Consider the following 60,948-nt stretch of genomic DNA (forward strand, 5'->3'; position numbering starts at 1 on the left):
TAACTGTGCCTAAACCCAGAGAGAGGGAGAGAGAGAGCAATCACTGCTGCTCCTTTCTTATAGCTCCTATTTCATCAGGCCAGGGGGAATGAGGCCATGTCGCCACTGTGCTCAAAGAGACAATAATGATGCTGTCATTTCAGCGCCACGGACAGCAACAATGGGGAGGATGATCATCGGAACTGACTATGCATAAAATCTCACAAATTTCCTCCCTGCCTGCACAATACGTCAGTGATTAGAAGTGACAGAGGCTTTTGGAGAAACCTTGCGGGCTCTTTCATATCAAGGCTCCGAAATAAAGTGTTGTGCCCCTGAGGTTGATTCATGTTTGCTGTATTTGTTGAATGTTGCTGGAAGATAATGCTGGAGTTGACCTCTTTTTAAAAAAGGACAAGGCTGTACATTACCTGGAATGAACCATTCAAACTTCTGATGGTTCTCAGGCAGAAAATTAGAGTAACCTCACACAGTAGCTTTGGTTAAATCGTAGTTTGAATCACACCTCAGACATCAGTGGTGATTCAGTCTGTCGGTCTGTTCGTCTGTCAGCCAGAAACACTGGTCAACAGTAAAATACATTGCATAATAAATCACACTCCAATAAATTCATGGTCCCCGGAGGATGAATGCTTATGACTTTGGCCTCACTGACTGAACTTTCTGTCAGACATACTCATGTTCAAACAGGACACCTCACAAATTAATGACTACATTAGTTACAAACTCAGTTGTATTGTAAACCTGTAGTAACTGTTTTTTTCTGCCACGGTGGGAGGGGGCAGCAGAACAAGCTGTAAAAATAACACCAACATTAAATCACCTTATTGTTAAACTGAACATGTTGGCTAATAGTTGTGTGTACACATCCAGCAGACACGGAGCAACATTAGCATTCATTTGGAGTGGTCACCTGGTCAATACAAGTCTGATATTCACTATCTTTTTAATTCTGTTTTGATTTGCTACCAACTCCTGAGGGAAATATCTTGTTCTTTAGCTGTTAAATGCTCCACAGTGTTGAAAGAAAAAAAAAAAGCTGCTGGATGAAAAGGGGTTGAACCAAAACAAAGTTTGAGATAATTCTCCACAGGTTCACTTATAGAGCTTGTTTTACTTGGAAACTTTATATTTTTGTTATTTGTTGCATTTTTTTTTTCTATTTTCATGAAATCTCCATTGTGCTAGAGCTAATTTTATACACGGCCCTAACAGGGACTTACACTGATTCAAGTTGAGCCAGATCTAACAGCACAGAGCTAACAAGCTGAGTAAAACAGCTGCTCTACAGGGAACAGGCCCTTTAGATTTAGCTAAAAACATGGCCTTTCCTCTGGCACCACTCTCAGGACAAACGTATGATTTAACATTTAGCAAAGATGTCTCTCCACTTTTCAATTATCCAACCATTTATTTAGGTGTGTAATGAGCATTACAGCTTCACATTAGGGTGGATGGTAAGGCTAGTTTGAACCCAGTGGTTGGTGGCACTATTATCAGTGGACTCACAAGATGCATTACTGTCCTAGAACCTAAGTAGGCCGTTAATGTGACACAGCATCCAAAAGGTCTGCTCCCATAAGGTGCATAATCCACATTCTGCAGTAACTACTCATTCCCCATGTGCCCACGACACATTTTTCTTGTCCTGAACCTGCTCTACCACCGCCAACATCAGCAGTTTTCAATAACTGCTTCATCTTTTCCAGGATCTTTCCACCGTCCTATATTTCACCCCAGTAGTGGACAAGATGGCAGCATTTTTACACTTTCTCAATAAATCTGCAGGAACATACGGTGGCACTTTCGATTTTCCCAAATGCTGCCACGGCAGACTCATGATGCACTGGGCAACGGAAAGTTGAAAAAAAGGTGAAAAAAATGTTTTTCAAAGCCATAATGGAAGCAACAGACACTACAGAGGTGGATTTGTGGTGCATAAGATACGAGAGACTTTTGGGATTTAGAAGATGAAAGAGATAGAGGAAATCCACGCAATCACAAAGATCAATCCCTGTCATTTGGCGAGCACTTTGAAGACAGTGCTCACAGAACTGAGCCGGTTGTGTTCAGAAAACAAGGTGCCACTTGTACCTCTGACTATGTGTCATCTCTTTTGAATGCTTGTCCCAAAACTTTATATAAGTCAGGAGTTACATTTTTACATCACATTTTATGACATTCGGAAATGTATATAAAAAGGGTGCATCCGTTTATTTTACCTAGAGGTGATACAGAGAGAGAGAGAGACTGTCAACATTTCACCAATCTGTGACAAAATATCGGAGGTGTTGAATTTCTAAACAGAGAGAGCGAGTAGCGGCAGCACTACACTGCTGTTAGCAGTAATTATTACACAATATTAACATTTGAGCTCTTCTTTAAAATTTAACCATCCAGCAAATTGAGAGCTCTAAGTAGCTAATATATGTAAAACAGACAGGAGTTGAATTTTTTGTTTCACCTTTGCCAAAAAGTGTTTAAAGTAATTTAGAAACTTTGCAGGTATGACCATGACGAGGTGTTTTACAGAGTGAAATTAGTATTTCAAACATGTACGCAGCATAGGCTTCATTGTGATCTAGTAGGGTAACTTGGTGGGTAGGTGATGTTAATGAAGTGTGCTTACATTACATTATAATTAGTTTTAGGAATTACAGCAGCAATATAGGAGTAATTCTGCAGCAAATAAATTACTTTATGATTCCTGTTTCCCTGATTGAAGGGCTCAGCCTAGCTTTCTTATGAGCAAGCTGATACCTAAGGGAATGAGGGACTATGTAGGCTTTTCAGATCACTGAGTTATTCAGTATTCATATTGGTACCTGAAAGTCACAATGATTACATCAAGATGTGATACCAACCGTCACAGAAGCTAGCTCAATAATGTCACCCAAATCTGATTTATTTCTCTCATATTTAATAATTCAGTAATACAAGTATTTAATATTTCAAACATTGTGCATTTGAGTCCAGTGTTTTCCTGAGCCATGGTATCAGAGTACTTACTGTATTCTGCCACTACTATCATTTTCAATTAGAGAGCTGTACAGAGTGGCAAAATAAGGTACAACAGAGGCCCCGTAGCTTAGTTTGCCCAGGGCCCCCAAATCACTAAATCGGCCCCTGTCAGTTTTCCTAAAACCAGATCAGTGTTTTTGTACTTTCAGATAAAAGTCAGCTGAGCAGGAAGGTCAGCAAAGACATTAAACTGCCATTTAATCCAAGTGTGCAGGGGAAAAAAATGAGAACTAAAATGAGAAACCAGACCACTTAGACATGAACATGACATTAACTTTTTAATAATTGGTTTTGACTGGCAGTAAAGGATATAGCTGTCATCAACAAGACAAAGCCTGTTTTTAAACATGCTGTCGCAGACACCCTGTCGCCGCTCACACCCAGGAAAGTGAGAACCATTAAGTGGGTTATCATTCTTTATTTGTGATCTATTAGGGGTTAATATGTTTTCCAGCCTCGGGGCATGTTTTTTCTAGCTGTATGTGATGCATGGACTTCTTAACAGTTGTGTTACTCTTGCTGCTGGAACACAGTTTAAAGTATCGTAAATTTTCTATTGACCTTCTGTTATGGTGTCTGTTTCCCCGCTGTATATGAAATAAGAGAAATATATCCTTTACAAATCCATTCTTTCTGCTGCAGGCTAAGATTGTTTTCATCGCCATAATCATATTGACTTTGGCAAAACATTCATATCCTTGGCGCAGTGGTAAGAGAGTAATTACACAAAGCCATCCCCATATCCAAGTCTATTGCTTGTTGACAAATAATTATATCAAAACAGACGATTCTCTGGTTTGCCTATCATTCTCTCCGGACAGTATCGCACTTAAAGAAAAGTCCTTTTTATTGTTGTAGGCATCAGTGTGTGTTTGGTGGTAGATGATTTTTTTTTTCTGAATTATGCACATTTCAAGGCTTTAGGACCTTGGAGTGTGTGTGTGGGTGGGTGGGAGCGGAGTGGGGGTGGGCAAGACGGAGAGAATCTTTTCAAGCAGGAAAAGGCAGATAGGCAAAGTGTAGACTGTGCCTCCAGCTGTCCAGCTCATGGCAGGATTGAATTAAAGATGATGAGTCTTATTTTTTCTTGGCACGCCATCATTAAGACAGCAGCTATCAGGAGCTGGAGTCTGTCACCACCTCACAGATTTGAGATGGATTAACAAATGGCAGCAAGATTCTTCTGATGATAGTTTGTCTGTTAAAAGACCCTGATTTTTGCTTGTTGTAGTCCATTTAATTGTATTGATCACCTATGTTTTTACTCTTTTCTCATTTGTATTACTGTCATGTGCTTTTAAAAGTTAAAAGGTTAAAAGCAGGCTTTCCTGGCGGTGCCTTCAAAGACAATCTATCATCTTAAATTTGGAGACTGTCCTTAAAAGGGAAGCGACTGCATTACCTGTTAAACCTAATGACTGGTTTTCACTTTTTCAACAACAATCAACTTTCAAAGGTCAGCGATGTCAATGTTGTGTTTACAGTGTTTCCGCTGCCCCCAAGCTGCGAAAAAAAAAATCAATTAATGCAGGTTTAAGGAGCTTATGAAGTCCTTGAATGAACCAAGAATGGTTCGGATTATGGTCACAAATGCAGTAGCACATCATGAACAGAACGTTGACCAGAAAGCTACAGGTAGCAAGATGTTAACTATGATAACAAACCATAATCCAGTTTTCAAATTGGAAATCAATCTAGAAAATAACCAAATGAGTTCGGAATTGCTTGGTAATAGCTTCCCAAATTGCTTTTATTGGGCTAAAACAAGCAAATCCACCTTAATGGTTGTTTAATGTGGCATTATGCATGGCGATAATGTTATGAGAGGCTGCATACTCGAATTCAGGAGCCTAGATGCACCGTGTTTCATCAAATCTCTCCTCTCATAAGAAGTGAAATTAAAATTTAAGAATCAATACAAGTGGGCATCAAGGTGCCCTCGAGGTCTTAGACGTGGTAATCACAATATCCCTGCTTCCCTCCTTGCATCTCATCCTCTCTCTTTTTCTCTCGCTTCACAATTCCTGTCAATCTTTACTAACATTTATTAAAAAATAAAGGCAAAACAACAGGACGAGCCGTACGAAAAACCCACCTAGGCAGAGTTTTTGCCTCTCTTGTCCTTTTCGTGTCCTCTATGAAGCGTCATAAACTGGGCCTTGATGACTAATCGCTGTGCTGTGTGCAGTTCAGCGACATCACATTACGGGTTTTATGGTTATTAAAGTTCAATTGTTTCAGACAGTTACCTCTGCCATATGGAGACGGGAATGTACAAGGCTGCCTTCTGCAGCTTTAATGGTAAAAATCAGCCCAGAGACAAGGACGCTTTCTCCACCTGAATGTCTGACATGCCACATAATGTGGGGGTGATAAGAAAATATAAACAAATAATAGCATGCAAATAATAGCTACATAAATACTAATGTATCCAGTCATATGTGATAATAGGTATCTGGCTGCACATTTCCTGTGAATACACCACTTTGCTCCATCACACCCTGGGGATAATTTATCTCAAACCATTCCTCTCACTAGTACATGGAGCAACACTGGCACCATGCCACCTGACCTGGTTATAACTGCCTGTCTATCCTGTTCTAAGTGTTGCATTCCTCACCCATTGGTGACACGGATGACATCCTCCTCGTAGCTGTAGCGGCTGCAGGGAAACCCTGTAAATCTCCCCCCCTGGGGGTTCAGCCCATTAGGATAAATAGGCACAGTAAAACACATGCTTCTGCGAAGGCTTATCCCCTATAGCCCCCAACCTGCTTGCGTGCAGCACCGTATTAACTCTGACACCCCTTTATGTGCGAGGCACATTTCCGGCAGTCATACAGTACTCATCAACAACCACAGACACAAAGGTGTTCATTCCCCAAAGGAAATCTTGCATTAGAAATCCGCTGGAGTTCACAGGAAAAACTGATATCCATAATCCGCTCGGTGGTTTAGTGTTGCTGAGGTATTTTCCCTCAGAGAGGAAGTGTCTGTGTTTCAGTGAGCCGTGAATGGGCTTTGTGCTACAATTTGTTGCCTTGTTAATGACACCTCATTTGCCTTTCATCTGAGTCAAATGAGGAGCCTTTCCCTGGGATTAGCCATGGGAGAGCCATGGCTTCAGCTGTGGTTTATAACAAAGGATGCTCTTTAATTTCACTGACTGAACCTTAATCTTATAGTTTAAAGATTTTCTGATCACCAGGTGCATCCATGACTCATATCTTATTCTTACAGAGCCTGCGATTGCATATATATTGAAAGTTGTGATGTAGACACAGCTTGTGTCTTAAATTTCATAGAAGCAGTACCGGTCAGGTTTATGCAACATTAAACTTGTCATTCATCTTGATGAGCAGTCCACCTTAAAACAGACAGGGTCAAAGCCACTATGAGCATAGAAGAAGTGTGACAGTAAACAAGGAGACTTGTGCGTTTAAATAAACAGTAACTGTGATTTTGAGTAGCTCTTTTCTGCATAGCTTTAAAAATGTTTTTCTTGTTTCTTATTGTTTTCCACCTTTTCAGCTACACAGATATGAGGAACACAATTTCAATTGAAAATGGCATTTGCTCTGGATTAAACAAGAAAAACTACATTGTGAGAGTGACAGTATGTTCTGTGTATGCTGGTGTCTGTACATTTAGTCAAAGTTGGTTTTCAAAGAAGATTGTTCTGTGCTGTTCAAGACCAAACAGTTCATTGTCTTTTTCCATTAAAAACCTCCATGTGACTGACAGAGTTACATAATTATATGTCATATGTAATGTCTGAAATAACCTGTGAGCTCTGTCAGTTGCAGAGTGACAACTTTTTTCTATGCAAACGAATCGAAGTGATTCAATTCAATTTTATTTATGTAACTCCAAATCATAACAGAAGTTATCTCAAGGCACCGACTCAAGTGATGTGATCACATCCATTGTGAACCTAACGTTACGTTAACCCAACCAGCTACAGCTGCTAAATATGATTCCACTTTTCAAAGATATTTGAATTATTAGTATGTAATGAGTAATGAGTAATGTCATATACCACTAGTGTGATATCTGTATTTTATTAAAGTATTTTGTCAAACTTGTGAGGCTTGTAGTTTAACATAGAGGAAATAATTGGGATTTACATTGCAATCATATTATTGTTCAGAGAAGTCAGTTGGATATTTGTCTTCTATCTTTCAGCCTCACACAGATCCATACTGATAGGGTTTAGGAGTTTTGGAGTTACTTTACAGCAGCAGCTTACAGAAACCCAACACTTTTTTTTTCACCTCTGTCCGAAGAAGCAAAAGGCAAAGACTTACACAGAAAGTTATATTGTGAGCTCAGTGAGCAAAGCACAAAATCTATTTATTACATTCTTCCTTGACTGTGAGCTGGCTAATGCAACATAAATGCATTAATATAATCTTTAAATGGCCACTTCCTCATAATGATCTAAATATGTAATCCAGTAAAACAAAAATAAACTGACATACAATATGACACTGGACAGATTTGAAGAGTGACACAATCCTGCTAAAGCAGCTTATTTGTTTAGCGAGATAGTTTCCATTTCTTTCTGTGTCTATGATGTGAGATAAAGCACTCAATCAGTGCTTTGCCATTTCTGGAATATAGCACTTGATATGTACAAGTGGCACACAGTACTGTAATAGCTTTCACATAATGGAAATGCTGTAGGATGAATGTCTTTCAGACTGATGATAAGCCTCTTCTTGCTTCCTCAGTGGTTCTCTTCCTTTGATTTTATTTATGACAATTAAGACAGAAAGACTGTGAGCAGATGGCTAAACTACTCACTTTCTGGTACAGTTTGAGAAAATGTCCTCACAGAAAACCCTAAAATAGCTCTCTTAATGTGTTTCAAAAACAGTCCCCCCTCCTCCCAGTTCTGCCAATACTAAATCCAATATTCAGCTGACATTTAGCGGAGCTGCTCCACATTAAGAAAATACGATTTTCATCTCAGCTCTCCTTTTACAGTTTCTGATAGTTTATATGAAGTAGTAGTGTTTTGTGTGATATGTGTGGGGAGAGGGCCATTAATGTCGCTCCGTTGTGGCAGGAATGTTTGGACAGCATTTCAGTTTGCTCTCCTTAAACTTAAGTATGAAGAAAATACAAAAGTTCAGATGACAAAGCCAATGCAGCTCGAAAGTTTGTAAAGTAGACAATGTGTGGTCTCAGGTCAGAAATGGATTGTTGGGCCCCTTGTGTATACAGCCTGTCATCTCTAGGTTCCCTGTTATTGAAACCAAAAAAACAGTACTCCTATGATGGGATACAATCTCACACCAGGTTTTCTGTGTCATCTTTTGTTTGAGGGACTTTAATCAGACACAGCTTTATATACACATACAGTTCATAACATGTAAACAACAAAAATGTAAACTAAAACTTCACAGATCTGACAGAAGCATTCATCACTGCATGCACCGAGGACCCTGAATTCACTCTGTTCAGTCAAGGTTCCTTTTCAGTTTTGCCCCCAAGGTGGAGGAGTGTACTCGCCACTGAAGTCAGGACAGCAGAGTCACTGCTGAAAACCCATCTTTCTGGACTGCACCTCAACAATCCGCATAGCAGTTATCTCATCTAATTTAATCTTTTTTTGTTTGTTTGTTTGTTTGTTTTGTTTCAATGCCGTAAGCATGTGCACCGTAGCTCTCTGCATTTCTGATTCCTGATGACATCTAGTGTTTGTTCCTTTTGAATTTGAATGTCCTTATTTTAAGCAGCTTTAGACAAAGGCTGCCAGATGAACCTAAACGAATATCATGTAGTGTAATGTAGGACCTGCCTTGGTCAACATTGTATTTAAGAGGTGTAAATCACATGACAACAGATTTTTTGGGGGGATCCTGTGGGTCTCTGTCCCCAGGACAGTAACCCATTTTCGCATTTGATAATCTAGCCCTGGCCATGATTATAAGCCAGTTGGCACAACCTCCAGTCTCACTCTCAGAGTTTGAACCATTTATACTGAACACACAGGTGACATCAGGCTCTCTGTCCTATTATTACAGTAGGACTACATGCTGTGTAGACTCACCAGCACTGATTGGAAGGAGGAAATAGGAGAAATGATATTTGTGTCGTAAGGAACTTGAACAAAAGGCCCCGCTGCGTGGGACAACTGTGGCATAGATAAAGATGCACTTGAAGCTCAGTGTGTATAAAACTGCCTCCTGGAAGCACATTTCCAGAAAATAAAGCCGCCCTGCTGAAATAAGCTTGTGTTTACTGATAACGATGCTTTGTGGAACAGCCCTCTGGTCCTGGGTTTATCCCTTTCACTTAAAAATGTTGACAGGCCGGTTATTTTCTCCTTTAAATGATCCTGCCTAACAACACACTCGGCTCTGATTATTCCCCTCCAGTCACTCATGAAAATGACTTGACTTTCTGAAGCCTCGTTCCTGGTTGTTAATTGGGATCAGTCGCAGCTTGCCACGGTCTTATCGGGTCAGAAAACACAAAATCATCACCCTGTTCTTCTGAGACAGTGAAGAACTGGGTAAACTTACTGATAAATTCTGCAATTAGCACAAACCACCTCTTCTTCTGACTTTACCGTAGATGTGTGACTGTAGTTGTTTCTAAAGAACAGCTTCTCACTTTTTCAGAGATGTTGATTTCAGGAGTTCTGAGTCTAATTGCCAAAACTCCCTCTGTTCCTCAATAAATGTTGTAATTCACTTCCTTTTGATCTCTCCTTAATGACTTCATATAAACTGGTTACACTCTGTGTGCATGTTTGATAGCTTGGCTCTCTTTTTTTTTACATTATTTTCCAACCAGCAAGTAACAGACAGACAATTATAGGAGGCAGCAGCCAAAAGGTGCAAACCATTTTCACAATGTGCTATAGAACAGCAAAAACCACGCTGAACTAAAAAATGGAACGGATTTTGACATGATAGCACTAAAATAATGCATCATAAATGTAAAAAAAACAAATGTAAATTGACTTCATCTGGTTGGAGAGCTGGGCTGGGTAATCTTCCAGTCATAGTCTTCATGATGGCAGCCAGGAAGCACATACTCAGGATCATATATTCTACATCATATAGTAACAGAATACGGAATGCTTTGTGATTGTCTAGTTGCAGTTGTTTGTAGTTGTTTCTTTATTGTTTGGCAAATGTTGTTATTGGTAAATGTCTGAATCAAGGAATATTTAAACCATGAACCCTCAGCTACCCAAGGGTGACTGGCCATCAGGACTCCCTACATCCAGGACTTCCCTACTATACATATTAGGCTGAAGCCATAAAATAAAGTAAAATAAAACAAAACACACACACACACACACGCACACACACACACACACACACACACCAGAGGGAACTTCTCAGCCTGCTGTGGTTCTGGCTGGCAGTCGCCTCCATCACACCAGTCTCTCTGCCTCCCTCCCCCAGACAATTATATTCAACTACCTGACTGGTTCCCACGGCTGCACCCCCTCATATACAGCTTCTCTAGATGTATCTTTAAACAGCGATAGACTGACTGCTGCTGAATCACTTTACACAAATAACAAGATAAACAAGCAAAAAGGTGAGGCAGAGAATCTCAGGGAAAAGAAGCATCCAAATTCTTTAAAATAACTAGTTAATGCATTCAGTGCAGAGAGGAGGTCCAGAGCAGCAGCAGAGACGATCAGGACCACAGCTCCCAGTGGGTCCAGTGGAAGACACCAGTCAAGGTTTAGTTTGCAGGATGAGCTTATTTAGTTCTGTTTCTGTTCCTGTTTCATTAGAAATTCTGATTACTGACCACAGTACTCTTTACTCAATTATTTTATATGTGTGGCAGACTCAGACACTACAGTCCTTCAATCAAGAGGGATTCAGTAAATCCATATTGCTATACCATTCAGTTTGATTTAATTGTAGGACTATTGAAAGTGGAATGTGAAAGTCAAAAATATATACAATGCAACACAGTGCAAAGTGAATTACAATAAAAAAAAAGTGTGTGCAGTATTTTTGTGGCCATGCTTTGTTGTTGTAGTGTTGCAGTGGGCTGTATTATATGAACTGGTGTTTCTGATATTTCATCCACAACACAGAACTTCCCAAATTACAATAATAAAATAACATTAGAATCTGATTTGACATGGTAGAAATAAACAGTTATAACAATTATTAGATTGCATATATTTAATGGTTATTTTTCATCTAATAGTCTGGGCTAAAAAGCTTATTCGCCTGCTTGTATAATTTCTCTTCTATCCTCATTTGACCTTTTCCTGATTACATGGAGGGTAGCGCTTCTTCTCCTAAATGAACCAACATTATGTGGAAACAATAATCCTTCAGCAGCCTGCAGAAAGATGGACCATCAACCATCAACACTGGCCCTTCAGGTGATTTGAAATCCTTCAGAGAGTCATCGAAGCCATCCAATTATACAAGTAATGAAATCCATTTAGCGATTAAGATAGAAGGAGCAGGTGGCCGCCACCACACCCAGCTGAAAACCAGAAAACACTTTCCTTGATGTGAATGAGCCAGAGGAGGAGGCATGGACTCTGGGTGTAAGTTTGGGGGAGTTATGTGTATTTGTTAGGCTGTCACATGATGTCTGTGAATTGCTGTATTGGATCTGAAAGCCAGAAACCTGAGTACAGTAATCTCACATTTTATTTAGTGCAATCAACATGTGAAAACCATATACGTAATGACGGTGGCCCTGAGGGGTCAATGCACCGCAACTTTCAAATAAAAAAACAAAACACAGTTAGAATGTGTTGTTTAAATTAAATATAATTATGCATTTACAGCTTGCATGAAGTCACATGACCGTGCACAGTACACCTATTTTCTGTTCAGAGCCAAAGTGAAACTCCCATGTACCCTTCACCTTGTCAGCACCTCCACCGCAGCATGCTTATCAACACTGCAGAGCCCTGAATCACCCAGGTGTGACCAGCTGTGACCGTGACGGACTGCCAGGCCAGGGGAGAGACGGGGAGCACAATGACCCCCGAGTGGATAATCATTGGTGTGTGAACGCCGGTGGAGCCGCACCAGCTGTGACTGCGGTCCCTGAAGAGAGCGAGGGGCCGTCTCTTTCAGGGCCGTGTCCTTAGCATGGTCAGTGCCAGCACCTGGTTTTTTCAAGCTCTGTGGAACACACGCCGTTTAAAGATACAGTACACACACATACACAGGCCACACACAGGCTTGTGTTGTTGTATTTCTCACTGACTTCATTATCTTCTACAGTACATAACTGTGTGTGACCAAAACCCTCTGTACCCCTGCGTCTGTGGACAGATCTGTTGCTGCTTGAATGTGTTCCTGTGCATTAAAAAACATGTCTTGGATTTATTCATTTAAGATTTCCATTTGATCGATGATTCCACGGTACATTCTGGCATGTTATATTCTGAAATGTCACGCTTTTTTTTTCCTAGTACATAGCCATTTGTACTGCATGTTTTATTGTAAACTATTATTGCTGTTCACATTCTTTTCCATCTATTTATCTGCAGATGGGCCATAAATTACACATTATCATATAACTTCAGTTTTTGGTCTGTGGAACAAGCTACAAACAAAATTATAACATTATAGAACATGTTTGCAGACTGCCTATTTTCACATTCAGACAAAGGAAAACATTTGGACCATTCATTTGGAGCCTAATTTTGTGGCCACCTGGTATGTAGGTCCAATATTCACTCTCGTTTTGTGTGTCGTTTGTGGTGGGGAGCTGACATATAAGGGGTTTATCTGAAACTTCAGTGAAATCGGCTGCCTGCTATCACAGCGGAGGCAGACACACGAAGATAGGTGAAGGAAGTTTAACTGATGAACTGAAGAAAACCAGTCTTACAGACAGATGGACAGACAAGCAGGTAGGCAGGCAGGAAAGAGGAGAGTACATGCAGTTGTACTTGGGGAAACACAGTGGAACATAAGCAGCCAATCTGACCAGGAACAGAGGAAGAGAACTGGTACGTGCTGACCTGGGCTGAGTAGAGAATGAGGTGTAGGTGTGGAGAGCTCAGGTGGCTGCGGGGCTGAGGAGGAGTGGGAACAGGTGTGTGTATGGGTGGGGCAGTCAGGTGAAATGAAAAAGGAGGGAAAGTCTGAGGACATCTGGTGGACAGCCTGAGAAAGGCAGCTCTGAGGAGATGAAGAGAAGACCATGTCCAGGGAGAAGTGAGCAGGGGATGGAGACAGGGGCCGAGGGGAACTGAGGAGCAAACAACGACCCATGTTGTCCCAGCACGATTTGGCAACTTCTTCAGTCTCAGTCTTTGCATGTCCCCATAAATGTTCAGTGGGGGTTGAGATCAGGTGGCTGTGGAGGGAAGTCCATGACAGTCAGGACTCCTTGGTCTTAAGGAAGTTCTTGCAAACCTCTGAGGTGTGTTAGGGCTCACTATCCTGATGCAGCATGAATCCTTCTCCACAGAGATGCAAACAGAGGGAGCAGCATGTCTCTGAACAATGGAGTGATGCTTCTCCTCGGTCAGGGTGTAGTCAACTCAGTGCAGGTGTCAAATCCAGACTAGCACCCTCCAACCTGAAAATTCCCCCACCTCCATGTTTCACCGTGGGTTTGATACACTGTGGTATCGTCCTCTCTCCTGTTTGTCTCCTTACATTCACCCTTCTGTTACTGCCATAAATCTCAAACTTGGAATCACCAGTAATTAGGACTTTTTCCAGTCATCCACTGTGAAATGCTGGTATCTCTCAGCCCACCCAGAGTGTTTGGCCTCATTTCCCCTCCTGACAAGTGCTTCAGAAACTACTACTCATCCTTTGAGGCCACTACAACACAGCCTTATTTTACAGTACTTTTGCTGATTGGAGCCTTGTGTTCTGATCTACTGATGAAGTCACTTTTCTATCTCTTAGATCAGTCCATCAAGCTTAGAGAAGGATGTATTGATCTTCTGATGGTGTGGTCACTTTTAGCCTGCCTGATCGTGCTCTGGATACAACTGATCCACTTTCTGCAAAGCGTTTTAGAGTTCCATACACTGTCCCCCTCAGAGACTTTCAGTCCAGCCATGATTGGAAGCTGAGAAAGCCCCAGAATAACAATTAACAATAACCATTTTTCCCACTGTCACAACACTGCTTAAGCAGTGATTGGCTGAAAGCTTGAGGCACAGCCTCAATTATAACAGGTGAACACTGGCTGCAGGTTGAGTTGTTTGAACAAGCCTCTGATGAGCAGATCAAATTAGTAAATTCTGAACTCATCCTTCAGTGGAAGACAGACAAGTCAAGGAAATTTGGCCATTTTTACAAAAGAGTTAAGTTGGTCAATGCCCCAAATTTGCTTCATTTTCTATGACTTACTTGTGTTTATTCTTTGAAATAGCTCTTTACTTGTTTCCTACCTCTTCAAACTGTGTCTTGTACTGTTTTAACATGGGGATTTGCTCTCTGTAGATCAGAAAAATACTCTATGTTACTATATGTTAAAAATGGTGGCCCTGGTCCAGTTCACCTCAGTTTCATACCAAGATGGCAAGAAAAAAAAAAAAAACATCCAAGAATCATTAAAAACATAAATCCACATTTGAAAGTACAGTGGGGTACACTCTACAAGGATCTGCAATACAGAACTTTAAAAAAAAAAACAAAAAAAAAACACATGAGATGGTCAAATAAGTCATCCTTCACAATATTTTTGATCAGAGGGTGAGTGCATGTGTGGCGTACCCCAGGAGAATGGAACAGGCCTGAACTTGATCCTCACAGTGAGGGCGTTTGTGCTGTTCTACAGACTTGGAGAATCTATGACTGGGGCTTTTGTGAAAGCCATTTATAGCCCAATGTCTAACTAACACACTTTAAATTGATTTTTCATTAAATGTATCACGTTTCTATATAATATTATTACTTGTGTGCTTAAATTATAGCAGTTAACCATTTAAATGTGCTTTTATCTTTGTAATAATCATAGATTAGATTTTCATTTTGGCCCGTAGCTTTAAAGTTGGTGATTCCTAACTGCAGTCTATCTGCTGAAAAACCACCCCACCTCTGGATTAGTGAAAGGTTTATTTGCATATGGAAGTGCTAATCCCCTCCAGTTACTTACTGTAAGCTAAAGTGCTTGTATGCATATGAATTGAACTAGCAGAGAGCTAGAGGTGATTTTGGTGCCAATCCTCTTGTCACATATTTATTTGTAGTTATGAATCTGCAGATAACCTACAGATTTAGGATTTAGGAAAGGTTTAGTTTCATGATTTAGATAATGCTGAGCCTCTATGATGACTTTACATGCTGTACATTAAGACAGAGAAACACATGGATGAATTTTTTTTGTCACTGTCACAGGACACAATTCCAATAAACCAATCCTTTTAACCTCACTGACACCAACCCAGCAATGTATGCACTTTTATTGCATCTTGTCAGTTTTCAGCCCTCTTCAGAATATATGGTCTTCTGTACTGAGAAAAAAAAAATACACACATACTGTATACACAAAGTTTAACAGCCTGACAGTGTGCTTTCTCCGAGGCCCTCTCAATTTCAGCTGCTTCAAACAAATATTTTCTGTATCAACAGACTATAAGAAAAGTCATGAAAAGTTAACTCTGCCTCCAAGACAGAAAAAAAAAGCAAAAAAACTTTACCCTAGAACAAAATGTCACTGAGAAATTCGACGAATGAAACCAGGGAGGTAGAGGCTGTGGGTTGTTGTCGTTCGTTCAAATGATTGCTTGAAACACCAAACACAGATTCGGAGTCGATGTGTGTTGCGCCTTTGTTATTGGTAGATGCCAGCGAAGAGAGTTGAATTTACTGCTCTTCTTCCTGTAAGACACAGACAGACAGTCTTTCATGCCAAGTTTGGCTGCTCCTGCACTGCTGTGGATCACAGCTCCCTCAGTGAAGTCGCAGCAAAAAGGAAGAGGATCGAAGCGGGAGCTCCTGGGAGAGACTCTTGAGAACAGTGTGGACTAAGTGAAAACGCTGTAGCACTTGGACTGATGCTTTAAATGCATGTCACACTCCTTAAAAAAAAAATAAAAAAATAAAAAATTGACACAGAGGGGGTTCAGGTCAGGTCAGTGCCTTTAGCTGCAGAGCACGCACTTCTCTTAGCAGTTTAGAAAAGCGAATCTCAGTGCACCTTGCTAAATGATGAATCGACACAGCTTTAAGGAAGAGAAACAATCCTGCTGAATGCATTTTTAATTCTGTGGCTCTCATTCAGCATCTTTTCTATATTTGTGAAACAGAATGTCACCTCTAATGATGGCTGGAGGACGGCCCTCCTTCTCTGTCTCTGAAACACTCTGTCTTCGGGTTTAGGATGTCAGGAATCTGCTTATTTCCATTTTGGAGCTGTTGATACTGTTTAGCTCTATAATAAAGGAAAGCTAAAGATGTATCCTGTGCCATATGGCTCATTTTTCAGGGCTCATGCTGCTAAAGTAAAGTGACAAAACTGAACTGAACTAATCAGACTGAAGATGAAAGCTGCATCTTTCCGGAAGTTAGAAATATGGAGATGTGTGCCTCTTAGGATTGTATTTCAAATGCACATTTTTATCCAAGATTCAATTCAAACATGTGAAGGTACTATTACTAAGTTTTTATTTCCCAGTTGTGGGTAAATCTTGATCATTTAAGCCAACTGAATGTTGCTGTGTTAAAGTTGCAATACTCATATGTTTTTAAGCAAAACATATGAGAGCAAAAAGAAGAACAAATAACAAGCAGCTCAGAAGGAAGCCACAAGATCCAGTTCCCTTCAAAGAGCCGTAATTGCCATCACTGGTACCCACTTAGAATTTTCACTTTATAAGTGAGATTAGATTTTTTTTTTTTTTTTTTTTTTTTAGTGTTTATTGTGTCAAGCCTGATCTTAATCCCTCATAACAGCTGTTGCCATACAACTAGCAGCCGCAATAAGTTCAGGGACGATGTTTTTCAACATCACCCATTTGACTGAAAGGAGGATACAGGAAGTGTCTGAAGCACAGACCTGTCTTCATCACAGTTTGTCTTGTTCTACTTACTAAGTTTTTCTATCTGTAATGAATCAGACTATGATTCTAAGTCATCACAACTCCCCAACTTTCCTTAAAATAAGAGCTGAGCTTCATTTGTTGGCACAATTTTCAGTTTTTACTTTAAATGCTGATGGTTTAAGTTTCTAAGGCCTAACAACCTCTGAAGGGTTATTTATGAGTTGCAGTATTTGCAGATTGTCGGAAGACTATTTTTACCCTTCACTTGTTTCATCAAGGTTGTTGGGGCTATGTGCAGTCTGAAAGTAATACCTGCAGACTCTGCTCGGGAATAAAAAGGCGTGTCAACTATCTTTTTCAGAATGTATTTATATTATAGTTAATCTTTTCCTAAAAAAGACACTAGAAATGAACATCAGTCAAAGACAAAAGCACAGAGCTGAAATAAGAATAAGCATGATAACCAATTTCATCCTATTTATTTCAAGTAGGTATTTGTAAGCTTTGTTTGTGCACAACTTTGTTAAAGCACAAAAGATAAGAAACCTTTCATATTGTGGCTTATCTGATTTGCATTGTACTCATTTGAACCTTACAATTTTTTATTTATAGGTTCCATATGGGCAAGACGTATTGATTTTAATTTAAAGCAAGAAAAAATGAAAACATCCTCCACCGGCTCTAATATTCTTCTAAAAACAGTTGGGAAATTACATATAAATTAAGTTTACAACTAAGTAACCTTGTTTCTAGTCTTCTCAAGCGGTGGAAGTGAATGTTGTTTCCTGAAGCCACAGCACTGAACTCTGTGTGCGTGCCGTGTTGGCTGCTTCGGTTTAGTCACTCAGACATTCAGTGTCAGGCTGCCTGAGCCAAAAGAGGATAGAAAAGCATTCGCTGAGCGATTCTCCTACAGCAGATCCAAGAGGGGAGTTAAGATTCACATTTCCAAATGCCAAGATGTGATTATTTTTATTGCAAATGTCAGGAGGAAAAAAAAAAAAAAAAAAAAAAAAGTAGGCTGCAGTTTTGTGCAGTTTGATGCATTAGGGTTTCAAAATAGTTTTCCCACCTTGAAGACTATAAATATTTAATGTCAGTATAAATATGAATGTGTATGCTAAGGAGTGATCTTTTCAAACTTGAATCATATTATGTACATCATCCGGCCTGTTTTAGAATAGAGAACAGGCACTTGATTTTTATTGAGTCAATAATAGCTGTCAACGTTAACTTCAAATAGGCATTTTGGTAAAAAAAAAAAAAAAAAAAAAAGTCACAGGGTCACAACCGAGGCAACCGGGTACACAAGAGAAGAGAGGCCTCAAATACAAAAACCCCCAAGACAAGCAATAAGTAAACTAAAAGTCTTTTAATTAACCAAAATCACTGGAAGAGTCCAGGGCCAGGGAACAAAACTAAAACAACTAAAAATCATCCACACAGGAGAAAAAGACTCAGGAACTAAACAAATATACAAAAGTCCAGACTAGAAAACAGAAGAAACCAAGGTAAGTCCATGAGGGGGAAGACACAAGGCACAGGTACGCAAACAAACACAGGGACTTGATGAGGCAGAGGAGGCAAGGCAGAAGCACACATGGGGGACCAACACAGGTAAAGACAAAGGTGCAGACTTGGATGCAGACACAGACAAACTGTCAAGGACACAGAGAAACAACGAGACTAAACTACACAAGGCAATGGGCAACAGGTGAAACCAATTAGGGCGGGGCAGACAATCACAAGTGGCGGGAAACTAGACAAAGGCAAGATACACAAAGGCTATGGCTTCGAAATAAAACAAGAACTATTAATAAAACTTGAGAAATTAAACAAGAGTCCAAAACATAACAAAAGGGTTCAGAAAACATGGTCATGACACAAAAAACAGTCAGCAGAGGAAATATGCAGATTTTTTTTTAATTCCTTGTACTTTTCTCTACGTTAAGATACAGTATGTGACATCTGCCTCAGACAGACTGATTAGAGACGAGAAGTAGTTAATTAAGAACTACGCCAACTTCTGAAACAACAGACTTGTTTACTTTTTCTCTTCACCCTCGACTGCATCATCATACAACTTGATTTCCTCTGTGTACTAAGTGTTTCTACACAGTCACTACATTCACTCAGGGTTTTCATATCCAGCTTAGACTGAATATTGATGAGCCAAATGATTATTCTCCTATTTGTAGTGAGAATTTTGGCTCACTGATACGGTTCACAATTAACGTTGCTCGTCACTATAGATCTGCCAGGAAAGAATAACCGGAGACATCCTGTAGGGGAAGTGGGGTAATTTATATATTCTGCCTAAAAGTGACCGTTGCCAGTGAGAACTGATAGGCCTGCTCACTGGACTCATTGTTTAAAAAAGAAGGAAATTAAGAATTTAAAATGGTAAATTAAATCATAAAATGCCCTCATCTGCACTGTAGACTGCACATGTGCAAAGGGTATGTTTTACCTGTTTTTAAATTTATTAATAATATTATAGTAATAATATTCTAATGGACTAATAATTTGCATCATTTGTTACCAGCCTTCCCACCAGCTTTTTTCACAGTTTAAGTGCTCCTGCCTCTTGTTTAAAGCAGAAATTATGTAAGCAGCAGTTTGCTCCATTAACTATTCCCTGGATATTTAGAGTCTACTCTTCTCTGCCACCTTATGTGTGTGAGTGTGTGTCAGTGTGTGCTTTTCTGTCTCCTCCATCCACCATCCAGCATTGGAGATGATTCGGCACCAGGATCAACATTTATTTTGGCTCCCAGTTCTTTTCATGCCCATTTGTGCATTCTAAGCATTTCCCTTCCTCTTAAAGAGAGCACACAGAGGAGAAAGTGAAGGAGAGCGATGGTGCCCTGTAGGAGGGAGGAGGGTTGACTGATGATCCATCCCTGCTACACAGTTGGTTGTCAGTGTAAAAATGGCCTCAGCCTCACATCCATTCAATCTAAACTATAGCGAGCAGGCGGGAGCTCGCTCCAACTCTTAAAGTCGTGCAGTTGCACACGCCTGGTTTCAACGGAATCCAAGTGACAGATGTCGACAGTGAGGGTGATGCATGTTTGATATTGAATCTATATCATATTCCCCATTCTCTGCTGTGACGTTATCATGACTTTGATTCTTCAGCGTTACCCATAATGCAGCAGGTACCTATACCTACCACTTTGTGAAATGTTTTCTTATGTTCTTTTGAAGGCTGTGATAAGCAAAAGCTTTATATATATATATATATATATATATATATATACATACATACATACATACACACCACCATCATGCCTCATTTACTGATATTGAATCCTCCCTCAATACTTGTTTACAGACAAGAAAAGCATAAAGCATGTGAGCGTCTCAGTTGCAGCAGCTTACAGTATGCAAACAACAAAAGGAGGAAATGTAATGTATGCGTGTGCATGTGGAGACAGAGAGTGTACATCTCCATGTATATTTGTGATGTGTGTCCCCGTGTTGCCGTGCATTCAAACGTGTGCAGCTGTGTGGAAGCCGCCCGCTGCCGTCTGCTCATCATGTGCTTGTAAATGAATAAAATGTAACTTTTGTGTCAGCATCTGCACACACACACAAAAGTACATTTCCTCACAATTAGACGCCGTTCTGACAGCCATCACAGCTCTTAACGGAAAGGAATATGCAGCATAGGTGCCATCAGGTTGTGACACCCACTCTGGATTACCCACGGTGACTAGTGTCTTGTGTGTCTGTCACTTCCCAGAGTCTTTGCCAGATCAGACTCTCCTGCATTGCTGGCATCTAGAATGAGGGATCTTGATTCTGGGGAGAAAATGGTGTAGGGGGGTTGCCATGGCAACAGCTCATTCCCTGTCTGTCTGTGCAATCTGATCTTGTTTATCGAGTTCTTCTTCTTCTCATCGGAGCAGCTGCATGGAAACAATCCCCGATGCTTCATGGCCAAAGGAACAGCGTCAGATCTGAATAGAAATTGATCACAAAAGGAATATAAATGCACTTTCTGAGAAACTCCAGCCAGAGTGTTAATCAACCGTTCATCTGTAGAGTCTGTAGTTTGTAGACTCTGTGTGGCCCCGCAATAGGCACGGGGGGCCGCACGCAGTTTCTCTTCATGGTTAAAGTTGATAACTGACTTATTTTTCTGTGTTTCAGTGCAAACAAAGAAATGTTGTTGCCAAGCACCACTAACCCCCCCCCCCCCCCCTCTGCTTTTACTCTGAAGTCAACCTTATGAGGAACCAAGTTGGACCAGGTACAAATTCTGCTCAGGCTAACTGGATCAGGTAGGGTCTCATTTTACAGCTACAGGTCTCAGATTTGTTTTATGTCCAGTACCCAATGGATCCAAATGGACCCGAGCATGAAATCCCATGAAACTCATGAACCAGATTCTTAAACCAAGTCTACAAAATTGCAAGTAGAGTTCTGTTTTTTTGTTTTGTTTTGTTTCTTTAAACAACAGTCTCTTCAGGACCCAAATGCAGGACTCAAACACAAGTCAGGTTAGAGTTCAATCAAAGGCAGCTTATTGTAAATAAATGTCAAGTGTCCACAAGTGAACTGACAATCCGGTGAAGACTGCAGGTACGGGATGTGGTTGATTGGATGATCAGGCACAGGTGAGCAGCAGATCTGGTGGGAATCCAAAAGTAGGTCAACCACTCCCAGGCCCAGACACACACATACAGGAAGACAGACAAACAGGGGACAAACGAGAAATGCTAGAGAAGGGAAACAACAGAAAGATAAAGGATGAAGGAGAGACTGTCTGCTCCTGGCAAAAACATTACACACAGTTCTCTATGTTAGACACAACATTCAAAACTAAAATCTCTTGTGTTTCTTCTGTTCCTTTTGTTTTGGAGGAAAATGGAAGTCAGTGGTGAAGCAAGAGCTAGATGTCAAGGAGGACGAGGACAGTTGTCTCAGATGAGATAAGGACTATACTGGTTGACCGTACGCTCAACCATTGATTGAGTAAGAGGGAGGCTGGACAGAGAGTTCACCCCAACCTGCGCTGCTAACAGTCTCATCTATCATCTTTACATTCAGAAATGAGTTACCTACAATCTACACTATGCTACCACTTTATGTATGTATACTGTCATGTACTGCAGTCTGAGTCAGTAATGTCTTTTCATATTGAAAAAATACATTTTTAAATTAAATATTAGATTACTGTGACCAATCACATCATATTTTTGGAGCTCCCGCAGAACCAAGAGACGACCAGCTCATGGTGGAAGACACCAACACTTCACACCAGAGCAGGAGATTACTGTTGTGAGCAATAGTCATGGCAAACGAAACCATTAGACAACAAGAACTGCAGACAGCCCAATATGTAATAACATTCACCAGGTGGGTTTGTCTGCATTGGACTGTGTGTTACACCACAGCCAAATCCAGGTGAAACGGGTCTACAGCATGCTGTTTGAACAAAACTCTGAGAGGGTTAAAGAGCAGTGCTATGAATATGTGCAAGTAAGTGCTGTGCTGTGAATTTACTATCATATCAGCACTGTACAGACACATTACAGTACTATAATCCAGTGTGTTGTGCGTCAACATATTGACTGCTCTAGGTATATGTCTCTCATTGTCTTGATGTGTTGGATGCTCCTGCCGTTGGAAAGATGCATAGGATGCACGTGGGCGCTTCCGGGGGCTGGATCCATCATTCCAGAAGATTCTTGCTCCGCTGTTCAGCCAGGGAGAACATTACCGGTGACGCAGATGAGTGGAAAGACCAAAATTAGAGGCAGGATGCAGCCCCTATTTTCATTCTTCTTATTTCGCGTTTGTTTTTGCTTCGGGTTTTGAAAAGAAATGAGCCACCTTTATCTAACCGAATGTAAAGTGTGACAGACAAATACAAATGTTCCAAAACACTGAATTTGGGGGGAAACATAGACTGTTTTATTACCACATTGCATTTGTGTGTTCATTTATATATTTGAGTAGATATTTGTTACTGTAACGATCTTTCACGACTGCTCCAGTGTAACACTGAAAATGCAAACGACAAAAAAAAACCCTGATAAGTTGCCCACAGAAGTGTTTTGTGTTGAGCACAACAGTGTGTTGTTGGTTGGTTGAAAGATCTGTTCATGAATGGTGTGTGTCTGTGTGGGTCATTTTGATGCAAAAGAAGAAAAAAACATTTTGGAAACAGTTTTGAAGGTAGGTGTGTGTGTGTGTCTGGGTGGGGCAGCCACCTGCACCTCACCTGTTCTAATCAGCTACAGGTGGTTTGCATCAGCTGACACACCTGTCTCTCATCAGCTCATCACCCGAGCAGCATTCAAACCCTGGTTCTCCAGGGTCCAGTTTGATTTCTATCTGCTCCTGCTTCCTGTGCTCTCAGTTGTTGTAGTCCATGTGAAAAGCTTTTCTGTTCACCACAGTTGTACAGAGTGGTTATCTGAGTTAGCTTAGCTTTTCTGTCAGCTCCAACCAGTCTGACCTCTCTCATCAACAAGGTGTTTCTGTTCTCAGAGCTGTTGCTTCACTGGATGTGTTTTGCTTTTCGCACATTCTGAGTTAAACTCTAGAGACTGTTGTGTGTGAAAATCCCAGGAGATCAGCAGTTTCAGAAACACTCAAACCAACAATTATGCCACAGTCAAAGTCACTGAATTTTTATTTTTTCTCCCCTCATTCAAATGTTTGATGTGATCATTAACTGAAGCTCCTGACCTGTATCTGCAAGGTTTTATAAACTGCTCTGATGCCATATGACTGGCTGACTGAATGACTACATGAATGACCAGGTGTATAGGTGTTTCTAATAAAGTGCTCAGTGAGTGAGTTTTCTATACCCATGTCATCAATAACTCATTATTTTCCGAGTTTGTTTATCCTCCTTTAAAAGAGCTTTTCGATTTAACAGTAATTGCCGTGTCACTGGCTCGTATGATTGGTGTAAAAACCTCTATTTTACTCTCCAAATATTTTAATAGGTCTTTCATGGTATTCAGAGCCGCACTGTCAGCAGGTCTCTCATTTGAGAGTTCACCTGAACACAAACAAAAATTAGTTTGTGCAAATGCTGGGACTCTTCTCTTGTAGGAGGACTGAAGTCATTATAGCAAAGATAGGGTTTTAATAGAAAATTATAATACAAGTGTCGAGGGCATAGGGAGTAAATCGAGGTTAATTTCATTCTCTCCTCCTTCTCTGGCAGCAAAAGGCTATCTCAGCTTGCACATTTAAAGGGAGTAATTAAATCATTTGTATAGCAAAAGCGTTTGAAGACCACGTATTTTAAAAAAAAAAGAAAAAAAAAAAGTTGGAACTTCTCACCAGCACATGGTTTCAATAGGCTGTATTTTAAGTGGATGACAGCAGTTACTTGGGCTTCAATAACTATGATTGCATTTTACAGGTCACAGAATTATAATTTCATGTCTCTTGTTAATCTCAACTTGTCCTGACTGAGTTATCATCAGGACACAAAGGTTATTCTGGGGTTAACAGGTACTCGGACAATGAAGCAGTTTATCTGAGATCATCTCAGGAGGATGATGAAAGAGTCTGTCTTGGCCCTTTTTTGCAGTCAGGACCAAAATGTACCCACTGCAGTGCAGTACAGTTCAGATCTGGTCATTCTGGTCATGCTGCTGGTCATCATTTTTTTTTAGATCCCCTGATACAGTAACTGAACACAGAGATTAAATGTCAACTTCACTCTCCCTACATTTTTCTCTTATCTCCCCCCAAACTCTCACCGTACACTCATTTGAAACCTTAAACGTGTAGAAACTCTTCTTCTAAAAAAAACAGTTAAATGACAAGATAAATACTACTCTTACGTCTCAGCCACTGTGACTCTGACAATGATCAACATCCTCTAATTTTCAATTAATTCATTACAAGTTGTTTAAAAACAACCAATGATATATGATTGTAGCTGCAGACTCATTGTTGGGCTCTAGCAACAAGATGTCGGAGGATGTGGTTTGTACAGTTACTGAACCGACTGAGGCTGATGGAGGCTGATGGTGTGAAGTTACATTTCTAGGTGCACATCAGGCTCTGGCATAGGCTACTGTGTAGGGTAGGCTGTGGCTCTGCCGTACCTCCAGTATCAGTTGAGTTGAGTTGAGTTTGTTCTCCCTGAGTTCACTGGGGAGAGCATGTGTTGGCATACAGGTTGGAGGCAGAGGCAACGTAGCCTTTACCAAAAAAGGATCCATACATGTTGCCACTCGTAACTCTGCACTGAGAAATGAGTTCAGAGTTCTTTTATTGTGAGGACAGGACTCCCCGAGTCACAGGAGCTCATGTTCAGCTCGCTGTTGGTCAGTAAATACCCCAGAAACATTGTCTTGTTTTTTTTTTTATTCCTAAACTTCTTAAATACAGAACACAAAACGTGTTCGGAGGCTTTAAAGGCACCTTTTGACAGAACTGGGCAAAGTAATGTAAGGAATAGGCCCAATGTATTTACTTGTGCCCTTGAGTAATGTAATTACTTTTTCAATGAATAACTAATACAGATCCTTTCTTCATTGTCAGGCTTCGCCTCCACTGTTACATTGCTTGACAGTGGTGCAGCGAGCATACAAAGAACACTGTGTTTATTCAGGGAGTTTTCATTTCGGAGACGATTCCTGCCATTGAAAAATATGTTCTTTCAGCTGAGTTTCTCAGAATATCAAGGAGCTGCAACAGTTTCCTGAGAGCACTCGTCATAGACGATGAACAAACTTGTCTCGGCGTCAGCAATATCAGACAACAGTGAAACAAGGGAAACTGCTGAAGTGTGATTTGTCCGTGAAAGGAGGAAAAAAACAAAAAGACAGGAAGGTTAACTAGAAAAACTATGGACCATTTGTTGCAGTTTATTGCCGCCAAGGGAAAGTCCAGCAACAAAAAAAAAAATCTGTGAGATCTGAGCAAGTGAAGATGGCACTGCATGAGATAATGTGGGGAAAAAAGAGAGCTCCGCTTCAATTTAACTACAAAATACAAGAGAGGTCTATGAATTTTCTAACATGTACTTCACTGCACCTCATAAAGTGAACTGAAACAGCACAGAGCTCTCAGCATGAGCTCGCTTGATTCCTCCATCTGGGTGTGTAACGATAATTAGCAGTGAGAGAAAACGTCTCAGAAAGCATGAAAAGTAGCAGACAGGAAAAAAAAAGTCCAAAAGTTCCAAAGAATCTGTGAGGTTGGACTGGAATATATAGCTTCGAATATGAAAAGTGATTTGATGACTAAGTTTGAGTGGGAGACAAATAATAAGTCGCAGGAGTATGAGGAGGAAGAGTGTTGCTTTGCAGGTACACTGCTAAGTTGGTATATCAAACGTACTATATTTTCAAGAGAGGGTATTGTATAAACTTTTCTCCACAGTACCTGGTGATGGCTTTTTGCCCTTTTTGATTGGAAACAACCCTGATTGTTTACTTCGAGTGGTGCTCTGAGGAGATTTTACAGAAAGGTTAGGTCACCGTTTCATCCCCGTTTCAACATCACCTCAAGCAAGTAAACAAATCTCCTCTCTGCCAGGCATTCATCTGCACATCTAAATTCAGCAGTTTTGGAGGGAACACCGACAAATAACCATCAGGAATGAATGGTAACGCATATATCTTAAAAAAAAAAAAAAAAAAAAAAGCTTCATTCCGAGCTGTAGCATCTTTCTGTCAGCCGTCGCTGCTTGCACCCAGTTTTGCACCATCTCGAAAGTGTTTTGACACTTTCAAAGTGCCAACAGATAGCACACGGGGATGGGATGGTGTCATATACTCGGTATCAACAAGCTGACACTGAGGACTCATCCAAGTGTCACAGCATCACAACCGCAGTGTGAAAAAAGGATGCGGGCTCATGACAGGGTGTCACAGCCGCTTTCCGAGAGCGGGCCTTGAGGAGGGAGGGGAAACGACCCAGTGACCCTTGTTTGTTTATTTATTTATTTATTTATTAATTTTCTGGGACTGTTCGTGGACAATTGTGAATTGTGGTTTGAAGACACAGCACAAGGCCCCCCAGCATTTTATTAGCAATGATGAAAACCATTTTATTGCACTCATGCACATGCGTTGTGCTAATGGCTAATCTCATGTTTAGAGCTGGTTTAGTTTTCAGGTGACTGCTTGTGTTCTGTTACAGCCCATGAATGTTTTATAATTACTTTAAACCATTTGCACCCGCACATTGATATGATATACATATTTTTACATTCATTGTGATATACACTTTACAAAAACATCATCATCTCCAATGTCTATTGTGAATAAACTTCCATAAATCGGCTTAAAGAGCATTTTTTTTTTTTAGTTTGACAATAATCCAGAGCTATCTGTCTGTACATTCATGCATACATTACAAACAGAAACTGCTAACAGCTAATTCAGCTTCACTTTTAATGGTGGCAATTTGCCAAAATGTTAACAAACACAAGCTTAAGAAAAAGGGATGTTGTAGCTCACGGGGTGATTAGGTTCCAAAACTTAAATTATGATTATCCCCCAAAGCGAAAGTAATACAAAGAATAATAGTGAGAGTGTCAAAATCCCTTTTAATATTAACTTTCATCATGTTGTGGTAATTTTTATTTATTTACTTCTCACAGAGTCAGACTCTGAAAAGCTCTAGTCTCGTGAATCTGAAGCAAAAAAAATAAAAAATAAAAAATGCTTTTTGTATGTGGATGAATTCGAAAGAACACAATAGCGTTTTAGCCCTGTTGCCTGTGCTAAGGCAATTTCAGGCACACTTAAATTTGAGCCAGTTTAATGAATACGAACATTAAGAGCATGTACTGTACAGTAGATGGTGCGGGAAGGGATAGAAGGCTTCTTTATGATATCAGTACCATCATCTAAAGTGCTTTCAGCGCCTGATGTGAATACATTACCCACAGTCATATCAATTGTGGTGGACTGGAATGAGAAAATGGTGGTGCTATTTTTGTACGTTTGCTGCCAGCTATATGCAGGCACAATACCCTAATTGGTTACTCTAGCCCTTGTGCTGCAAAGGCAGATGTGAGAACACACCTAATTCAGCAACTGGCTGACACAACTGACAAGCAATTAGGGATTGAAAAGTGATTTTTTTTCTTTTTAGGTAAAATGAAAATACATATCAGTATCAAAACCTGGCATCACAGTAGTGAATATCCCAAACAGTGAAAGGCCTGCAGAAATATTTTTCATGTTGATGAGGAACAAATCCAACAATCCAATCATTTGATATAACATAACAGATTTTTTTTTCAGACATTCAGGGACATTGGGTGCAGTTGCAACAGCAAGCTAATTATTGGCATATGTTAAGGAATTGTATTCATTTGGTAGCATCTCGACTGCAGCATTCTGATGCCGTAAAACTACTGTGCACTCAGAAGGTTTGGGAGTGCCCGGGTCTCTGTGGTAACTGTGAGAATGCTAAATCCTGCATCTGAGAAAAGGGAGGCTACAGTCCGGCTACAGTTTGAATGCAGCACAAGAGTGCCCTCCAATGGAGGAACGACGAATTGATGCAAAAGAACCACAGAAATGTGTCCTTTCAAAAGCCCAGTATTGTTTCCAGTAAAATGGATTTGCTGTAGAGTGGCTCCATTTTCAGAGTCGACTTTATTCTATAAAGATGAAAGCTATCATATGAAAGCACATTACAGAGAGCTACATGGAAATGGATTATTTTGCCCCGGGCATCCCACATTGAGCACTGCCTCCCTGGTGAACTCTACCAATCAAATGCTTTGGGGCATATACAGCTGAGGTTATGGGTTGTGTTCTGCCAGTTCCTGTGGAGGAGGTGGGACTTGTGTTCAAGGTCTGCCTGGAAGGTTTTACTTAGGGCAAAAGGCTTGTGGGCAGACTGGTCTGCATATCAAACCACTGTGATCTGCTTTGGTATGTTTTTAAGGGGCATATTCTCTCTAAATGGTACAATGAGAAGCTCAGTTAAAGCAGGTAGAGGCTTGGTCTTTTGTTCACTTGCATCTCAGATGGGTGCTGCTTCTGACTGTGAAACCCCAAGAGCAGCAGTTCTCGAATCTTACAACTAATCTTAAGATTTGACTATTGTTGCAATTTATGCAACACAGCATGATTTCTTTTTCCTTTCTCCATCTCTGACTGTGTCATGAATACTTTTTGGGTGCTGAAAATGTTAAATTATTGAGGAATCCAATCAGTAAATAAACTACTTTGTGTAGTAGAAATAAGTTTCTTCTGCTTTGCTTTCAGTGTATCATGCTATGACTCCTCACATTTATCTTGTCAGCCCCTGGGTACAAGCTGAGTGAATTTACTGTTGTGCCTCACAGAGGTGGAAGAAATACTAAGATCCTTCACTGAAGTAAAAGCACCAGGGATGTATGTATGCATGTAAAGAGCAGAACTGGGTGGGGTCTGAAATCAGCCCGACAAAGGGCCTCAAGTAAAGCTTAAGCTTTTTGTGAGGAGTCATAAGTTGGAAAACATGTTGGAAACCACAGTTTAACCTTTAACAGTGTATTGTACTGTAAGTTTGGCATATTTTTATTATAATCTTTATCTGATTTGTGTTTCCATCTGAATTACAGTGGAGCAGAAGCATAAAGAAGCACAAAATAAAGGAACACCTTTATACAAGTACCTCAAAACTGTACCTAAATAAAGTACGTGAGCACCTGTACTTACTTTCCTCCACCGTAACATTTTTCATGCATCAGTACTGTGACAAAATTGACACTGATCGAGAACGTTTTACAGTTCGCTTACACTCTGTGATAAGCTTTAAAGTTTAGAACTTCTAATTATATTTTTGGCCACTTTACAAATCAAAAAAATGAACCAGAGGGTGAATGAATTCCAAGTTTGACAAGCTGGTGCCAATTCTTGCTTCATTTTACATTTTTAGTCGGATCACCCAAGAGAAAATGTCCATTGATTGATTCAAACTGAGACTCTGATGCTTTGCAATCAATTCTCTCATCTCTGGGGTGCAGTGAAATGGCTGTAACAGCAGCATGTGTAGCATGGGACCCTTTTTGTTTCTGTCACATCCCATATGTCTGGCAATTCATCTTTCTGTTGATACCATCATCTCATCTCATAATTCCTTATTTGTCTCCATCTCTGATGTACAGTATCTCTTACGTGATTACTATAAATAGAATCCAAAGAAATCCTGTGGTGACCCGACTTTAGGCTGAGGGCTTCTTCTCCACTTTCTTTGTGTGATTTGTTCAGAAACAGACAAATGAGCACCCTGAAGGACCATCCAAGCCTCATTGTGTAGAAAAAATTAAACATATTCCTCATTCTGTTCACAAACTCACAACATGGCTGGAGAGATTAAATTTCATCCCAAATTAATGACTGTGCACACTGGAAGGTAATTAATCATTTGCTGGGTCCTTTCTTTGGCTCTCAGCGTGCTTTGGCCCCACTCAGAGACCCCTGCTCAAAAACATCTTGACATTTTTGTAATTACACCTTTTCTCCCCAGCGCGAAGCGACTCAGCAGCTGTTGACAAACTGAGGGGTCACATTGCCACCGCACAAACATAATAATGTTGTGTGTTAGCCCATTTAATCCCAGCAGTCACAATCGTGACCACTAAAAACTTTTCTATTTTCAGACTATAGAAAATTAGATTTTAAAGGGGATAGATGCTAGTGCCATTTTTTTTAATGTACATTGCATTATTAATTTTTATGTATATCACTTTATTTTTATGGTGCACTTCGAAGTGAGGACAGAGTTATAAAAGTCATAAAAGCTCCAGACAGGAGGTACACAGCCTTCCAAGATGATCCCTGATTTTAATGGGTTCAGGTGAGGAGAAGGGGCCAAATCTTCCAGTAAGCACAGGAACAGGAACTCAAATCACTGAGCATTAATAGCTTAAAATGTGAAGTAAAAGTTCATCGCAGAACATCTCTTGATGAAATCAGAAGCACATTTCTATAGGTGCTGTAACCTGCAGGGAGGAAAAAGGTACATTTGCTCAGACAGTAGCTGCCCTTGACTTGTATTTCACAGCACAGAGAACTCATTGCTCTGAAGAATGTGCCGATGGTTTTGCTAATGCTCCGAGATAACTGGTGAAGAAGACGACATGCAGAGACATCAAACAGTGGGGAAAAAAATGTGCAACTACGGGGACAAATTATTGCAGGAGGAAGGACGAACTGTAGAAAGATTTCTCAAGGTCGACAGACTTTTTGAAGCAGCGCACACTGAGTCTGAAGTGTTTTCTGAAAACAGTGGCGGCAGAAGGACTAGAGACACTCACGTAAACTTGACTAGAAATGCTGCTCACGCAGAAAGAGGCAGAGCTGGAAGTAGAGGCTCAGACACAGAACAAGGTAACAGCAACGCCGTGTTACAGGTGTGGAATAGTTATGTGTGGTAAGATGTGGACTAAGTGCGATTCAGTATTGTATGGACAGACGAGCAACCTCAAGACATGCAGTGAAAACTTTGAAGGGATTTAATAAAAGGTATTAAGTGGATTTTTGTCATAATTAGTGTATGAATTTTTAAGTAATGGCCAAAAGTGTGTTTTGTGAGGCCACAGTGACCTTTTGATCTTTGACCATTGACTTCCAAAATCAATCTGTTCCTCCTTGAGTCCAACTAGACGTTTGTGTCAAATTTTGAAGAAATCCCCTCAAGGTGTTCCTGATATGTTGTCTTCGCAAGAATGGAATGGATGGACAGACAACTTGGAAATATAATGCCTCTGGACACAGCTGTTGACGATGCAAAGGTGTAAATTTGGGGATTTAAATAAGTTAAGCGTGCAGCAGTGGACACTACATCTGGCACTGATGACGTGTTGCGTGGTGACCACACACTGGGAGCGACGAGGCCATCGCTGATGCCGTTTTTTCCGCCGCAACTGCGGAGCTTTCCCTGCAGAGTGTCAGAGCAGAAAATAATTCAGGACTCCCATTAGAACCAGGTGACACTGCTTACAGTTATTAGCATCGACAAAGGGGAGCCTTTTTAATCCTGAGTCTGGAATACTGATTTTGTTCTCCAGCTGCTCCAACTCCCACCTGGGTCATACAGCAGTGTAGATCAGACACATTTTTAAAGGTGTGGCACAAAAAACAAAACACAAATCAACTATCAATGCAGCTAATTGAATATCAGTCCATATGACCCCATCAGGACTTCCCATAGGAACAGCCAATTACTAGCCTAATGATAGTGAAAGGCCCACACAAAGAAAGAAAATCACATGTATTCAAACAGACCAGCTCATTCAGCATGCAAAAATATGCGTGCCGTAATTAATTTGCCATTAAGGCTGGATTGATGTCGCCTGCATGATGCAGACAACAAAACCATAATTGCCTCTGGTGTTGAATTCATGGTTTTGCCTCATTACTGAAACAGATGCTAATTTGGTGGAGCGGCTTCAGGTTGACAGGTGTGTGAAGCTTGTGCTGTCTCCCTGTGTGGTTCCGCTGCGTTAGGCTACATGTAAAGCGCACTGCGGAAAGGAAACGAAGGGTTGGAAAAAAAAATCAAAAAAACCACATCATAAGTCAACGGCGTGTTCATGAGGGGAAAAACATTTATATTTTCATTCTTGGTTGAGCGGCTTTTAATCAAAATGAATGGCACAGACAGTAATTGGTATGTGAGAGGAAAGTGAGCTCACAGGTTGAGAAAACAAACCATTTTGCTGTATTATTAAGCTGTTTAACTAAATGATTTGCTTTCGGACCTCATAGTTCTTCCTGTTCTTCACTTCATTAGGTTAAGTAAAATACGGTTTTGTGTGTGTATGTGTTTTTTTTGAAAAACATTTAACTCAAATGGGGGGGAAAAAAAATCATTCAAAAGATTTGGAAGATCATCTTTTAACAATAAACCCCATTAATACAGTTTGTGGCAGCATCTTCAACTATCTGAAACTATACTCATAAAAACAAACATGAAAAACTACAAAATATCTTTTTCTTTTTTTCCCTCCCCTCATCAGTTCAGTTCTTTTGTGACATTAATGTCTCTGTCAGTTTATGCAGTGGCCATGATCTGGACAGCTGGAGAGGAGTCCAACACACCTGTTCAACTGGCGTATTTCACCACCGGTCCAATATAAGTAACCTGGAAAACTGGCTGGTGAGTTTAGAGTCCACTGTCTCTGCTTCATCACATCTTCTTCACCCGTTTCTTGGGTCTCTGGTTGAAGACGGGTGATGAGCCCATCAGGGAGTCGGGTGAATGCGAGGCGTAGCTGCCGTCTGACGCCGCACCTCCAGGTGAGGGTGCCATGGCTACCCCCGATTCGCTCATGGTAGACATGGGTCCCCCCTCCTCAAACACATCTCCACCCAGGACGCCATGGTGATGGTGGTGGTGATGGTGATGGTGGCCTGAGCCCTGGCCCTCCTCGCCATCCTGTGGCTCCATTTTTACCTGCGGCCACAGAGGGGAGTTGTTGGCCCCGCCGCCGCCTTTATAGGAGAGGAGAACAAATTTAGTTATAGTGAATAGTGAACTAATGAAAACTGGGTCATGTTAAGAACCTTATCCAAAACACAGATGAAAATTCTTCATGTGTGCAGAATATAAATTTGAACAGGGATGCTGGTCTCACCTGAGGTGTGAGGAGAATGGTCACCATCCAGGCCTGAAGCCAGCCTTTCACCGTGGGCCCCAAGGACCCCCATGGGCAGAGCCTGGTCCCCAGAGGCCAGGTCGGCTTCAGGTTCCTCGCTAACAGGGAACGGGATGTCACTCATGGGCTCATCCTTAATCTTTGGGGGCTTGGAATCCTCCAGAGCCTTCTCTGGGTTCACTAGCCGCTCATATTCCTCTGACAGATCCTTACTGACCTGAAAGAGGGAAAAACTAGTAGTGACACTTTTTTGGTGGAAAATATTGTGAGAACTGAGCCTGGATGATCTACTCTGCAGTAATACTCTTATTATTCTCTTCAGACCTAAAAAAAAAAAATATAGGTTAGTAGATTCAGCAAATGTCAGGATTTAAGCATTTTTCAGTAGAGTCTGAATAATTAGGTCTAAAAGCAAAGCAGATCTAAAGGATCGGTTTCATCTCTGTCTGTTCTCCACAGTTCTCATCACTCCTGAGAAGCCATGTTGGCACTGAGGACAGTGAATCTCTCATTTTGGTTCCTGTCTCACTTCCAAGCAGCTTGCACACAAGCTGCCATACGGTGCATTTTTCTCACTTGAACACAGCGCTTTATGCTTTCTGAGATGATTCAGCATGTTGTGGTGAAGCCATGGCACTTTTCCAGCACTGTGCCAAATGATTATGTTTAATATTGTTTTGTTGTTGATAATTTTCTGTAATAGCGCAGTCCTATGAACAATTCTAACCCATTCCCAACCTCACCTGCAGCATGTAGCTGTGATAGTCTTTGATCCTCACTTGCCAGAAGCGCTGCAGGGCCAGGACGCTGCCGATGCCCACCTCATGGAACACTTGTTCCACCACGTCTGGGAAGGGACTGGCCCCCAGCCGTGCCTCCCGGTCCACCGCCACCCTCAGCAGGCGGGTAAGGCGCAGGTAGTGCTCGTGCACCAGGTCGGTCAGAGTCTCCAGCACACTCTCCTGAGCAGATTCGAAGCCAGCATGAGCCAGGACGGTGGCCACTGACTGATAGAGGAGCTGCCTGCAGAAAGGCCAACTCAGCTCTGTGACAGGCTCGCCTTTACCCCTTGTGATGGAAAAACCAGAGGAGAAGGAAGGAGATAAATGATACCTGGTTTCTAACTTAAATGACATTATATCTCTGAAATGTTAGATAATAAGGAAATATAATATTTAAACTGCAACTTAGATGCCTCAGTAGAAATAGAAGGTATTTGCTTAGGACTCCTGTCTTAGCTCAGCCACACAGTGAGATTAACTTACTTATAAAAGTCACTTTCAGGGTCACTGTGGCGGAGCTGGAAGGGTTGCCGTGGGGCTTTGCTGTCCACGGGTAACAGATCATCTGGCATGACAGGTGGGGTGGGAGGACGTAGAGGGAGGTTGGTGTCAGTCTCCTCCATCCTGCTGCCTCCCTCAGAGGACGCTGTGCTCTGACCCTGAGCCTGGGCCTGAGCCGCTGCCAAGAGGCCACGGAGGCGGCGTGCATGCTGACACAGCTGCACTGTGTGGATGGTGAGGCTGCAGGGCTCTGAGGGAATGTCCAACATCGTGGTGGGCCGCGGACGCTGGGCCGAGGGCTGGTGCAGGGGAGGGTCCTGCATCTCCACAGAGCGAAACTCACGCTGGAGCAAATCAAAGGAGCTGCGGCTGGGAGGTGCCCCTGCAGGTCCAGGGATCTCTCCCCAGTAACGCATCATGATGAGTGATCAAAGACACAAGGTGTATTCAAACTGGCATCAAGTCTGGAAACTGAACGTGGAGAGGGAGAAAAAGTGACCACAAGAGGATGAGGAGGGTGTATACAAAAGTGGTTTGACCTGTCAGTGATGATATTAAAAGATATATAATATTTTCAGTATAGCACTGATTAATTTTTTTAAAACACCACCCATAAAATTAGTTTATTGCTCTGCTTGCTTTTTCCTGATACAGCGTGGTAGCTTACCCTGAAGTGCCAAAGTAACATTACAACCTATGGACACTGCTTTAAATGTTGTCTCGTGATCACTTCGGCATACATTTAACCAACTACTAACACGTTTTAAATAAAGTACTGGCAATAATAATCGGTTGTGTACCCGATGTATGCCGAATTGAGGAGCGCATTTCATTGATTCGGTTAAGCACTGAAGTCAGGGTTTAACAGGAATGTCTGTTTGCAGAATAGCAGGACAACACAAAATGTCAGGTGTCTGACTGGAGTTTGGCACTGCATGAGCATACGAGAGAGAACGCATCATAACTCTGACTCAGGAGGGAGCAACGACAACAAGGCAGCTACCTAACGATAAGTACCTACCATGAATGCTGAGCCTGTTAAACAATATAACCACTGACTTTGAAACACTACCGTACCTCACATTACACACAGGTGGCTGAAACATCGGTCGATAATTGCAGCCAATATCTTGCAGCTTTGAAGGGAAGTTGCACAGGAACTCAGCTTTCTCGTCCTTGTTGCAAAAAATTCCGGTAAATAGCTTAAGCAGATGTTTTGTTCCGGAACAAACCACCCATTTTGACTGAGATAAAAAAAAATATACATTCTATTGCCATGCAACGTAGTTTTGTTTTAAATGTTTTTTCAACATCTCTCCTCTGGAACATATTCTTTATAAGCAGTTTTCCTAAGTTTTGTTGAGGTTTAGAAGACCCGAGCAAATTTTACAGTCGCACCAAATAAACATGGCCGCCTCCCAGCCGTCAGACGTGAGCGTGAAAAACACAGATGAAGAAATGATCTCTGCAGAGGACACGGACGAGTGCTCGGCCACAGAGGACGGTGGCGGACTTGAAAAGAAAGACTCGTCTAAGACTGACCCAGAAACAGAGGACCCGTTCAAGAAACCGGCTCTTTTCGCAGCTCCTTCTCTCGCCAGCAAACGCGGCAACGTCGCTGCTCCGTCCAAACCAACAGCACCCGAAACAAAAAGTGTGAAAGAAGATAACAGAGCTGAAGCTGTAGACAGGGACACTTCCTCGGGTCCAGCTAGTGAAAAAGAAACCTCGGGAAAACGTCACGAAGAGGACAAAAAAGGCCAAAAAGACAAGGATGTGTCTGCTGTCAAAACCAAACCAGATGCTAAACCCAGGGTGCTTCCTGCGAAGGGGCCACCAGCTGGCAAATTCCCCCCTCTACCATACACAGAGCCACCGTGGGGTGGCATAGCTCCAGATACTCCTTATGCTTTTGAAATCCTCAAAAACGGCGCCATAGTGGACAGGGTGCCCCTCACTCACAGGAGTTTCTTCGTGGTCGGGCGTTTACCTGTGTGCGACGTGTCTCTGGAGCACCCCTCCATCTCCAGGTACCATGCGGTGATCCAGTTCCGCGGACAGGCCGGAGAGGGGGAGTCTGTCGGCGAAGAGAGAGGCTTTTACGTCCACGATCTGGGCAGCACACACGGCACCGTGGTGAACAAGAACAAGATCCCCCCGAAGACCTACATCAGACTCCGCGTGGGGCACGTGTTAAAGTTTGGTGGGAGCACGAGGCTTTTTATCCTGCAGGTCAGTCACGTTGTAGACTTCCATCACACCTGCACTTAAAAAATCAGGCAGTATTAAACGATCATGGATCAGGATGGCTGTCTGCCTCTGATATTATTTACCCATCCATTTCACTAATTCTATTTGAGTTTACCACTGAAACACACTATTCAATGATGTTTATCCAAAAGAAAATAAAAAGAAAAACTTAACACGTTCTTAAGACGTCTTCCTCACTCTCCTCCCGCAGGGTCCCGAGTTTGATGAGGAAGAGGAGTCTGAACTAACAGTGACAGAGCTGAGGGAGCGTGCCCGGAAACAGAAAGCAGAGCTGGAGAGGAGGATGATGGGAGATGGTTCTGATGATGATGATGATGATGGGGAGGAAGAGGAAAAGGAAGAAGGCGGGGAAGGCGAAAGCAACAAGAGCCAGAGCAAACAGTCAAACGAAGATTCGGGCTGTTCCTGGGGAATGGGTGAGCTTTTCTGCTGCCTTCAGGATGACGACTGTGTGTTTTATGCTGTGTTGTCATTTTGAGTGAGCTGGTGTAAAACTTTCTCACAGTGCGAGTAACCAAAGAAGCAAGTTAATCCTTCAGTTCTCTCATTTCCTTTCACTCCATCTGTCCCCTGTAAATCCATCCTGCAGCAGAGGACGTTGTTCCAGAGGAAGACGAGAACGAGGAAAACCCTTTCTCAACAGAGTTCCATGAGGACCAGGAGGCTGCATACCTGAAAGACCCCAAGAAGGCTTTGCAGGGCTTTTATGACAGGGAGGGTGAGCAGACATCAAAGTTTATGAGATACAGAAGAAAATTGTGTGCATTTCTTGAATTTACTGACTCCAGTTTTAATGTCCTTTGTCTTAGGGGAGGAGCTGGAGTTTGAGTATGAAGACAAAAGTCATGGTACTTGGCTGTGCAGAATAAGGTAAGAGACGTTTACCTTAGATCTCAAAAAGGTTAAAAAGTGTGTAGCTGTGGTGTAGAGTCACAGAGTTCGTGCTGATTTTTCTGTCAGGCTGCCCGTGGACGACGCCATGGGCCGGCAGCTGGTTGCTGAGGTGACCCACACGGGGAAGAAGAAAGAAGCAGCCATCCAGTGCTGCCTGGAGGCTTGTCGAATGCTGGAAGCCAGAGGGCTGCTGCGCCAGGAAGCAGGTGGGAACTCACCTCCGCTGGGAATGTCTGAAAGTGGAGTCAGGATCCGCCATCTGGAGAGGTTAAAGCTTGTTGTTGTGAGGCTGACATCCTGTTTTACATCCTGTTTCCAGTGTCCCGTAAACGCAAGAAGAAGAACTGGGAAGATGAGGACTACTACGACAGCGACGACGACACCTTTCTGGATCGAACCGGCACCGTGGAGAGGAAGAGACAAGAGCGAATGAAAAAAGCTGGAAAGGTTGACGAGCAGCCTGAGACCTATGAATCACTGGTAAACATCTGCCGGCATTTTTAAACACAGCTGGGGAGTACTGGGGTATTCTGATTCAGGTCTGTGACATGTTTAGCTCAGCTAACATCAGCATGCTTACATGCTGAAGTGCAGCAGGTCTAATGCTTACTGTGTTCACCATGTTAGCATTAGCACCTTCCACAGAACAGAATATGTAGAAACATCAACAGAGTTTTGCTTTTCTTACAGCTGTAAACATTAATATGGTGAAATACAATACACTCCTCTGTTCAAACCGCACACTAGGCCCGTGTCTCCTCGCTGTTCTCTGAGGTTAGAGGAGCAGCTCCCTGTACTGGCTTTACTCTTAACTCTGTCATGGAAGGTTCTTGGGCAAACTGCACTAGTACCATAATGTTAAGCATGCTAGTTTCCATGGTAACATTCATGTATTTGATTTCAATGTAGGTGGCCAAACTGTCAGAGGTGGAGAAGGAGCTGGAAGACACACAGAAAAAGCTCAGCGCAGGCAGAGGAGGTGAGTCACGATCTGCCGTGTGTTCACTCCTCTGTGTCACATGCCACGCTAGCTGAACATGTATGTTCTCCCTGTGCTACTGTATGTTTCATCTGTCCTCTTAGGCTCCTCTGGCTCCTCCACGGAGGACCCGCTGGATGCCTTTATGACTGCAGTGAGAAGCGAGGCAGCGATGGACGCCGTGGAGCGCAGGAAGCTTCACGTTCACGTAGCAGACCTGCGCAAAGACGCCCAGCGACTCCGCAAACTGGTCGAACTCACAAGGCCTGCACAGATGCCGTCACTGCTGCCGAGGTTCGACTCAGTACCACAGTCATCTGTCTGCTGGATTTTCTGATTCATCCCAGAAAACTGTCAATTTTTTTTTCAATTTTATTTCCTGAAAAAGTCCTGAAATAATAGCAGATTTTACCAGTATGTTATATGAAGGAAAGAAATATAAGGATCTGTTTTATAGCTTCTTTGGAACATTCACTGGAGTTAACAGTTGAAATTCATGTTAAAGTCTGTTGTTCTAATATAAATATTAAGCCACGTTTAAACACTTATAAAACATGTTGATGTGTGTTGGTGAGGTAGTGGCAGCTCCGGGTCAGAGAAGCCTAAGAAGACCTTACCGCTGTTTGGAGCCATGAAGGGAGGAAGCAAATTCAAACTGAAGACTGGCACCATCGGGGTAAATGTTGTTTCTTATATTTTTATCTCCGTTTAATCATAGAACACTTAAATTCCCCCTGGAAAAACTGCATCTTTATGGCTTTTACTCAGCATCTTTCTCTCTGCTATTGATGTTTTTCTTCTGTGCGTAGAAGTTGCCCCCTAAGAGGCCCAACCTGCCTGCGGAGCTCTTTAACATGAAAGAACTTCCTCCTGGTGGAGAAGAGGAGGAAGAGGAAGAAGAGAAGGAGGAGGAGAAGGCAGCAGCACCAGCAGCAGCAGAGAAAAATGAAGATAATGATGATAAACAGTGCACAAGTATTGCAGAGTCTAATGTTGACTCTGAAGAGTCCAGTGCATCCATCTGTGCTCCCTCTGAGCAGCGGAGACAGCAACCAGAACAGTCCCCTGAGCCGAAAGGTAAAAAGCCGTAAGAAGTGTTTACTGCTGGAGGGAGTAGGAAATGCTGAGGAAGCTAAAGAGGAAAATATTCTGAGCATTTTGGTTTTCTGATGTCTTGATTTCTGATTAATGACGATGACAGTGTGTTAAAATGCCACTAGGTGGCAGTAGATATGTTACACATACAAAGAGCACACTGTTTATTTTGTATGCTTCCATATGCATGCACACACAGAGATCATTAGTCAGTCTGATAGTTTTTAAAACTACTGTTTTTGCAGTGAAATGTTTAAAATCAACTTTTCTATAATGTGCCATATAGATACGTTTATATTTCAATTTTTGTTGGTACGATTTCACATCAGAGCAAAGCCGCAAACAGAGGAGAGGTGGGGTGTGTGCTGAGGCAGTAGAGCAGGTACCTGAGCACAGCAGCAACAAGGTCTCGGCACCGAGTCCACGTGGGTGATGTGTTTTATTGTTTCCATATTAGTCTGTGCTCTGTCTCTCCCAAGTATTGGTTATTGTGCGTCAGTGCTGGAAGAAGTAAAAATAATCCTAAGACCCCCCACATCCAAAATTTTACCACTGAAAGTACAGAAGTATTGACAACAATTTTAACTGCTGCTATGTTTTATATGTAAAATCTTAATTTGAAAAGCAAGTAATAAGTAAATGTCAAAAAGATTGCAGTGGAGCAAAATACAATAATTCTGAACTGAAGTAGAAGAGAAGATTGTTGTGTGTGTGTGTGTGTGTGTGTGTGTGTGTGTGTGTGTGTGTGTGTGTGTGTGTGTGTGTGTGTGTGTGTGTGTGTGAGTGAGTGAGTGAGTGGTGCTGGTCTTTAATGTGCTGTACCTACGTCTCCACAGAGTCCAAAGCAGAAGGTGACAGAGAGCCAGCAGCTGACCCCAGTCCCAAAAAGAAAAAGAAAGTGATGGGCCCCAGCAGGGTAGGTCCTCATACACTCTGGAGCCAACATCCGGATCTGTGGTTACAGGAAAGGTGTGACACAGACTGAGTTTCCTCACGGTTTGTCTCCACAGCCACCGGTGCAGCTCTCGGGACAGTATCCAGAAGATGACCCTGATTATTCTGTGTGGGTGCCTCCCGCAGGTAAACAACCCGTCTGATGTGGCTGTTTGAAGTAGACTCTGAGCCTGACTTTTTGACAAACCTGATCATGTCCTCAGGCCCTGGTAGGTAGTTAGGATGGCTGGACACAACAGCTGTGCTATTCTCATACCTTTACAGGAGAGAAGCAGCTCTCTGATATGTCTTGACAAACACTCGTTGACACTGGCAGACTTGGGTGTTGTGGGCTACTGAGCTCAGGAATGAAGAGATGGGGAGGGGGGATTTTTTTTTTTCAGGGTATTGTAAGAGGAAGTAAACAGCTTGTCATGGTCCATTTGTGCAGCCAAAATTGCAGTAATATTTCCATTGTTCAGTAAGGAATGCAGATCAAGGTCACTAAAAAAAATTGTAAGATAAGCTTCAGTAAAATAAACATAGAGATGGCTGCCAGTCTGAGTTCAGTTTGGTTTGATGAAGAAGTCAGGGAGCTGCACATTGTGTGATAACTTCTTTCATTGTGGTCTGCTGCAGAATATCTTTTTCAACATATAATAAAACGCTCACCAATGAATACATGTTCGATCCTTCTGATGCTCAAACTTTCTTTTTCTTCCCTCACAGGTCAGACTGGAGATGGCCGCACACACCTGAACGACAAGTACGGCTACTGAGGGAAAACACTAAGAGAGCTCTTCAGTCTCCACTCCAAAGGCTTTTACGCTGCAGATAATACCTGCAACACAAAGCGTCCAGTCTCCCCAGCTCTGACCATTAACCCCCTCCACCCATCGCAGCCCCTGTGTGTGTGTGTGTGTGTGAGCCTGGAGCAGACCAGGGGACTTGCAGAGATAATGCTGCTGCAGCTTTTTATTCATCTCTTGAGGATATTTGCATTCGTGAACTGTGACAAACAAAAAAGCACACCATTCCAATTCACATGAAAACTGCCGAGCTAGGGGGGGGCTGCGCCTCACCCCCCCCCCGGTCCCAGAGCAGACACTGGGCAGTCAGCCTGCTGGCTACTCTCCACTGTGACAGTGATCGAGATGGGTGGCACCTGAGTTTTGTGCCTTTATTTGAGTTCTATACAATCAAGCGGGGAAATGGAAAGGGACAGAGAAGGACCAGTGACTGATCTGAATTCAGCCTTTTGGTCTTTGGCTGCTCCTCTTGCACTTAAATCCACCTGACATTCAATCTGTGTCCCTCCTGTTTGGCTTCAGTCGATCACTGGCATAACCTTTTTTTTTTTTTTCCAAAGGAGAGTGCGTAGCAGGGAGGGAGAAAGAGGGAGAGCATTGAAGCAGCTTTTCTGACCATCTGGACACTTGGATGGCTTACTGGATGAAACGCAAGCTGATAATGACTCAAGCTAAGTGGAGTGTGTGCCTGTGTCTACACACACACACACAGCACAACCTTCTCAAACTTCTCTTTTTAACGTGATTGTCTTTATGAGCGAGTCAGCTATTGCTGTGTTTGCCTAGAGCAGGATTCCTCACTCTGTGAAATCCCACTCAGAGCTGTTCTCTTGGTTTACTGCCACACTTTCCACCCTCTTTCCTGTTGTTTCTTTTCAAAACAAAACAAAAAAAAAATAAAGAAATGTATTTTGTTATATAAATGTATAATAAAATTGTCTGTTCATAACCTGCGAGTTGCTTACTTAACACTGACCTGATTATATTCTCTCACATTCATTCTCCCCTAAATTTCCCAGCGGCCTCTCATGTTCACTACTGGGCCTCCTTCACACCCGGCGTAGTTTTGACGTCAGACTTTCTTTTTGCTCTCTTTGAAGCTCTCTCTCTCACACAAAGAGCATTTCTCAGGGTATGATCTGGCACAAAGGGGCTTGTGGTTTTGGCTGTAGGTCTTTGCTGTGATGTTCTGTGCTGTGACCTACTAATCACAGATGGTGTCTTCTCTGACTCAAACACGAGATGTAATGAAATATAAAGAAATACATGGTAGGTAAACCATTCAGTAAAGTGTCATGTGACATAATGGGTGGGGGGACAAATTAAAGGGAAATCCCATGTAAATTGTCTCAGTGAGGGCAACTCATGAGCCAAAACAACAGCTTCGATGTTCCTTGGCAAAGAAAAGTGTGGATGATGTGATGGAGAGTGTGAACACCCATGTGTTAACGTGTCAGGTACATTGTTTATTCACTCAGTTATTCAGGTTTTCCCTTTCATTTGCCACCTGTCTATATTTATATCACAAGTTCCAATATATACACACACAAACAAAAAAAAAAAAATCAGCACCTAAACAAGAGGCCACAGGGCATTTATTGATTCATTTTGTGCAACAATGGACGAAAACATGTCACAATGTTACATTCACTTCGGCGAAATTTTTAGTTACAGTGGTGACATTGTGTTTAATCGATTAATCAGTTCAGTTCAAGAGCTGAGAACTACCTCAAGTTTCATTCGATACAACAGGAATGTGATTTCAAGGCATTAAGAGATCTTTAGAAAACACTGGGCTGTCTTAGATGTACCAGTGGTCCTCTTCTACCTAGAAAGTAATGAGGTAAAATATTGGGAGGGGGGGGGGGGGGGGCGGGGAATGGCACACTACAAGTAGGCTATGCATAACACAGCACCAATTACACTTGCCAAATGTGCAGCAAACTATTCTCATACTTCCTTATTTCCATATATACCTCTCTTTCTGCAAAACAGTGGAATTCATGCAAGGAAAGAGGATACAACTGAACTCTGACCTGGACTAAAAGTGACAAAGTCATTAAGAAACGTACATCATCAAAGGTCTACTATTCAACTACAGTCATACATGTTTGTTATAGCTCGTCATGACCTGCATATTCAATAACACATCCAACAAAGTAGTTTTTCAGACAGACAAATGTGACCACTGTCTATGTTCATCTCAACAATAACAAGATATCAGATGACTCACCTCGCCATGTTTAGTATATAAGATGTCTGGTAATCACGTCAAAGGAAGAAACCTTGGAACCATTTGATTGTCTTACATGCACATTATTTCCCTTGAAACTGATCCAACCCAAAACTAAAGTCAAGTTTCGTATTGGTTGGCCTTTGTCCCTTTGTACCACCTCTGGTCCACAGTCCGCATTTTGATTCTTGATCATTCCTCCTCCAATCACTGGATTTCTTTTTAGAAACAGCTATACGTTTGCAATACCTGAAGAATCCTTAGAAATGTTGTGGTGTAGGCCGTTTTATTCTCCAAAGGTTCCTGCTGATTTCACATGGAGAACAATGATCAAAGCGACAGCTTTACAGGGTGGGATTACCTGAGTGTGCAATAGTCCGACCATCAAACAAATGTCTTTCTAGCGGTCAGTTTCATAACAGTCATTCCTTGGTCGTGCTGTAGAAGCCACACAAAAGCAGCTGTCTGGGAATGAAGAGGGGGGGGGGGGGGCGGCATTATCTGACAGTGGACGAATTTCCTTATGAACAGGGAGGATCCTCGCACGAGGTCAGCGGACTGCAGGGGGGCACTGTGCTCAAGGAGCGGAAGGCGAAAATGGAGGGATCGTAAGTGTACCTGGGCGGAGGACGACTTCCTGTCAGATTCTGAGAACACAGAGAGAGAGAGAGAGAACAGTGGTCATGGATCTGTCAGAAGTAGGTGTTTGGGTTCATCCAGCTTTTGAGCTCTGTCGGATGTATAAGGTGAGGATTACCTGCTGTCCCTGAGTTATGCTATTACTGCTCAGTTAGTGTACAAGAGTTCAAGTCACTGGTGACACTGGGTTTACTGGCTGTGTCACTGTGAGGAAAGCGACTGAAAAGCAGACCGGTAGTGGTGGGAAAGTGACTGCACCTCGTTAGAACATTCTCACAGCGGCTTTTTCTCATTCACGCTGCAGGTTTGGTGACATAAATGCTTTTCCACTCACAGAGACGTCCCCCCCTCTGAGCAAAACCTTGCTCCTCGTAGTTCTACAAGCCCTCTGTCTAAAATTAGCCCTGGTCATTTTCCTCCCTACAGGAAACGACAGGAAATGACTTTGTTGGATTTGGCAGTGAGGCAGCACTTTCTCCGGAGCCTGCTGAGGGGGGAGTGAAGTTAGTGAGAAGGTGGACTGAGAAAGATTAGGACAGATTCACTGTAATTAGGAGCTGATCCCATGGAAAAACATGTTTCTAAGGATAGCTGTATATTCTCTGTGTCGACCCTTACCAATCACCTCTTTGAGGACTGAGATAGATGCATCCCTGTGACGGACTGATGCCCACTGCTACTGGAAAAGTACCCTGTGACATCAGTGTGTATGAAAAAAAGCCCCATTAACAGCGCATGTGAGATGTTGCTATGACTTCAGCCAACATCTTCAGGGATTCAGCACTGACAACTGAGCCACTGTAACACAGCAACAATTCCCAATACCACTTTGAGATGTTTTATCTACCAATGTTACTATAAACAAGTAAAAAAAAAATGAAATGTGGAAAAACAAATCGCAGCCCAAGAACAAATTACAGTGATAGATGTCAGCTCTGTTAAGATGTTCTCCATATGGTAGCTGCGAGTCTGTCCAACTGCGGGGGAGAGTCATACATCAGGACGGCTACCTATCCATGTTAGCAGTCCCTGCAGAGTTGTTCTGTGGTCACATCTGCAGTATGACAGACATTTAGGGCCCAAAAGGGTCAAGCAAAGTACAAGTCCCAGAAGTACAAGGCCCTCAGTTTGTGCAGACATTAAACGCAGCGGCTGTAAAGCTGAGTTAAAACATCTAAAAAAAAAAAAAAAAGTCATAGGGCTCAGTCACAAATCAGAGATGTGCCGATCAGGTTTTTGCTCCTCGCTGATCACAAAAGCCTTAAAACTCTGCCCATACCAAGTCTAACTGGATTTTTCTTTGTGTTATTATTTGTTGATTGTTTTCCTATATAATACAGCAAAACTGATGATGAGGCTACAGCCAGTAGCTTGTTAGCTTAGCTTAGCACAAAGACTAGAAACAAGCTTGCCTGGCTCTGTCCAAGGGTAACACCTATCTATACAAAAACTAAAGTGTGACAACACCAAATCTTGTGTCCCCTGTTTCAAGTCAAGTGTGCTAAGCTAAGCTAACAAGCTACTGGCTGTAGCATCATCTTCTCATACACTACTTAGCAAGAAAGCGAGTTAGCGTATTTCCCAAAATGTCAAACCATTCCTTTAACATCTGTTTGTTCTCATGCTAAGATCAAAAAACATCTTTCAGTTACATCAAAGCCCTGTAGTTTACCTCAGTCAGAAATTAAACGGGTATGCAGCACATTTTCCTCCAGTTCAGTCCTCTCTCTCCATATCTGCACCATTTCCCCTCACCTCAATCAATCTTCGCCCTCCTCTCCGCCCATTCTTTACAGTGGCTGAAACCAGACGCCATCACTCTTGCCTGCTACAGCCTGGGAAGCTCTCATCACTCTCCTGTTCACCTCCAACCCCTAGAGGGGTGAAGGCCTCAGCAGCAGCAGCCAAAGCTATGTTTTCCTACTGCTTCCACCCCCCACCCTCTTTAAAATACAAACACAACCACCATCATCGACCTCCCCAACCCTCTTAACAACTCCCATGCTCGAAAGCTTGAATCCAGTCTCAAAGCCGGGGCCCCATACAGATCCAGTGTCTCTTCTGGATCCTGGCCAGGAAACTGGAGGTTGACAGATAAAAGAGGAACGAGAAAAAGAAAGAGAGAGGTAACAGCAGAGAAAAGATGTAACAGGGAAAGAGCGACGGGTATGGAGTGGCACAAAGGGAAGAAAGAGTCAACACAAGCCTCCAAATGGCTCATCAATCCAAAGACTCACTGTGTACTCACTTCAAGAAAAATCTATGAACTGGAATGTGCCCAATGCCCACAGACGTCACTGACGGGGACAACAACACTACCAGCTACACCAGCGAGAACAGAGGATAATGAGCAATATCTCTATGTATCAGAGGAGCTAAACAGATAGCAAGCCGGCCAGGCTATAAATGGAAAATGACTTCATCCCTGGAAATACACCACAAGGGAACCGCACAACACTCCACCTCCTCTTCCTCCTCCTCAGCTCCATCTCTCACTTGTTCTTCATAAATGCTCTCAGTTTATGTACATAGTTGCACTGATCATACATACCTACATGGAGGATAGGAGCAACCTAGATGCTGCTACAGTGTATATATATGTGTGTGTATGTGTGTGTGTGTTTGTGACCATAAACAAGTGTGTGATAAGGTTCCATTTACACTAGCCCACACAACGTGATAATAACGTCACTTTTCTCACCATACTGTGCATCCTTCTGGAGTACCCTGCTCTGTGCCAAGATGCCCAGGCTTGTTCCAGTCGACTCTCCAGCATGCTTTCCTTACCCACTACAAACAAGATCCACCCATACGCAGTTGCAGTGCTGAGTTGGTGGATGATTATTGGACATAGTATCCAGGAAAAACCACTTTACAGGAGGATCAGAGAGACACAATCTTGGGAAAATACCTCTCTGTTTACAAAGCTATTTAGGCGACTAAAGACCACTAATGGTACGAGTGGAAAGCTGGGCTATTAAAGGTTGTTGAGTGAGATCAAGAGATCAAACAAACCTGAAAAAGCAAGGAGCACATTTTTTCCCCTTATTTCTTTGTCTTAGGTATCACCGCTGCAGTAAACAGTGTTTAGCTTGGTTTGCTGTTTGCAAAAGGAATCTGACAGTGCTATCAGATTTTCAGACGTCTCAGGCTTGGCTCTAGGCATGGGAACAAACGTTGTTGCCAGATGCTGTCCCAGTATGCATTTGGATGGACATCAAGGCGCTGGCAACAAGACGGGCCGGCTGTTCACAGGGGCCGGGCAACCTTGCAACCTTATCATTTCTGTAATGGACAACCTGATCTGGACCGTCTATTATGTGTCTGTATAAAAGGAAATGCTGTGTGTGTGTGTGTGTTCAAATTAAAACCATGTGTATAGAACAATTTATCTTTATGACAGCCATCACAACTGGGTTTTAACAAACCACCAAAGTGTTTGCAATCATCATGACAAAATACCACAGAGGGTTTTGTTCATTTGCTGTGAAAGTAACTCACCCGAATCTTTATAGTCCGCGTTTTCCCTCCGCAGTTCTTTTTCAGCAGCATTTTCTGTGGAGAACAAGAATGCACAGTGACAGCAATGAAACAGCATTCACTTCCTTTCTCTCAACATTAAGTAAAACTTCTGCAACAGCTTCTCTCTGTGTGTGTGTGTTTGTGTGTAACCATCCCAAAACTGTGTAAATATGCCTGCTTGTGTAATTTGCACAATTTGTTTTGTACAGTTCAGTAAAAATGTTCAATAAAAGATCATCTGAATATGGCTCATGTCAGGCTTATGTGCATTTGAATGTTGATTCTAAGTGAGCGTGCTTACTAAAATTCAACCATTTGAAACCCATTATTTGAACACTAATCTTTACGTTTAAACAGAAACACACCGTGTGATGTGGTAAGGAGTGAGCACTGACAGTCAATTAACACTGAATCAGGGTGATCGAGGAAGTGAGGCAAATCCAGCTGTCTCACTAAACAGTCGGTCAGTGAAGCTTATGCAATATCCTGTCTCCCACTCCCCTCCATGTCCACGCAGCTCCACTATTCTAAAAAACACAGTGGGGGTGGAGGGACCACACAATCATCGAATTGTCTCGAGTTGGGGAGGTAGCTTCTAAGGGGGAAGGGAGAGCAGGAAAGAATGGAAACACAAGACTCCTGCTGTTGTGATGTGGGAGAGAGCTGGTGTGCACTTGCCCTCATGCTCACCTCCTACCAGCCCTTATCTTTTTTTTATCAATGGGACTACAGTCTGTTTGGGTGCGAGGTGCTCGAACAAGAATTTGAAACGGAAATTTCTACTTGTGTATTAAATTCAGCCTCTCAAAAAAGCTAACCAAGATATACTATTAACACTACAAGTGATTAAGCAATTCAGTTTAACTGGAAACGTGATTATCATAAACTTTGAATAATGGATTTTAGCCAGTTTACTACAAACCTCCCATGAACCTGATACATACATTTGTCTTTCTATAATTTCATTCTGCACGTACACACCACTGACTGCAGCAGAATCATTCTGTTATTCACCAACACCCCACACCCCAAACTACAGAAACACACACACGTCCAACAGGTCATGACTTGCCAACTAGCAAACTGTTTTGGCTGGATGTTTGAGTGTTGTGGTTATTCATGAAGAATACAAAGAGGAAAATATTTAGATTTTCCATTTCTTTAGATTTTGGGGGAATTCTGTTTCAGTTTATCTCTAAGATTGTTTCAGGGGTGTTTCATTTAAAATATTTTCTGTGTGTGTGTGTGTGTGTATAACCAGTATTTATGTCTTAATATTTACAGTTGTCTCAGACCTAGAGGCTTACCCCTGAAACATCAACACACCGGCTGATCTTTTTATCTGCGCTTCTAAATGCATCACTACACAGCTGTAATCTTATTTTAAAACGAAGAATAATGTTCAATCAGAGAGATTACTCGTCGCAATTAAGTTTTACATCTCAGCCACTTGATTTTCATACTATAATGAAAATGGTTAGAAATAGAAATAATGAGTAGGAAAATTAAAAAAATATATAAAAATGTTGTGCTTGGTAAATGACTGTAAGTAAGTTAAACTTGCAAAATGCTTACAATATGTAAAAATACTGCTATGGTCAATTGAATTACTATTCTTATTATATTTTGCAGAACTGCAACATCTGCTTGCAGAGGTCTGACGTGTCTCAAATAAGCAGCATCTTCCTCACAAACAGTTGTTCTTCCACAATAATCAGACTAACGATGGCAGTGCCACATCTGAGCAATTGGTCATGGATTAGCATGCATCAGGGATAATCAGAGACTAAAACATCCCGCTGACCCTTTAACCCTGCCTTTAAGAAAATTATGAGATAAACAAATGTATGACTAAGGTGGCAGCTCATGCTGGTCACACTGAGGAGTGGAAGCCTTGCAAGCTTAGTGGATTTGGATAGTCCTGGATCAGTAGTGTCCACTGAGGGGGTTTGAGGACCACAACTGGACTCTGACATTGTTTCAACATTTCTACCAACAAAGTAGGGAACAGTTCAATCTAAAAAAATGTTTTCTTGTGCAACACTTAATTTAATAGTTTCATATGAAAAATATATTTCTCCATATCCCTTAGATCAAGGAGACAATGTGTAACAGTGACAACTGTGAAGTTCTGCTCCAACATTTTAGGCAATATGGTAAATTCTCAGAAATTCATAGATGTAACAACAGAAAATTTCTCCTATGGGGTTCCAGTAGGAAATAACTGAAGTAACTGGCATCTAAATTGAATCTGTAGGAGCACAGCATGGAAAATGTTGGACCACCGTTCCTTCTACACATATCGCAAAGAATTCTCAAGGTTTTAACACCTTTAAATGCTTTGTGCTTTTTTTTTTTTTTTTAAGACCCAACTCAGTCATCTTTCTTTCTTCAGTCTAAACTCCAGAAGAGCATCTGTGAAAAAAATGACATGATGTGTGTGAGTTGGTGCAGACTTAGTGTGTGGAAGTTGTCCAGTTAAAGGGTTAATGGGAGACTGGAGCTGTGTCTGCTAGCTACCTCTGTAGGCCCCCTATTGTATTCCCTGCAGCACCTCCCATTCCACTTGACTGAGTGTGCATACACTCACACACACTCACACTCACACACACACACACACACACACACACACACACACACACACAGAGATACAGCAACAAACTCACAGACTGGAGGATGTACACATGCAGACACAAAAAGACCTTCAGGATGATAGACGCGCACCCCAGCCCCCCTCACCCCCCCCCCCCACACACACACACACACACACACACTCTCTCTCTCTCTTCCTTTTTTTTCCTCTTCACCCTTCTCATTGCTGCCCGCTGTCTCTCATCATCTGTTCTTTCCCTCTAAAAACCCCATGGACATATGGACCCCTGAAACCTGCAGTTTCTCCCTCTGCAAACACACACACACACACACACACATACACACTCACTCATTGAGACACACACCCTTTCCCATCCACGGTGTGGGCCAACAAGTCTATTGGATTTTAATGATTAGTGGACCACCTTCTCCATGACTCATTAGTGGCTGTCGTTTTTTCTGTTGTTTGTTTAATCCTCTCCTTCTGCCTCCACCCCTCCATCGTTTCCCCTCGCTCGCCAGCCTTTATGAGAAACGAGGGCGGACATCTGCCGTCCGTGCTTCCCTCTCCTTCATCCCTCTCCAGCCAGACCACCGTGGTGGCAAGCGTCCGGCTATGGAAAGGGAAGACTTTGTTTGCTTGTGCGAGTGTGCACATTTGTGTGGCTATGTGTGTGTGTGTGTGGAGGGTAGTCCGGTAGACCGCGGGGACATCATTGTATTTTTGGACTAAATCCTCGGCCCGACATAACAGTTTGAGCTGTTCGGGGGGGCAGAGCAAGACTCATCTGGTGTTGTGTGCCTTTAACATTTTTAGTAGAACGTACCTATCATGACAGAGGCTGATTGTATTGCTATTGCTTGAAATATACTGCAACTATTGGTGAAATAGTTGATGGTTTTTAGACACCTTGTCAGATAGCACATCATTATATGTAACACAGGAAAATACATAATTAGCCATTCTCAATAAAAATAACGGAGGTGTTGCAAAGTGCACCGCGTTAGTTTATTTGGGACCCTGGTAACTGAGAATTACGGTGCTGTCCAAGCTAAATATCCTGGTATCATTTTCACCTTGTCTGTGTGTGTGTGTGTGGGGCAAAATGTGGTCCTGGGGACACCTGCTGTAACAGGAACTACCACAGAGGTGGTTTTGAGGCAGGTCATATGTTTCTCTTTGGACAGATTTTGTTTTTTTTTTTTATTTCTAGCATCACAACCATGCAAGATGGGTGTGATCTGACATTACTACTAAATTATTACATTATGTTGATGTATAATTCTTCAGGCTAGACGGAACAAACAACTTAGACTATTATGGTTATTACTTCAAGTTTCATTGAAATCTGCCCATTATATTGTAAGATATTGTTTGTGGCAGAGGTTGGTGCTGGTCATGAGGTATGTAAGTACAGCTTGGATTACTAACCTGTTGCATTTTCTCCAGGTCCAGACTGGGTCTCCCCGGCTCTCCACCGTAACTGTGCCGATACTTTCTGTAAGGTGCTGCCTGATCAAAGTGGGTCAGAATAATGGGCCGTGCCACTGGCTGCACCACCTGCAGCTGAAAGCGCATGGACGGTGGCTTTAGGCTACGTGGTGGGCTGGAGCTGAAGAGCACAGGACTGGGGGAGGCGGCCAGGCAAGCGCCTGGCTCAACCAGTGGCCTGGCAGAGGCAGCCGGTGACCCACAGCCACAGAGGTCCCGCACCTCCTCATCACTGGAGGCGCTGCTGTGGTGATCGCTGTGGCGCTGGGGAAGTGCAGACACCCACTTCCTGTTGTCACCGCAGCTGATTCGCTCAAGCTCTTCCTCTGAAGAGTGACGATCCAGATTGGCATCTAAAAGGAGGCGGAGGCGCCGTAACCGAGCTGGAGAGAGGGGACCCTGGTTGTGCTGCTGGCTGGTGGCCAAGGGGGTGAGGGCACAATTTCTCCGTCTCTCTGGAGGAGTTGATAAACAGGAAATGTCAAAGGAGAAGGTGGAGACACAGATGCAAAGGAACGCAAACGCTCTTATCAGCAAACCCATTACCTGCTGATTTGAAACATTTCATTCTAATAAGTGAGAGTAAATGAATGATGGAGTAGGTCATTATCTATTTACAACATAAAAATCATTTGTTTGGGCACATACCTCTGTCAATCTGTGCAAGCTCCTGGTTCTCCCCCTCTGAGTCATCACTCTCCCCTCCCTCTCCACTGCCATGGTAAGAAATCTGGAGAAAGGATTGAGCTTATACTGTAGGTCACATATGTCATTTACAAATGTCTGGCAAAATTAACCCCATACATTCTCTACTTTCCCCAAATTCTTATCTTTTCTTAAGTCAAAATTTAATCTGGTTTTATTTTCATTGAATCAATAAAGGATAAAAAAAATACGCCTAACAATTTCAATGATGCAGTACAAAAAGGGTGAACCGATTCCCAAGTCTGAGTTGTGTGCAATATTTTCTTAGTTTCACTACATAGACAAACTAGAATCTGCAACAAAGACATAATCAATAATGGGAAAAAATATTTTAATCTCCATGTTAATGCAGAATGGTCATTTCTACAAAACAGATGTTTGCAAACAGCAGGCACAAAGTTGAGCTGTGGTGTTGTCTAAGTGCAGACTGCTAACCCTAAACCAGCCTGTCTCTTTAAAATCAATTCCTTGTCTACAGCAGTAGCAACAATACAGATACCCTGCAGACCGCAACGCTAAGAGTTAAGTAATGCGCCTCACACTCAGTAATTACCACTCAGAGGCCTCGCTGAGCAGCTGCCATCTGTGCTTGTGCGTGTGTGTGTGTGTATGCTTACACACATACAACCACACAAACATACAGTGTCCTCCCTTCTACTCTCTAATACACACACTCACACACACACACACACACACACACACACACACTCACACACACACACACACACACACACACACACACACACTCACTCACACACACACACACACACACACACACCTCCTCTTCTTTCTGAAGCTCTCCAAAAAGAGAGCGAGAGGAGCCAGGGCCTCAAAACCCGATCGGGGCAGACAGTACTCAATTCATAGTGTGAATACCAATGTATAGTTTCACAAACTGTTCAACAGTATATTATTTTGGAGAAATCGAAATTACATCCTGCAGTTGTCACCCCCCTCCCCCCACCACCTTTTTTCACCAGTTTAATATTAACTGTCTCATTGTTATGCATTCAAAATGTGACAACATGTCCGATCATGACCAACTATCACAGTATCACCAACCTAAGATGCAAATTTCAAGGTATCAAACATCACAGTAAAGAACACAGTTTCACATGTGAGAGTAAGATCTCACGTACTGACACTGTTGTTGAAGTTATCTGGATGAGGCCTGACTGCAGCCGTTTTGCTCTTCAATGCTACACAAGCTGTGGGACGGATTCTCAATGAACAAGCCCAGAGCCAGTGCACATGAAGAAAAAAAAAAACCTGGACTCTCCCAAATAAAACTGCATCACTTCATGAACTCCATAGGAAAATCACACTGAGGAATAACTGTGGGAAGGAAATGTATTTTGGCAAGTGGCTGACTCAGGGCTTCAGCTACACTGTACACTCCAGTGAATTATTGTTGGGCAGCATCCATGAAACAGCTGAAATCCTATTACAAGTTACTGCTGCAGGATACTAAGAATGAAGCTACACTGGCCGTTCAGGAACTTTAAGTCTTAATTGTACTGAGCAGAGACGTGAGTTCAGTTCAAGACACTGAAATCTGTATTCGTGCTCAGTGAAATCAACAGGATGGAAGAGTTAGAGAGAGACTCAGATCGTGCTTCTTTTGGCCCAGAAGTCTGATGTTTCTCCACAGACCAATCATTGTCTGTGCAACAGGAGGCAAATATAAGCTGACAGTAACGATTTGGCCTTTCCTTCCCCTTGGGGACTGCCTCAGAGGCTGTTGTTGATGGATCAGAGAACAACATGAAATGTATTGTAGCACATGTGGAGCTCGCTTGTAGGACATGGGTTGAAGTCTAACAGTGAAGTACAAGACTTGTTCGTGTGTTTCAAGCTCTGTCACAATATGCTGTAATAATTGCACGTCCCAGACACACACACACACACACACACATTTGCACACGTTGTGTTGAACCACAACACGCAGCTTTGCTGTGTTTTTGTGCCTGACATGACAGCCTTCTACTTTCTGTGACTTCTTTACTTCACTGGCACACAGATGCACTATTATCACTGTAACACTAAACACCACTTGAATAGCTAGTACACTATCTGAGATATTACCACTTATGCAAACCAGGTCTTTGCCAACAGACCATAAAAAAATCCAACCATGCAAATCCCATCTGGGAGCGTGATGCAAAAACTAGGTGTATGAACAAATATTTGAATAAATTTCACTGCCAATGCTGTTTTAGACCCTGGGTCCGTGGGTAAGTGAGGGATGTCATGACATTTGTTTTCTCACAGTTATATGATATCAGAATGTTAGCAGCTGTTGTTACAAATGGTATCTGTATTTCATGCAGTGTGAGTCTGTGAGAGAGAGAGAAAGAAAACTTTCCACGTGTTCTTCAGTGAACCACATATTGCATAGCTACAACAATCACGGTTTTACGGTCAAACGGGATGGCAGGGTTTTCCTAAAAGGAAGGAATAACAGGGTTTCGCCATCATACTCTACCATGGTACCATCATTCCAGCCCGAAAATATGGTTTTAGATGGACGCTTCCATGAAATGTTACTTTAAAATGCACAAAATATACTATAATTGAAAGGTAAATAACATTTAGAGTCACCAGCTACACTGATGCACAATAATTAACTCATAGTCTGCAAAAGTTACATACAGGTTTAGCAGCTGGACTTGATTTCATCCAATTAATTCACTTGATTAATTCTACTTCTAAGACTTCACAGGACAATCATTTCCTCTTGCTACGTTTCCTGTCACTTTCACTTCATTCTTTGTTTCAGCTCTTGTATAATGCTGTGGTTAAGCCCGGATTGCACCACTCCAACCTGGACAGGCCACCTCATACTATAATCCTCGCAGCTAAGCATCAATACTGCGTTTCCAGGAGTGTCAGTTACGGATAAAGAGCGATACAACTCCAGTTGTACTGCCCTGATAAGAAGTACAAAGCTGGATAAAAAATACCAAAGCTGAGGTTGCTGTGATATCACATTTTGGCCCTGGGCTCAGGTTCAACATACCAAGTACAAATCAGTAATGTCTTAATTTTCCACAGTTACAAAAGCTTGATCATTACAGCACAGGTGAAATGTATGAAAACAAAACGTCACGCAGAACTAGGCCAGGAGGACCTGCATTTGTCAGGATCATGGACTCCGTTAAGTGAATGGGTGAAATTCACACTGTGCTGGTGTCTCACGAGAAGTATTCCTGCAAAAGCCTCCACATATACTCCGAGAAGAGTCGTACAATCCACATATTTATGCCACAAGATAAAGACTGTCAAAGAAGAAAGTACATAATGAAACACAACCCAATCAGATGTTCAACCAGGACCACCCACAGTCATACCCTTCCCCACATGCTTATTAGTCATTAGCATCGCATTCCCAGTGAAAACAAACCGTGGTGAAGGAGATGTGTTAAAAAGGAAAACAAGTGTGAAAATGACATTTAAAAGCTAAATGACCCTCTGCTGCTGCTTCCACATTAGTGCACTAGCCGTAGCTCTGTAATAGCTTAAAAGAAATATTTACTTCTGCTATTACTATCATTTAAATGTTATCTTCAAGTAAATCATCGGTTTGTTTTTTCATCAACTTGGCCAGCTACTAAATTTGGCTCTACTACTACTTTGCATGACAAATATTCAAATTATGGTTGAGGTAAGGATTTGGACTGTTAGCAGCCGTGACAGTAACATGGACCTGCAGTGCACAAGTTTTTACAGTGGGTCTGAACCCTGACCTAATAATGGTATATTCATGTTTATAATCTTCAAAACTTACATGCTAATCAGATCTACAATGATGCAACGCGATACACAGCAATTTGAGACATATTTTCACATTTCTACATTCATTAGAGAATATCAACTGTGATATATGTTGTCCACAAGTGTTTAGAGATAAGTCTCAGAAAATATCAAGTGTATTAAGTGTCAGGGAGACAAATGAAATGCTGCTTCTCATAAATTTAAGGTTTATATCACAGCCTCATAGTTTATAGATAGCAAAGTTAAACGTTATTGTTTATATTACAGAGCTACATCTGTGTCTATCAGGGCAAGTAACTGCAGAGTACGTGGCATTATTCAGACAGCTGAGACACATAAGCAAAGTGAAAGTGAGACTCCATGGAACTCCAAAGAATAAAAACTGCTTTTGTGCATACATGCAAAGACAGACAAAGAGTTGTGTGTTTGTGTGTCAAGAACAGTTGAATGAAATCCTTGTCAGTCCCTTGCAACGCTGAGCAGCTTGCTAAGCTGGATCAATGGCAATGTCACAGCGTACACACACACAGACACACCACCCAGTTCACACACATATCAGCTTTGCTCTGTCCTTCCACACAGACATGGACACTGTCACACTCCATTCCCCCTCTCATACAAACAGACAACACAGGGTCAGAGATGGTTGATTCACTTTCCCTCACACTCGAGTGAATCTTCCCCATAGCGGAGTAAAGTAGTCTTGATTAGTGTAAGCTCCTGGGATAGGTACTCTAAACAGGGCCTAAGAGACCTTTAGTCCCCTGTCAACTATCCTGTTATGGTCATTCAGTCCTCAGTCAGCTAGTGACCCCTGCCACAGGCCTTTAAATCAAGCCAGGACCTGAATCTTTCTTAATTAATCTTTAATAAAAACAGTGGATATCAATAATAGAAACATGGGATTAGAATACTGTGAAACTCAGCCTTGGTTCACTGTCATTAACAACAACGACAAACTTGATAATAGTCAACTATATTTGAAAATGCACCTTTAACGTCAGTACTTGCTGCTGATTCGTTTTAAAGAAGCACACCACTGATTCGAGGCATCTGACTTAACTTGTCATGAGGAGTAACTACTTAGTCTATGAAAACAGCTTCAAAATGTGCTCTCAGGCTGCAGGGGCCATATGTCTCAAACTTAGAGACAACACATTTATAACAAAATGTTGGTGTTACAAATGGGATTTGGCCGGTATTAGCTTATCGTAGATATATTGCATCAGTGTCGACCGATCATTAACAAGAAACTGCGCAATAGAAATGATGAACTAGGTCTGAGGTCATTTAGAAAGTGTCACTATTACAACAGAGAGCTCTGACAAGTTTATTTTTACACTGTAAAATGTCTTACTAAGTATGTATCTTGGTCAAAATTAAATAAAAAATAATCAACTGGGGGATCTGTATCAAAACAGTTTGTTTATGAGGTGTTTTATGTTTAAAAAAAAAAAAGTTACTACCAGCTGATATATCATTACCTGGGTTTTTAAAACTCCTCAAAATATCAATATCAGTAACAGTAAAGGCCTCTAAAACTATGACCCTTTAAAGGGTGAGTTGGGACTCTCAGATTTGGGAACGCTGCAGTACTACTAAGATGTGAAGAAACACGAGTGCTCCTTTAATCAGATGTGTTTTAAACAAACCCACACAGGAAACCAATTATTTGGAAGGAAAGACAAAGGCAAACATTCATCACAGTTTACAGACTTCCTGACTGCTTGTTTGGTGATGCTGCCATGTTCCTCGATATCAGCCATAAACTTGGTGAGTACAGTGCTATTGTTACTGATATGAATGACGGCCAAAACTTTCTGTAAAGTAAACTCTCAGTTTCCTTCATTCAAAACTGGTTGGTGCTGGCTGACACTTCTCAAAATCCATTGTGGATTATCCCAAACCAAGATTCCCACAAGCAAATATTTCTGATATCTCTAACTCTAATACAACTTTGACAACACTGGTTTAAAGTCCAGTCCAGTTCTGTGCACTTTTAAGCAATAGCTAATATTTTTTTATTTTGAATTAACAATTAGGACTGTTTCCAGAGGGAGTTCCTTTGTATATAACCTGTGTATCAGTTTCAAGAGGCGTAGCCCAAAGAGATGTTGTGCCAGGGGCAGGATGTAGGCACCAGACCTGCTCACTACTCACAACTCACTTTTCCTATCACACTAACACCTCTCACTGAGCAGAGCAACAAATACAAACAAAAGCAGACAATGGGGATGGCACACGTTCACCTGTATCCGTGGCCAGGCCTTTGAAAGGGGGGCGCTTTGGAACAAAATGGCTGCCATGCGACTATACAGCTGGTTGGCGCACAATAGTGTTGTGGATGGAGCAACTTAGTGACCCATGCAGGATACAATTCACTCTTCGACTCACCAAAACAGGCATTATGCAAACTGAACAACTGCAACAACTGAGGAGCACTCACATGGATTCTGTTGTGGAAAATTGGAGGGTAAGGATGGAAATGTCGGGACAATTAGAGCTCACAACAATAAAGTTTTCACTGAAATGTTTGCTTTTTTAAAGCCTTTGTATACATCTAAATGACCCCGCTCCCCCCCATGAGTATCTTCTTTTACACACAAGAAAACTGATCATTAAATGTGGGCACATTATTCTCCCGATTTACTTTCTCAGATATCAAACAGCTGAACTCCAGTTTATGAGTCAGTGAGTGAACGTGTCCATGTGTGTCGACAGGCCACATGTTTTGCTGATGTGTTTGTGTAGCAATGTGGATCTCCGGTTTCTTCTTGTAAACATCTGGCTTGGTCCTGTAAGCCATGAAGAGTAAATTCCTTCTAACATGGTAATGAATGGGTTGAGGTGCTCAGAAGCACAAAATACCTCCAAACAACATATGCTTGGATTTCAGAACACACAGGCTGTCCGTTTCCTCAGAGACTGTCCAGTATGCAGCCTGTGTAACTGTACAGGTGTGTGTGTGTGAGAGAGAGAGAGAGAGAGAGAGAGAGAAAGAGAAAGGGAAAGAGGGAGTGGGTTAATGAAACTCACTATAACCCCTTCCATGCAAGGTTATGAGCTGAGAGCTCATGGAGTCTAAGCTGCGCAGTCCACTGGCCTACAAATGAACAAGTCACAAGACAAAAGTAAAGCCACGCTGTTCACAAAAAAAAAAAACAAGCTAATTTCTTCTCAGCTGTACCGAGCTGTTCATTTAGAGCGGCACAAGTGAGCTGACAACCTCAACCTCTGCCTTGTGTTACTGTGTTAAAACAGCATTATAATGAAAAATAAGCAACTCAGTCAAACTTACCTTCAGTTGAAAAGGATGAATCTCATTGAGTGAATGTCTTCTTAGCTTCTTCGTCAGCGTCTTTAGCATTTTTGCTTTCTGAGTAGCTTATGGCTTATCCCCTTGAATTACGTTTTTTTTTTTTTTTTTTTTTTTACTACTGTGTCTTACGTGACGGTTACAACTTCATTAGCGACCTCACACATGTAAAAGAGGGCACACGGGATTATCACTTGACTTCAAAATGTCAAGCACAAAAAAACAAAAACAAAAACAACAACACCGTGAGCGGCTGCACACTCTTAGCTCCAACTCAGCTAGTGTCACAAAAAAACATGATTCACCGAAATTCGTTAAACTGCGTAGATGTGGCTTGTTTTCAGAGGCTGTGCGCAGCAAACTTGATATTTTTCGAGTTTCATTAAGAGTCTGCGCTGCGGTGTGTGAAAAGTCTTGAAGGACGACTCACTCACCGCAGCCTCGGCCCACTTCCACGGCTTAATTCAAAGATGTTGGGGGAAAATTAAAAATAATATCAACTTGCTCGCATTCAGACACTCACACACGCACACTCACACACATACACACAACCCAATGTACGCCAGCCACACGAACGCACAACACGGTGCTCCTCCAGCCTGAGCGCTGAGTTCTGCCCTCTGATTGGCTGCTGCGCTGAGTGATGTCATATTTTTTCTCGCGTGGAGGGGGGCTGAGAGTTAAAGCCACATTATCTTGTCTGTTTACTTCCTCTTTTTTAGCTCAGGATAGTCATTTTTAAACACAGAAACTCTCAGGGTTTCGTATTCTCTCGGTCTACTGCCGGAAAAATGCTTTTGGTTTGATCAGTCAGCTCCTGC

At 42.1% G+C, this 60,948-nt stretch overlaps 3 protein-coding genes across 5 annotated transcripts; 1 reads left to right on the forward strand and 2 right to left on the reverse strand.

The window, feature by feature from the left end:
- Window positions 1-32,367: 32,367 nt before the first annotated feature.
- supt7l (SPT7 like, STAGA complex subunit gamma) lies at window positions 32,368-36,070 on the reverse strand. 2 transcript variants are annotated; one of them, XM_041059923.1, is made up of 5 exons: window positions 35,951-36,070; window positions 34,856-35,344; window positions 34,334-34,658; window positions 33,570-33,807; window positions 32,368-33,426 (listed from the first exon to the last, which is right to left on the reverse strand). In XM_041059923.1, exons 2-5 carry the CDS (start codon window positions 35,290-35,292, stop codon window positions 33,122-33,124), a joined length of 1,305 nt encoding a protein of 434 aa, XP_040915857.1. In that variant the 5' UTR covers window positions 35,293-35,344; window positions 35,951-36,070; the 3' UTR covers window positions 32,368-33,121. The 2 variants fall into 2 exon arrangements, with proteins under 2 accessions (XP_040915857.1, XP_040915858.1); XM_041059924.1 differs by having other exon boundaries at window positions 35,895-35,992.
- A 210-nt stretch (window positions 36,071-36,280) lies between these two features.
- LOC121197685 (solute carrier family 4 member 1 adaptor protein) lies at window positions 36,281-42,797 on the forward strand. 2 transcript variants are annotated; one of them, XM_041061400.1, is made up of 14 exons: window positions 36,281-37,105; window positions 37,335-37,560; window positions 37,734-37,862; window positions 37,954-38,014; window positions 38,105-38,244; window positions 38,358-38,518; window positions 38,948-39,017; window positions 39,122-39,311; window positions 39,597-39,693; window positions 39,827-40,094; window positions 40,442-40,537; window positions 40,949-41,028; window positions 41,123-41,192; window positions 41,775-42,797. In XM_041061400.1, the coding sequence occupies exons 1-14, from the start codon at window positions 36,281-36,283 to the stop codon at window positions 41,822-41,824; spliced, it is 2,463 nt and encodes an 820-aa protein (XP_040917334.1). In that variant the 3' UTR covers window positions 41,825-42,797. The 2 variants fall into 2 exon arrangements, with proteins under 2 accessions (XP_040917334.1, XP_040917335.1); XM_041061401.1 differs by lacking the exon at window positions 40,442-40,537.
- A 640-nt stretch (window positions 42,798-43,437) lies between these two features.
- si:dkey-16j16.4 lies at window positions 43,438-60,708 on the reverse strand. The gene is made up of 5 exons (XM_041061131.1): window positions 60,110-60,708; window positions 52,981-53,062; window positions 52,273-52,787; window positions 48,228-48,281; window positions 43,438-44,734 (listed from the first exon to the last, which is right to left on the reverse strand). Exons 1-5 carry the CDS (start codon window positions 60,176-60,178, stop codon window positions 44,609-44,611), a joined length of 846 nt encoding a protein of 281 aa, XP_040917065.1. The 5' UTR covers window positions 60,179-60,708; the 3' UTR covers window positions 43,438-44,608.
- Window positions 60,709-60,948: the final 240 nt, after the last annotated feature.

Source organism: Toxotes jaculatrix, chromosome 17 (genome assembly GCF_017976425.1).
Source record: "Toxotes jaculatrix isolate fToxJac2 chromosome 17, fToxJac2.pri, whole genome shotgun sequence".
Lineage (NCBI taxonomy): Eukaryota > Metazoa > Chordata > Actinopteri > Toxotidae > Toxotes > Toxotes jaculatrix.

Excerpts from the sequence above, each read along its gene's own strand:
- supt7l (XM_041059923.1), bottom strand. The coding sequence starts at position 35,292 with ATGATGCGTTACTGGGGAGAGATCCCTGGACCTGCAGGGGCACCTCCC. Across the intron at positions 33,808-34,333 it reads ATCACAGCTACATGCTGCAG|GTCAGTAAGGATCTGTCAGA; the intron begins GTGAGGTTGGGA and ends TCCCTCTTTCAG. Across the intron at positions 33,427-33,569 it reads CCATTCTCCTCACACCTCAG|GCGGCGGCGGGGCCAACAAC; the intron begins GTGAGACCAGCA and ends TCTCCTATAAAG.
- LOC121197685 (XM_041061400.1), top strand. The coding sequence starts at position 36,281 with ATGGCCGCCTCCCAGCCGTCAGACGTGAGCGTGAAAAACACAGATGAA. Across the intron at positions 37,863-37,953 it reads GGGCTTTTATGACAGGGAGG|GGGAGGAGCTGGAGTTTGAG; the intron begins GTGAGCAGACAT and ends CCTTTGTCTTAG. Across the intron at positions 38,015-38,104 it reads ACTTGGCTGTGCAGAATAAG|GCTGCCCGTGGACGACGCCA; the intron begins GTAAGAGACGTT and ends TTTTTCTGTCAG.
- si:dkey-16j16.4 (XM_041061131.1), bottom strand. The coding sequence starts at position 60,178 with ATGCTAAAGACGCTGACGAAGAAGCTAAGAAGACATTCACTCAATGAG. Across the intron at positions 53,063-60,109 it reads TTCATCCTTTTCAACTGAAG|ATTTCTTACCATGGCAGTGG; the intron begins GTAAGTTTGACT and ends TCCTTTCTCCAG. Across the intron at positions 52,788-52,980 it reads GCTTGCACAGATTGACAGAG|AGAGACGGAGAAATTGTGCC; the intron begins GTATGTGCCCAA and ends CAACTCCTCCAG.